Below are 71,813 nucleotides of genomic sequence, written 5' to 3'. Positions count from 1 at the left end.
GCTGTGGCAGGAGACCGGGCCTGCAACTCACCGCCGGCGCGTGAGATGAGAAAGTGTCCCTGTTCGGGCGCCATCATGTGGTAAATAAAATTCCTTTACCGGGACTGAATTTGATACAGAAACATTATAAAATAGCTCAGTAAAATGAGAGGCAGAATCCGTGATATTAGAGTTTCGGAATGGGCTTTATTCCAGTTATCGATTATAATCGGTTGCTCCAAGTTCCATCACCACGGGGGTTCAGGAAGTGAAGTACATACTTTATTGACAAGAAGTAACTTTTATAGTACATACATTACAATGAAGCGGATGCAGTAGGCGTAACAATTGATAAGGAAAATGACGATTTGTTCTGCGTAACCAGAAATGGGTGTAATAAAGCGTAAAAAGGAACATAATTGGTTATGATGTCATATATAGGTGGATCTATAAGATAATACTTGGCATAGATGCGCGCGCAGCAGTATGACGTGTAATTGACGTGTAACTAGGGGGTGAAGGGGACTTGACATTTAGCTCTACATGTGGAGACAAAAAGTCTGGGGGGTCAAGTCAACCTAATCCCAAATCATATCTAACATCCTATGTTTAAAGAACTATGTTATCCAAGAAAGAAGGACTCTCGGACAGAATCTATTCTATACTGACTGTGCGTGCGTGTACAAGCATCTAAGTGTCTACACTGAATGCGAGGGGGTAGGAATATTCCATGGTGACAGGGCTATGAATTACTTGCATAAGGGCAGAGAAGTCGGGCCTTTTGCTCGGTAACTGGAAGAATGTTTACTTAAACTACTAGGCAGGAATGCATCGGCTGAGGGGGAAGCAGATAATTCGAAGGTGAAATACAGTTCTTGGCAGAGAATAGGCTGATGTCAGGCTTCGTGAGCCGCGCAGAGAATGAGACAAAGTTCATGGTCACAGATGCAGGCTCAGACTGGAGCTTTCAGAGGCAGAAAGCAAGAAGAGTTTTGATGACAGAATCAGGGCCTGCTTGCCTGGACTGTAAAATGGCATAAGTGAACCATATAAAGCTGGTGGCCTTTCGTACTTAGGAATGGAATATCCGGCCTATTCATGGCGGATCTGACAGAGGACATGTTGACGTTGGACGCACATGTATTTGCGTCTTCATAACTGGAACTGGAGGGAACATACATGTACTTGTGATATGCACATAGAACTGTTGGGGTCCAAGATAGGGGACATAACTGGCCAGAAAAATCCATATTTCCACAATTTCAATAAAATACGTCAGGGTTTGTTCCCAGGGCACACGTACATCCACGTAAAGAGATGCAACAAATATGTTTTATTGTAAAGCAGGAGTTTCTACCTATAGCGTTATTACAAGTACTGTGGTAACACTGCTTCTGATACTACTGTAGGTGCTATTAATTACCACAGGTACTTCCGGGGACAAATTTCCCTACCCTTTCATGTCAAACATTCCGGGGCAAATTTACAAAAGAATGTCTGAGCGCGAAGCTGTGCCAAATTCAGCAACGCTGCGCCTTGACATTTTTAAACACAGGGATACGCCATATTCACAAGAATACGGCGCACCTCTGTGTTTCCTCTAGCGCTGGTGCAAATAAAGGTGCCTATAGCGAGCGCTGGCACCCAGCTGCCATGTTGCAAGGGTGTCTGCGCTGTTGGGGCGATTGCTTATGTGCAGGAAGGGGCAGCTTCCTGCACATAAACAATCAGTAAGGGCGATTTGCTCTTTATACGTGTTCTGCAGAAGGCAGCACACATGGAAAGAGCAAACAATGAGGAGAAATTCATAATTTCTCCTCGTTTTGCCATTCTAACGCCTGGTAATCCATGGCGCTGCCTCAGCCTTGTAAATCTGGGGCATCATCAAAAAGCAATGGGTGTTGCTGTGGAATGCCCACAGCAACACCCACTGCACGCCCCTTTTCCGCAGAGGACTGCGGCGGAAAGGGGCATATTTACAAAGCAGCATTAAGACACGTTAAGTGGCTTAGCACCACTTTGTAAATATGGAAAATGGTGCTATGCCACCGGAGTGTCAAAAAAAGTGATGCTCCCGTGGCCATAAGGGGTTGTAAATATGCCCCTCTATCTCTTTTTCTCTTTCCATTAGATGGATGAACAGCAGTGTATTTAATAATTCTCCTCATTCCCCTTTGGATTCCCTCTTTTTTTCTATTATTCTCAGACATCTTATTGTCTCCAAACGCGCACTTACCACTGTTCCCATGGCTTTGAATCCATCTCTTAACAACTGGCCATCTCAGAAAACGGGAAATGTAGCACCAGTGTGTCTGAGTCGATTTTAAGCAACCCACATTCTTCTGTCACAGAATGATTAAACACCTCTGTGGATGGAGCCTGTTGCAGAGAGATAGTGCTTCATTTCTTAAAAGTCTTCCCCGCAAGCACAGAGTTAACCACAAATGCCTGGAGTAGGCTTTCTTGCACTGGTTTAGTCCAATGTTCTGTGCTGCTTCCTCGTGCACAGGGTTTAGCCTCAAATACTAAGTGCAGTAGCCAGGGCCCTTACAATACGGTGAAGAGGCATTTCTAGGGTCCCTTGGGCCTTCAGCAAAATATATGTATAGATTTTTAATTGTAAGCAAGCTTGCAGTCTTCATTATTAATGAGACACCTTAAGCCGCCACACCACTAGATGGTGCCGCAGGCCATACTTAGGAACAGGTACTTAGGGCAGCTGCCAAATGGGACGAAGCGTTCAGAGGGCCCCGCATTGCTTTGCACCCAGACCTGCAATAACTTCTGACAGTCTGAGTCAGAGACACATGGTACTGTACAACCTCAAAACATGGCAATGTGAGCTCACAATTGGCACAATGACCCTCAAAAACCAGCGCTGCCTCAAAATGTTAAGAGAATTCATAAATTGCCTCAAATGAGTGAAGAGGACGGAAACACGTAGAGAGGCCCGTTTTGAAAACAAGGGCGCACCCCTGCCCTCAGGATGCTGTGCCCTACCCCTGGCAAAAATAATTGGATTCGTAAGGTTCATGTTAACATTTTCAAATAGGCAGATGTTTAAATTGGGGAAGAACAAAATAATTATTGCATCCCCTGTTTTGCACGTTTTTCCTTCAGCCATCCATATGTCCTATCCGGCTGAGGTTTGCTATTCTAGTAGGACGACAGAGGGTTAAGCTCCATCTGGTGGGTGTGTCGCCCATACCGTGCCATCAGGTCGCTTCTGAGGCCGACTCGCTGCTCCACCGCACATTGCTGTTATCGAAGTGGCACCTTGGGAAGCGCGCGGCAGTCAGCGTCAATATCAAATATGGCTCACTTGACCGTGATGCTGTTTTACGGTGCCACAAATTGCCATGGATACTGAAGCATCGAAGAACATGACGTAGTATGCAGCACCCACGTGCTCACATTGTCAAGGATATTACATCGATCCTCTTTTGCTGAGGCTCCAATAATTAGAAGGCACTCTACGTTTACACAATTGTACAGGGGAGTCATTGTAGAAGTCTATATGTGAAACTGCAGATAACTGCCCATCTTTTTATTCATATTATGAATTTCCCTGAATGTGTATATCCATCTCCAAGAGCAAATTCATATCACTAGGTGGGCCTATGGCCAGGGCCAGCTTCAGTGCTGGTGGCGTCTGGTTGGACAATCTTGTTTATTAAACCCCCCTCCATCCCCATGACATCCTCCTCGGATTCCCTCACTTTCACCCGGCAAAAGTGCCCCTCATCTCTCCATAGCCCCCCTCTCACATACATTTAATTTGTTTTAAAGCACTGGTAAAGGCTTGTTTTACTAATCCACTTAGCTATCTAGGTAAAATGCAGATCTGTTCTTTGCAGCAGGCATATTAACCCTCTGTGCTACTTTATGGAAAGTCAAAACTGCCACCAGGCAAAACTCCAATCTCTCTCTCTCTAGCAGGAACATTGATCACAAGAGTTATCTTGACATTTTTATTGCTGCCTGAAAGCTGGACACACAAGGAACTATGCAGCAGGTGACTTTAAATTCAAGTTATTGCTAAACACCCCCCCCCCCCATGAGGTCAGTGCCCCTCCCCCTCACACTCCAGGTCGGCGCCCAGTGGGTCCACACCGCACTACCCTAAAGACGGCCCCGCCTATGGCGCGAACATGCGATCTTAAATTCAGATGCCCTATTTGTTATAATGGGTGGACTCTGGTGAAAAATACGTTTTGGTATTCTAAATGTTAATAATGCACTTTTTTGCAGTTTTATATAGCACAAACTCGATACGAAGGTATCAGAGCGCTTTACATGAGCACCAGTTGCATTACAGACCGACACGTTCATTTTTAGCCACACGGAGATAAAGTGATTTGCCCAGAATCACAGGATGTTTGGGCCTCGAACGTGGCTCCCCATATTCAAAGTCGACCGCTCCAGCATCCTTAGAAAGCACTGCATGCTTGGTCATGGCAGCCATCACTTCCGGCCTTTTCCACTACAGTCGAAATCAAGTCATTTTCAGAGCGACCCTCTCCCACGTGCGTCACTAGCTTAGTACCTCCGACCTCGTCTGGTGCAGCGGACGTTACTGCGATGTTCGGCCGTTCTGGGACATACTTTTCATGACATCATCCTGATATAGCACAGAATGCAAGTAAAGACTGATAAGGCAGATAACAAATTCACTATAGTTAACACGAATTAGCTGTTGCCTGAGCATGGGCAGGCCAAGATCCTTTCCTTTGGCGATCCTCGTGAATTGACACACCCCGCGATTCCTATTGGTTAAAGTCCTCTGACTCCGGCCAATGACCACAAAGTAGTTTGTCCTCTTAATTCTTTGGGATATGATGATCTGGTGTGTACCAAGTGGGTCCCTCAGGCTCCTCCCCTCTTAAAAGCATTAAGGGTTCTCTTTTCTGTACGTCAACCCACGTTCAGGGTTCCACAATGTTTGCTGATACACAAGGGATTGCCGCTGCCCGCGTCCCAAGCAATGGGACATCAGCAGGGCAGCATTCTAGTGGCCGCCCGTCGGAGCCTTCCCCCCCTTGCTGCCTCGCGCGCGAGGCCTACGCCCACTTGGGAGAAACCCCCTATCGCGTGGAGCTGGAGGCGGGCCGGGGGGGGCGGGGGGCGCGGCTTACCACCATTCTTAGTGGGCTCTCTCGCCCAGTTCCTCCTCTGTCTCCTGCGCGCCGCACCAGCCTGGACACGCGTTCACGTCGGTACTCGGATCGGCCCCCCACCTCCTCGCGTCGTCGTGCCTTCCGGGAGATCTTTACGCCGGTGAGTCTTGCTAACCTCTCCCACCCCGGCCCTGTCCCTGGGCATGACCAGGTGGACGGGGCCCTGTGGCCCGGATGGCCATGGGTGTGGGGGGCGCAAGCAGTGGCCCGTGTCCCTGCGGGCAATACGGGGATGGGTTGGGTGTTAGGGCGCGATTGCAGGGTGGCAGAGCGAGTGGGGGGTCACTCGGGGACCAGGTCATGCGGAATGTTGCGAGTGTTGCGCCGGGGCTGGACACGTGGCTCCGGTGCCGTCGTGCGTGTCGCGTCGCCCGGCGATGGTGAGGGTGCTGCCTCCCCCCCGCCCCGCGGCATGCGCGGGATATCTTGGCGGGAAACGCATGATTGTACCTCTACGCGTTCGAACGCTCCCAGAACGCAGGCGAGCCAATTTGGGATTTCGTTATTGAGGCCTCCGGGTTCACCCCCCCCCCCCCCCCCTGGCATCGAATGGGTTGGTTCGCGGTAGTGTGGACCACCGTGTACGGGTACTGGGCGCATGCAGTCGGGGTTTTACGAACACCTAGGGGAGAGGAGTTGGCCTAACGGCTAGGGCGGTCGACCTCGAATCTGGGGGACCGGGTTCGAGCCTCGGCAATGACGCTGAACATCCTGTGATTCTGGGCAAATCACTTAATCATCCCGTGCCGAACAAAAAAGATGGATGTGCCCTCATGTAACACAACTGGTGCTTTGTAAAGTGCCCTGATACCCCCATACCGGGTCATGTTCGCGCTGAATACAACTCCGTAATTTTCCGAAGTTTGAGTGTAGCTCCCTCCCGTTTAGAAGCAGTGCGAGTAGAGCGAATGTGGGGAGCGGGCGGCGCATCGGCGTAGGCGCGGCGGAATTTGGGGTCAAGCGTCGCGGTGGGGTGTAGGACGAGAGCCAATGGAGCGAGGCCCAGCTGATGCCTGCGAGGGTAAGAGGGTTCCTTGTGGAGCACGCGGGCACGGGTTCGATTCTGAAGCCCCCCTGTGTTTGCTTTCTCGGCGAGGATAGCGTAGCCTGACTGCAGCTGTATCCGGCTTTGGAGCTGGGGGGCAGGGTTCGAGGCGACCCTCGGCGTTGGCTCAGTTATGAAAGTGTCTTTTGTACGGGTCCACTTCGGGAATCCATTTCCAGGGCCTCAGTTTCCGGGCGAGAGCACTGGGCCTAACGGCTGAGGCGGCCATGACATCCTGTGATTCTGGGCAATTCACTCCATCCCCCCCCCCCCCCACGCATAGCCGATCGAACGTGTCCTCACATAATGCAACTGGTGCTGTGTAAAGCGCTACGAGAATATAGTATGGTGCCTGGGGCGGGTAACGCGTCCAGCCACCCAGCAGTACCTCCGGGCAGCGGGGCAATTTTCAAGAACCAGGTTGCCCTCGTGTCCCCTGTGTCAGGCTTCCGGCGTCACGAGACGCACGCGAGTAAGGGCTGCCTCATCGCGTCGGCCGGGAGGTCGTTCTCGAGGCGGGTTTCGTGTACCACAGGGTTCGGCATGGAGGGCCTGGCTTGCACAGCGGGGGGGGCAGCGGGGGACGCGCTAAGGAATACAAAATAGCGATGGCGCGGGGGCTCACGGGCGCACTTTCACGTTGAGTCCCATGAACGTGATCTGCCCCCCCCCCCTTTTCTCTTGGGTGGTAGGTCCAAGGCGCTAGGCCTGGGTCCACCCATCTCTGCCGGAATTGTCTTCTAGCGGGGGGGCTGGCTAGCAGGGTCACACGCGGTGCAGTCCGGGGAGGCAAGTAGGCTAGCAGTGGGGGGCGGGGGGAAGCACAGGCAGGGCTGTCCCCGCCAGGGCAACGCCGGCGCACTGGGTGCTTGCGAAAGGGGTTCAGGGTTGACTACTTCTCCTCCTTCCAGGGCTGGTAGCTGCTACGTTGCTGTGTGTACGCCTGATGCTGGCCATTGTACTAATCACCGTTCCTTTTTCAATTACAGATCGGTGAGGGAACGCCCGCGCGTGTAGGGCTAGGACCGAGGCAAAGGCGCTAAAAGGACGCACGTAGCTGTACTATCGGAGCATCGCCATGGAGAACATCGGGACACCGGGTCCACTGTTCTCCCAGGACACGTCGGTCGAGGAGACTCAGTCGAGCGCACCACAGGAAGGGGTTTGGGCGGACTTTATGGCGTTCGCCCGAGAGAAGGGCACGGCTTGGGCCCAAGGTTTTCTGGAGGGTCGCAGGGCGGAGGATTCGGGCGTTGTCGTAACCCCCCCCCCCCCGAGGGCGCCCCAGGCCTATCCGGGTCTGAGCCCTGGAGGTCCACCCGGGTGCGCAAGCCCACATCAAAGGACATGCCGGAGGCCCAGCCGGCCAGGAAACGGCAGGCGACCGCACCACGCTCCGGCCCCCCGGTGGTCGCACCAACACCGCTACACGATTCGGCCACAGGACTAACTGACTTGGCCCAGATGGGTAAAGCCATGGACCAGATGCTTGGCCTCATGGCTGTTTTTCAGAGCCGCCTCGACGCGCTGGCCGCACCACCAGCACCGGCCCTCTCACCGGCTCAGGCGCCCGTACTACAAGTTTGGGCTGGCCAGAGCTCAACCACTGAACGGAGCATTGGTGAGCGGGGGGGAGCGTTGGGGTTGTTAACACCAGGGGAGGCCGGCCCTTCCACAAACACGGCGGCAAGCACCCCCCCGGCCGGCGCTGCGGCACCCCCCCCGCCCGCACAGGCGGTTACCACACCACCCGCCCCCGCTGCCGCGGAGCCTGCGCCCGTTGCACCTACAGTTGTGGCGGCGTCCGGAGGGGAGGGTGTAACCCAGGTCCCGAAGCCCCTAGTTACACAGGCACCGCTGGCATCAGGCCGCTGCTCCCTGGCGTGGTTGGTGCCGCAGGCCGCAAAAGAAGGGATCTGGAGGAGGGAATATATAGACATCCTAACATTAATTATGCATGGGTCAGCTGGGGCGGACACGAGGAAGATGGGCCGCAAGGAGGAGGAGAGGGTCAGGTACCAGCGGTGGCCGGACAAGACCATCGAAAACTGGACATCTGCATTCAATATATTGGCAGCGGTTATAGTACAGAAATTCCCCGAGCAGAGTGAGGCCCTAATGCAGTACGCCAGCACCATACAAGAGGAGGCTAGGCTCTCGGGGGGGTTAGGGTGGTTCTACTATGACCAAGATTTCAGGAAAAGAATGGCCTTATGCCCAGACTTGGGGTGGGACCAGAAAGAAATTCAGCTTTGGGTAGAACACATGTGCCGCCCCACCAGGGAGAAGAAGGACCAGGGACATAAAGGGCAGGGTGAGGCAGCTGACAAAAGGAAAGACTACTCCCCCAAGCGCTCCTTTAGGCAGCCTTTTCGGGGTGGCAGGGGGCGGGGCCAGCGGCAGGGCAAGAGATTCAATTCTGGGACGTGCCGCCTTTACAATGGGGGCAATTGCACCTGGGGCAGGTCATGTAAGTTCACACACAGCTGCAGCAAGTGCGGCGCGCAGCACCCCGCTTCTTCCTGCTCCTCCAGCCAGAGCGCCCCACAGCCCACAGCAGCACCCAGGAATGACGCCCGTATCTGAGACCACACCCGGGCCCTCCCCCTCCCCGCCAGCACCCCGCCCTCCCACACCAGTCATGCACCCCGCTTTCCAAGGCTCACCACAGAGCGACATGGCCCCTGTCAAAGGTCCTTCACCCATCATCCTGGAAAATATCCTTCCACTCATTAGGAGGTATCCACTGCTCAGGGACAGACCGCTCCTGGCGGGGGGGTTTATCGATGGTTTCAGGATTCCCTACAATGGGCCGATGGAGTCTAGGGATGCTAGGAACCTTAAATCAGCTAGGGATTTGCCCGGAGTGGTGGACCAAAAGGTGGGGAAGGAGTTGTTAGCGGGTAGGATAGCGGGTCCTTTCAGCAGCCCGCCCCTGGACAACTTTTTAGTGTCCCCCCTGGGGGTGGTGCCGAAAAAACAGCCGGGCACATACCGTTTGATCCACCACCTGTCCTACCCTGAAGGAAATTCGGTGAACCACTGGCTGGACGAGGGTCTTTGTTCTGTAGTGTACTGCTCCCTGGACATGGCCATTGACATGGTCAGGAGAGTGGGGCAGGGGGCGTGGCTGGCGAAGGCGGACATTGAATCCGCATTCCGCTTGCTGCCGGTTCATCCAGCTAGTCAACATCTGCTAGGCTTCAAGTGGGCAGGGCAGTTCTTTTATGATCGCTGCATGCCGATGGGCTGTGCCGTATCCTGCGCCTACTTCGAAGCCTTCAGCTCGTTCCTTCAGTGGGCCTTGGGGGAACTACACGGGATCACGCAGGTTACCCACTATCTGGATGACTTCCTATTTTTTGGCGCGAGTGGGTCGGATGAGTGTGCAGTGGGTCTGAGTCGGTTTGAGGAGCTGGCAGATTTCCTGGGTGTTCCCCTTGCCCCAGGTAAGACCGAGGGCCCTGCGCAGGTACTGACCTTCCTCGGAGTGGAGCTGGACACGGTAAAGGGCGAATCGAGGCTCCCCGCTGAGAAGGTACTGGGCTTGTTACAGGACATCCAGGCGCTGCTGGGCAAGGACAAAGCGACCCTTGGGGCTGTCCAGAGCTTGATTGGCAAGTTGAATTTTGCAGCGAGAGTGATTCCAGCTGGCAGAGTGTTTTCAAGGAGACTGGCAGGGGCCACGGCTAAGGTGACCCGGAAGCACCACTTTGTAAGATTGACCGCAGGTTTGAAGGCTGATCTCGCCATGTGGGCTGAATTTCTTAGGGACTTTAACGGGACGGTGATCTGGAGGGCCCCTTGGATAGCCAGTCAGGAGCTCTGCTTGTTTTCGGATGCGTCTGGAAGGGAAGGTTTTGGTGTGATTCTGGGGGACGAATGGTGCGCGATGCGATGGCCCAATGCTTGGCGTAAGAAGAAGGTGACGCAGAATGTGGCAGTGTTGGAGCTCTTCCCAATTGTGGTAGCACTGCACCTCTGGCGGGCGGCTCTGAGCAATAGGAAGGTTGTCTTCTGGTCGGACAACATGGCGGTTGTCCACGCCATCAACGGCTCGACTGCCTCTTGCCCACTGGTCCTGAGCCTATTGAGGGAATTAGTCAGGGAGGGCCTGCGCAGCAATGTCGAGTGTAGGGCACGGCACATCGCGGGGGTGCGGAATGTGGCAGCTGATGCTCTTTCTCGCTTTCAGTGGCTCCGGTTCCGGGAGGCCTGGCCGCGGGCGAGGGCGGAGATGACACCATTCCCGGACCACCTCTGGCGCTTGCTTCAGTGGGAGAAAGACTGAGGAAGATGGGGGAGAGGTCCCTGGCGCCGGCGACACGGCGGAAATACGACGCGCAGCTAGCAACTTTCAGAGCTGTGAGAGAGGCGCTGGGTGCCGCAGCCTTAGGGGCGGAAGATCAGGTGGAGGCCTTTGTGGTATGGGCCAGGGAGACCGGCAGATCGCACTCTTGGGTCAGCGGTCACTTGACGGCGGTGCGCCACGAAGCTAAGCTAGATGGTAGGGGCGACCCCGCGGGATCATCCAAGATCAGGGCGGCCTTGAAGGGCTGGGCCAGGGAGGAGGTCAGACAACCAGACACTAGGGCACCCATTGAATACAGAGACCTCCAACTCCTCTTAGATGTGTTGCCCCTGGTGACTTTCTCACCGTTTGAGGCCAGCTTGTTTTCCACAGCTTTTTGCTTGGCATTCTTTGGCGCTTTCAGGGTCAGCGAGCTGGTGGCCAAATCTAAGGAAGACCGGTCTAATTGCGCCTTGGGGATTGCGGATGTGACCCTCAACACAGCACTGGAGCTACGTATCCGCAGATCCAAAACAGACCAGTTGGGGAAGGGGAAGACAGTGGTGTTGCAGACCTTGGGGGATAACAGGTATTGCCCAGTTCACTGGGTCAGGGAATACCTTGCTTTGCGTCCAGAATCCCCTGGTCCCTTTCTGATTCACGCGGACGGGTCCCCCCTCACTAAATTTCAGTTTGAGCGTCTACTAGGAGCTTCACTGGCAAGAGCAGGTCTAGCGGGGTGCGGGCGCAGGTTTTCCTCGCACTCCTTTAGGATTGGTGCTGCTACTTCCGCGGCCAAGGCCGGCTTGGGCCCTGAGGGAGTAAAAGGGGTAGGCCGCTGGGAATCGGACTGTTTCAAGAAGTATGTCCGTCCGTAATGCTGTGGCACAACCCGGAGCGTTGTTCCCGCTCCAAGTTTTGTTCTGTCCATTGTCATGAAGCATCGTTTTGTGTGTGCAATAAAGATAAGCTTACCTAAAGGCCGTTTCATCGCTTTATTGGCAGGTTCCCGGGTATGGTTGGTAGGCCATTCCTACATCTCGAGGATGGAACGCTGGGCAGCCCACAGGAACTGGTCGCAGAACTTTGCCACTACACAGCTTGTGTGGTTGGGTTCCCCGGGCATGAAATGGAGTGAAGCTCGCGGCATGATTGAGCAGCGCCTGGCAGTTGCAGGGGTCCAGCCCAATGTTATCATCTTGCACTTGGGGGGTAATGACCTGGTTGCCAGGGGGAGGAGGGCCCTGCTACTGTCTATGCAATCTGACTTACAGGCCATCAGCCAAGCCGTGGGGTCATGCGAGGTTTGGTGGTCTGAAATCGTCCCCCGCAGGGTTTGGAGAGGGGCCAGGTCCCCGGCTGCGGTAGAGCGGTCCCGTAGGAGGCTTAATAGGTCCATGCAGAAATTCTTGGAGCGCAGGGGCATGGGCTTCATCAGACATGCTTTGATCCAAGAAAGGGTTGAGGGGTATTATGAGGCTGACGGGGTGCACCTGTCCAGGGTAGGCATGGACATGTTCCTCCTGGACGTACAAGAAGCATTGGCTGGCAAGGGACATCAGTAGCACTTGGTAGGAGAGGGGGGCTCTGGCAGCGACGGTAGCCTCCCCAGAGCTGTGGCGGAGTTACAGGGCGATCTGGATGCAGACTGGTACAGTAAGGGTACCTCTGCGACAGGCGGTACAGTAAGGGTACCCCTGTCCGGCACAGTAAGGGTGCCCGAGCCAAGGTCCAGGAGCCGAAGGGGGTTCTGGGAAGACCGCGACGGCGCCCCGTTAGTCCTTCGGGCGGTTGGGGGGCCTGACCAACCGGGGGTGGCCACAACACGCTCCGCCCCTGTCAGAAGGGGGCGGGAGTAGGAGGCAGATCACGTGACCCAGTGGATGATCTGCAAATATTTATGCGCCACACTGCCGGGCATCGACCCACCGTGTGTGCTGGCTCACCAGGCGGGCGGGCAGCAAGGGGCTGCCTGCCCTGGATCGCCCGTAAGATAACCCAATTTTATTATCATACTGTGTTGTATGAAATAAACCTGCAGCAGTTCTTCACCCACAAATAAAGTGTCAGTGTAATCTTTGGGTGATGTCTGTGTATGCGTGTTGACTGAAGCGGATGACGGTGTGGTCACTATGCCGCTGCCCGCGTCCCAAGCAATGGGACATCAGCAGGGCAGCATTCTAGTGGCCGCCCGTCGGAGCCTCCCCCCCCTTGCTGCCTCGCGCGCGAGGCCTACGCCCACTTGGGAGAAACCCCCTATCGCGTGGAGCTGGAGGCGGGCCGGGGGGGCGGGGGGCGCGGCTTACCACCATTCTTAGTGGGCTCTCTCGCCCAGTTCCTCCTCTGTCTCCTGCGCGCCGCACCAGCCTGGACACGCGTTCACCCACCCTTTCCTCTTACCCGCGTGTCAGGCACAGCGCGTTATTGGAATGTTTTAATGTTTTCTTTTTGCGTTGCAGGCGGAGTTACAGGGCAATCTGGATGCAGACTGGTACAGTAAGGGTACCTCTGCGACAGGCGGTACAGTAAGGGTACCCCTGTCCGGCACAGTAAGGGTGCCCGAGCCAAGGTCCAGGAGCCGAAGGGGGTTCTGGGAAGACCGCGACGGCGTCCCGTTAGTCCTTCGGGCGGTTGGGGGGCCTGACCAACCGGGGGTGGCCACAACACGCTCCGCCCCTGTCAGAAGGGGGCGGGAGTAGGAGGCAGATCACGTGACCCAGTGGATGATCTGCAAATATTTATGCGCCACACTGCCGGGCATCGACCCACCGTGTGTGCTGGCTCACCAGGCGGGCGGGCAGCAAGGGGCTGCCTGCCCTGGATCGCCCGTAAGATAACCCAATTTTATTATCATACTGTGTTGTATGAAATAAACCTGCAGCAGTTCTTCACCCACAAATAAAGTGTCAGTGTAATCTTTGGGTGATGTCTGTGTATGCGTGTTGACTGAAGCGGATGACGGTGTGGTCACTACAAAACATTCGTTGTCTCCATCCTGAAGGAGGCTGCCCCCTCCTATTACCTTCCTGAATACCCTGTGGTATTTGTTGTGTTAGCAACACTAGCCAGAAGTGATTTTATAAAGTGATTATACAACCGTCTCCCTGCCCTTTGTGGATGCTTTACTTTGCATATTCATGTTTATAGTATTTGAAAAGAAAGTCCAGTGTCTTTCCATTCCAATCCAGTTTTCTGTCTCCCCGATCCATCGACAACCCTGACCCTTGCGAGCCTTTGGTCACTCTCCTACGTATGTGCCAGCCCGCCTTCCCAAAACATGATTGACCTACGCTGGAGTTCCCCTTTCCTGGTGTTAGGTATTTTCTGAGAATGCTTTGGATTGAGTCCAGGTCTGGTGGGGTTCTGCATTTTGAGGCAAAGAATTCAGGTGAGGAAGAGCTCTTAAGAACCATGCAGAGCGGACACGATCTCCAGAAGCGGTCTCTCTCATAGTTTGCATGGCTCTCACTGCCAAGGACACGGCTACCGCCGTAGACCCGCACAGAACGCAACAGATCACAGAGAGCTTTCTGGTCCCCGATATTAGTTCTGTCTGACCCCTTACACCTGCTCTCCGCTATACCTATCTCCGCACTTCTGAATCCTACAGCTTCATCTACCCCTCAGCCTAATACACAAGAAACTGATCTTCTCTCCGCCTATCATCTCAATATTAGGAGCGGAACAGGACCCATCTTCATGTTCGCAGTGCAGAGTTCCTCATACTCCAACCGGCTAGCTTTTCTGGCCCATGCTGAACCCATGCGAAATCCAGCAACTAACATTAAAAAACGACCTAGAAGTGTGAGACAATGACCTCTGAAGAGGAGAGGAAGCTGAACCATCCCACTGTAACATCTTGAAAGCCAGCATGGCCTCCACACCTCCGCACACTCCACGACCAGGATCCGCAGAGTCAGCAGAAGAAGACCCCACGGTATGAGAAGCGTGTGGACCTGCTGCCCAGATGTATCAATTATCTGTTCAGCTCAACCAAAATGAATTTCTCTAATTGCATTCCCAGGGTTGAAAGACGTAGAAGGGGGCCCTGGGCTATTGGTCAAGATGCTAGGCCAGCTATCTCTGCAGATGGTATCAAAGGGGAGATCCCCTGTTTGATACTGGACTACGAGAAGCACTTTTCCACTCCCCGACAGCAGGTTTTACCAAGAGGGGCACAAATTAAGAAACTCACTGAAAGGATGGATGACATCAAGAGCGACTTAGAGTAAAGGCAGAGATAACTGGAGGACCAGGTGCCAGGAAATACCACATCTCTAGAACTCCAAAATGAGCCCATTTTATATTCTGAAAATTGAAATGTAGGACAATGAAGATAACAGTCACTGGTGACACCTGAAATGGTTCTGAATTTAAGAGGGCGAGGCGGGTGCTAACACACATTTTATGGTAAAATTATTGGCAGGGGCACTTCCTGAATTAGCGACATGGGATTTTGACTGATAAATTCACAAGTCTTATCACCTCCTGCTTAAACTTAATCTTATGAATAAGGAGCCTTGGCCCGTCATCATTTTCTCGGGCAACTTTCTTCTGAGAGAACTTCTAGTCTCTGCCTCACTGAAAAACATCTCAATTGTCTTTGACCTCTAAGCCTGATAACAGCTGTGAGTCTTCCAAGATCCACTAGCACTTCAAGACATGTGTTCACCCTTATCCAGCCTTGGGCTCCACAGCCTAGCTGAAGGAACCCAACTAAATTTAAAATGGTTAGTTAGGTTCACATTCATTTATGGTCTGCACTTAAAAAAGTTTAGGCTTTGCTTGATAGACTGACACATTTGAAGGACAAAACCTATATGGCAAGACATAAATGTCAGATCTGCTCTGCAATAGTCCCTTTTGGTTAACCACTGCGATATATAATTGTAATTGTATTTATATAGTGTTGGACAGGCCACATGAAGGGCTCGCTCCCTCCCCGCATGACACGGCCCAAGCCCCGGACTCCTAGGTGTTACCCACAAGAGCAACCCGCACCCCGTCTCCCGACGGAACTCCTGCCCCCGGACATCCATGTATCATGGGGCCGAACCCCTACCGGCTCCCCCGGCCGGATCAGCCGCCATCTTGGACACTGCGACACGAGGCCGCGTGGCCTCAGCTCGACCCTAACCCTGGGCCTGGCCCGGCCCCGACAGCCCGGCACCACCATCCACCCAGGAGGTGAACGGGCCACTTGGCAGGTCAATGGGAGAAAGAAGTGTCGATGGCTCTCCCCCGCCAGGTGCCGATCGCCCTCCAGCTCCCCCGGGCGCTGGCTCCACCCCCTGCTGGGTGTCTGGACTCCCTCATCCCGGACCCCCCGACCTCCAAGTGCGAGGGTCCGGACATCAAAGGGCGCCAGACCTATAACTAGGGCAGCTCCAGAGCAGGAAGGCAGTTGTATCCTGGAGTCGAGAGACACCGAGAAGAACTCAGCCTTGACGGACTACTGGCGCTGCCGTAGCCCTGCCTTGTGAATTATCGTCCTGCCTGCTGGCTCTGCCGCGGCCTTCTGCATCATCCATCCTCGTCGGGACCTGCTGGCGCTGCCGCGGACCGTTGTAACGACCACCTTCATCGGGACCTGCTCGCGCTGCCGCGGACCGTGTAACGACCACCTTCATCGGGACCTGCTGGCGCTGCCGCGGACCGTGTAACGACCACCTTCACCGGGACCTGCTGGCGCTGCCGCGGCCCGTCCAAGCTAGAACACCGAGCTCGAGGATTGTGAGCTACCCACCATACCATCTCAGCTACCAGATTGGTAACCAGACTGTCCCGCTACCCCCTTTTCCCAAACCAAGAGACTAGAATCGAGGGGACCCCTGAGTCCAGACCTCCTTGTACCATTTCATCATACCTCAAGAAATCGCCTATAAAGAACGTTAAATCCTATCCTTGTGTGGTGTGTATCTGTGGGGGGGAAGTTACTCATCTGTACGATCGCTGGAGACGGCTCTCCCCGGAGACCTCTCCCCTTGTCCTCGGCCGACCCTCCCGGTCCGTCTAACATTGGTGGCCAGCGGCGCGATCCGAATCAACGCGTAATCGTACAGAGAGTAGCTCACCCCACGACAAAACCACAATGTCAACCAAAGAGAGCGGATCCACCGAGAAATTCCAGATGGATAAATTGGAAGAGTATAGCCATCGTGAACTGAAACAATTCTGCATGGAACTAGGCATTGCTACCACCGGCCTGAGTACCAAAGACGATTTTAAGCACGCCATTGAGTCGTGGGCAGAAACCGGGGTCGCCGGATCCCCAGACCAAAACGGTGCAGCATCGGAGAGGAACGCCACGGCTCCCGAGGAGCGAGGAACGGGCCTCTCGCAGGAAGAGATCCAAGAAAGAGAAAAAAACAGATTACATGAGTTGGAAATGGCATGACTCAAAATGGACGGTGAACTAAAATTAGCCGAGCAAAAACTGAACCTAGAACATCTGCGGCTCCGAGAAGAACGGGAAGAAAAACAGAGGCAGAGAGAGCTCGAAGAAAAAAGACTAACATTCGAACACGAGCGCAAACTGGCAGAAATAGAACTACGGAAGCAGAACAAAGAACCGGAGGTGCCCGAGCGACCGCGCACCCCGGGAGCGACAGAAAAGAAAGTCCACATCCCCAAGGATGTTGTCCGAGAGTATGTCCGAGAGGACGACATACAACAGTGGTTCAAGGCCTACGAGATCGCCATGACCTCCCACCGGATCGATCGGAGTGACTGGGGAGCCGGCCTATGGGGGAGGTTCGTCAACGAAGGCCGCGATGCCCTACTGCAGCTCCCAGACCATCAGATGTCATCCTATGACCACATGAAGGCTGCCCTCCTCACCCGATATGGGCTCACACCCGAAATGTACCGCCAGAGGTTTCGGGACTGCACCCAGATCCCGGGTACAACGTGGGTGGAATATGTCAACTATTTCAGCCGAGCCTTCGAGGGTTGGATCAAGGGAAGCCACGTAACGACCTACGAGCAACTTTTTAACCTCATGGTGTGGGAGCACCTGTCTAACAACTGCTTCGTCGAGCTCAGGCAGCACCTCCTCGACAGTAAATTGACTGACCCACGGCAACTCGCCGCCGAAGCTGACCGGTGAGAAAGCACCCGAGTGTGCCAGAGAGGGCCACACGAGCAAAACCGGAACAACCAAGGTCAGCACCGTCCCCGAGGAGGAGGAGGAGGCCAGGGGCGAGGGAGAGACACCGTCCCGGCCACTCCCGCTGCCAGCACCCCGCCCCCGGCCGGCCGGGGCAACCCCCCGATGCGCCCGGGGTTCCGAGCCAACGTCACGTGTCACCGATGCCAGCGAGTCGGCCACTACGCCAATGACCCGAACTGCCCGCAGAACCAAACGCCAAAACCCCGCCAGGTAGCTGCCGCCGCCCTGGGGGGAGAACAAATCTCCGAGGAACAAGAAGAATATGAGCAGGCACAACAAGAGTGGGAACCGGCCGCCATGGTTCTAGCGTGCCTAGGGGGAAAAGACATGGTCCCGCGGGCTCCCCTACCCGCCAACACCAGAAAATATAGCCAGTGGGTGAACATTAATGGGCGCCGGGCCGAAGCCCTACGTGACACAGGGGCCAGTGTGACGGCCGTCCGCTGTCACCTGGTAAAACCAGAGCAGATCCTGCCGAACATTCTCTGCCCCGTCCGCTCAGCCGACAATTCCGAGAGTCTATGTCGGATGGCCTGCGTCCCCTTCGAATGGGGAGGGGTCTCCGGCATGTTGAAGGTGACGGTCCGGGATGATGGCCCCGTGGACTGTCTCCTGGGGAATGATCTTGAGAGTTCCCCGTGGGCCGCCGTCGAAAGAAGAGAGCACCTGGGGATGCTGGGCCTCCCGGACTGGGCGTGCGTAACCACCCGGTCCATGGCCGCCCGTGCCATCCCCCGACCAGAAGAACCAGAATGGCCTGCACCTCCTCCCCCGATCGCCCCAGTAGAGGACACCGACTATACCGACCCCTCAGAGCCAACCCCCGAAGGGGTCGCCCAGCCCCAGGACCTTCCCGGCCTGGCTCAGTGGCGTCAAGAAGGGGGGCCCACCCAGGAACAGTTCCGCCAGGAGCAGAAGACCTGTCCCTCCCTCGAGGGACTCCGCCAGCAAGCCATCGCCCAGAGCGCAGGGGACTCCACCGGAGCCCATTGGGTCTATTGGGATAACGACCTGTTATACAGTGAACAGAGAATCGCGGAGTTAGGGGCCAGTCGAGTGCTGGTGGTGCCCCTCCGTTTCAGAGACTTCCTGCTAAATTTGGCCCACGATGTCCCTCTGGCGGGACACCTGGGCCAGGACAAAACCTACAGTCGCCTGGTGACCCACTTTTTCTGGCCGAGGATGCGAAACGACGTCCTCAACCACTGCCGGTCCTGCCCCACGTGCCAGGCCAGCGGGAAGAGCGGCCGCAAGCTCAAAGCACCTCTGCAACCCTTCCCCGTTGTCACCACCCCGTTCGAGAGGGTGGGAATAGACATTGTGGGGCCCCTGGACCCCCGCACAGCACAAGGACATCGGTTCATCCTGGTACTGGTGGACCACGCCACCCGCTACCCCGAGGCTGTGCCCCTGCAAACTGTAACAGCTCCGGTGGTCGGCCGGGCCTTAATGGGGATCTTCTACCGGGTGGGCTTCCCCCGAGAAGTCGTCAGCGACCGAGGCACAAACTTTATCTCGAAATATATGAAGTCCCTCTGGCAACAGTGCGGGGTCACCTACCGATTCACGACCCCCTATCATCCTCAAGGAAACGGACTAGTTGAGCGATTCAACCGCACGCTCAAGGGAATGATTGGGGGATTGGAAGAGCCCCTCCGTCGCCAGTGGGATGTACTACTTCCGTGCCTCCTCTTCGCCTATCGAGAAGTTCCCCAGAAGTCCCTCGGTTTTAGCCCCTTCGAACTGTTGTACGGGCACCCTGTGCGAGGGCCCCTCAGCCTAGTCAAAGAAGGTTGGGAGATGGCCCCCCTAAAGACCCCTCCAGACGTCTTCAAGTACCTCCTGGCACTACGCAATCAGACCCGGCGATTCAGGGAAATGGCAAAAGCGAATCTTGAGGCCAGTCAGGAGGACATGAAAAAATGGTACGATCAAAATGCCTCCTCCGTCGAATTCGAACCTGGTCAACAAGTGTGGGTGATGTCCCCCACCGAACCATGTGCCTTGCAGGACAAGTGGACAGGGCCCTTCAAAGTGGTCGAACGCAAGAGCCCAGTCACCTATCTCATCGATATGGAGTCTCCCCGGAACCCCCTCCGGGTCCTCCACACCAACAGACTCAAACCCCACTTTGTGCGCTCGGAACTCAGCCTCCTGATGGCTACAGACAGTGGGGCGGAAGAAGACTCCGAGCCTCTCCCTGATCTCCTGAAGACTCAGGAGAAAGACGGTTCCGTGGACGGGGTCCGGCTCTCCGATGCCCTCACCCCAGAGCAACGCCAAGGCTGCCGGGACCTCCTGCTGCAGTTTGCTACTCTGTTTTCCCTCACCCCAGGGGTCACCCCCTGGTGCTTGCACGACGTGTACACGGGGGACAGTCCCCCTATCAGACACCGGGCATACCGCGTACCAGATCGGGTGCGGGCCTGCATCCAAGAGGAAGTGTTCAAGATGCTCACGCTCGGGGTCATCGAGCCCTCGGACAGCCCCTGGGCCAGCCCGGTCGTGCTGGTCCCCAAAGCCGCTGCCCCCGGCACCACTCCTGAACTCCGATTCCGTGTCGACTATCGGGGCTTGAATGCTGTCACCAGGACCGACGCTCATCCCATCCCCTGAGCGGATGAATTGATCGACCGCATGGGGGCTGCCCGCTACCTCAGCATCTTCGACCTGACAGCGGGCTACTGGCAGATTGGTCTCACACCCCGAGCCCAAGAACGGTCTGCCTTTTCTACCCCCGATGGCCACTACCACTTCAAGGTCATGCCCTTCGGCATGAAGAATGCCCCAGCTACTTTTCAGCGACTAGTGAACCAGGTCTTGGCGGGGCTCGACGAGTTCAGCGCCGCCTACCTGGACGATATCGCTGTGTACAGCCACCACTGGTCCGACCACCTCCACCACCTCCGAGAGGTCCTGCAAGCCCTCCAGCGGGCCGGCCTCACAATCAAGGCCGGCAAATGCCAAATTGGTCAGGGGTCCGTGACCTACCTCGGACACCAGGTGGGAAGCGGTCTGGTGGCCCCTCTGCAACTCAAAATCGCTGCCATCCAGTCCTGGCAACCCCCAGTCACGCAGACCGAGGTCCGAGCCTTCTTGGGACTCACCGGCTATTACCGGCGGTTCGTGAGGGACTATGGCAGCATTGTGGGGCCCCTCACGGGTCTCACGTCCAAAAACCAACCGAAGAAGATTAACTGGACCCCCGACTGTCAAGCGGCCTTCGAGAAGCTGAAAGCCGCCCTGTGCACCGCCCCTGTGCTCCAGGCCCCCGATTACAGTCGGGAATTCATTGTGCAAACGGACGCCTCCGACCACGGCATCGGGGCGGTTCTCTCCCAGCTGAACCCCGAGGGTCTTGACCAGCCGGTGGCCTTCATCAGCAGACGCCTCCTGGCCCGAGAACAGCGCTGGAGCACAATCGAGAGGGAGGCCTTCGCAGTGGTGTGGGCCCTCAAAAAGCTCCGGCCCTATCTCTTCGGTACCCACTTCCGGGTGCAAACCGATCATCGACCCCTGCAGTGGCTAATGCAGATGCGGGGGGAAAACCCAAAACTATTGCGCTGGTCCATCTCCCTGCAGGGGATGGACTTCACTGTGGAACATCGACCGGGCCAAGACCACGCCAACGCAGATGGCCTGTCACGCTTTTTCCGCCTCGACGAGGAGAGTCCCCAAGAGGATGGGTGACTCTCCCCGCCTTCAGCTGGGGGGGACGCATGTTGGACAGGCCACATGAAGGGCTCGCTCCCTCCCCGCATGACACGGCCCAAGCCCCGGACTCCTAGGTGTTACCCACAAGAGCAACCCGCACCCCGTCTCCCGACGGAACTCCTGCCCCCGGACATCCATGTATCATGGGGCCGAACCCCTACCGGCTCCCCCGGCCGGATCAGCCGCCATCTTGGACACTGCGCCACGAGGCCGCGTGGCCTCAGCTCGACCCTAACCCTGGGCCTGGCCCGGCCCCGACATCCCGGCACCACCATCCACCCAGGAGGTGAACGGACCACTTGGCAGGTCAATGGGAGAAAGAAGTGTCGATGGCTCTCCCCCGCCAGGTGCCGATCGCCCTCCAGCTCCCCCGGGCGCTGGCTCCACCCCCTGCTGGGTGTCTGGACTCCCTCATCCCGGACCCCCCGACCTCCAAGTGCGAGGGTCCGGACATCAAAGGGCGCCAGACCTATAACTAGGGCAGCTCCAGAGCAGGAAGGCAGTTGTATCCTGGAGTCGAGAGACACCGAGAAGAACTCAGCCTTGACGGACTACTGGCGCTGCCGTAGCCCTGCCTTGTGAATTATCGTCCTGCCTGCTGGCGCTGCCGCGGCCTTCTGCATCATCCATCCTCGTCGGGACCTGCTGGCGCTGCCGCGGACCGTTGTAACGACCACCTTCATCGGGACCTGCTGGCGCTGCCGCGGACCGTGTAACGACCACCTTCATCGGACCTGCTGGCGCTGCCGCGGACCGTGTAACGACCACCTTCACCGGGACCTGCTGGCGCTGCCGCGGCCCGTCCAAGCTAGAACACCGAGCTCGAGGATTGTGAGCTACCCACCATACCATCTCAGCTACCAGATTGGTAACCAGACTGTCCCGCTACCCCCTTTTCCCAAACCAAGAGACTAGAATCGAGGGGACCCCTGAGTCCAGACCTCCTTGTACCATTTCATCGTACCTCAAGAAATCGCCTATAAAGAACGTTAAATCCTATCCTTGTGTGGTGTGTATCTGTGGGGGGGAAGTTACTCATCTGTACGATCGCTGGAGACGGCTCTCCCCGGAGACCTCTCCCCTTGTCCTCGGCCGACCCTCCCGGTCCGTCTAACATATAGCACCTACTACCCCAGACGAGGCATCAAAGCACTTTTCGACTAGTAGCGCGCTTCTCCGGAACCCAAAAAGGATTAGTGGTGAATTAGTATAGGGAAATATGAATTAATTTGAGCGGTGGACATGTGAGTCTCTTAGTTGGATTGAAAAGGAGAATGGAGGGATAGAAGAGGGAAGAGTCTAGAAAGTGTTTATTGGGAGATCACAGTAGGAAGAGGAGGTTTGGGAAGTGTAAAGGAGAGATGGAGGAGAGAAGAGTCTCTAGAGAGCGGCGGCCCCTCTATTAGGGCAAAGGAGCACCGCCCCCACAGTGCCAGTGCAGCAAAGGTGAAAAAAATATAATGGTAATAAAATGAATTATCATTTTATTTTTCACTGCTCCCAGCCCGAGTAGTTTGAGGGCGGGGCCATTGCTGCGGACCTGCAGGGGAGTGGTGCTCACTGCAGTTTAAAGTGCAAATATCACTTTGGCTGTCTGTCTTGGGGCAGGCAGCCTGTGCCAAAGTGAGCGTTGAGCATGCCGCTCCAGCCAATCCTGATGCTTCTCTCATGCTGCCTGAGCAGCATGAGAGCAGAATCTGGATTAGTAGAGGGGAACTAGCTGATGCTCTGGGAGCCGGTACTGGAACCATGGACTGACGACGAGACGGAGAACAGCACCGAACACGTAGGTAAGTAAACTTTTTTGTTATTTATAAATTGAATTAAACTCACTGACAGGCACTGAGGGAAACTCGCATTGCCTTCAGCCTTAACTGTCTGAACCAGATGTCTGCACAAGCTCCACATTCACTTACTAAATCATCCCTGGGGCTGGAGGTCATTCAGCTAGCACTATGCTCATGTGTAACCTACATATCTTTATTAGCCGCCAAGCCGCATTGTTGTGCACCCCTTATAAAGTATTATCAAGCTCACTGAAGCTGGAAGGAAAGCTCAGTAAGTTACAAGCACATTGTAGAATGTGTGTATGTGTGGGCGAGAGTTGTTTGTTTACAGGTTCAAATCCGGACCGGGCTCGTTCAACAATTTTCCTTTCTTAAATGTACATTAATAATATTTAGTTGATTACTAAAAAAATACCCCAGTTATGCAGGCACCTATCGATTGCTGCTCTAAGTTCCTACACCAAGAATTGAAATGCTATATATTTAATAAGCTTTGGCATAGCCGTGACTTTAGTAAAATTATATTTTTACCAATGACCTACTCACACAGGCTGAAGCAGTGCCTCAACCTACTGAGCTATTTTGAGGGCAGATAATGCTTGATGGTCTGTGTAAATGGAAGTGTTTATATTACACAGAAGTTCAGAATACATCAACCTAGGGAGGATGAAAGCTTCGTCTGGCTACGCACACCTTTTTACCACAGGCACACTAACCCACTGAACTATTGTTGAAGCTAAATAAAATAGTCACAGACACAGGTGAATTTCAAAGGCAGCTTTATACGTGAATACAGGGACAGCTGCTATGGTGACCAAGTGTCCAAATTGCAGAAGTTCAGCACAATCTTTTATACCTGCAAACCACAAAAAGGAGTGTGAGTACATGTCCAATAAAATCACCAGTACAAGAGAATTTCTCAGCAACTATGGACCAATACATCACATGCCCATCATCAGACTGCACAAGTTACACAATTATTAGATACAGAACCAATCAGAAGAAGCTAAGCATGTGTGCCACCAGCATGTCACAGGGTGGTGGTGTTCACATTATCCCCATGTGTCCAGATTGGGACAGTAGGGTTTTCCAAGCTTAAGCACTGCGGTAACTAATCAGAGGTAGACGCTTTGTCTCATCCATATATGTTGTGCTAACAGTGCCTAGTGGTCTTGTTGCTGGGCTAGCATGCAGTTGCAAGTCACAGGTGATGTCTTTGAGCACACCTTGTGTTGTGTTACAACATATTTACATCAGCACGGTACATTAGTTTACCAAAGGTCAAGCAGTTTGTTGTGCGCATTCGACAGGCCTATCATCATTGAATATCATATAACATTCAAGCGGCACATAAAAGGACAAGAAGAGAAAATGGATTTCACATTTTCTTGCTGGCAGTGTCAGTGTCAATAAATGGCTGCCACGCGCACACGATATTTTGAGCAATGTATAACTTGAACAGATTTTCTGCTTTTACACAAGTTTGGTGGACTAAAAGCTGAGCAGACTGTGGGGCAGAAGAGGTCTTCAGGGCTCTCAGTCTTGGCCCGTTATAAACATAGTTAAAAATGGGCCACGATTGAGACCTTTGGCATTGAGCCTGAGGACATAGCTGTTTTTAATAAGTGCTTGTTAGTGCCTCAAATATTTGCCCCACCAGTTGTATTGGTCAGCAGCCACCACTGTCTCTAGAAATGGATTAAGGAGATCATAGAAGTAAAATGAAATTTGTGATGATGCAAGGAGGAATAGAGGAGGCAAGAGTCTAGACAGGGTTATTTTGGAGATCATAATAGCAGAATAAGAGTTGGGATGAGTCAGAGAGTAGAGGTAGAGGATATATTGAAAGAGGTATGGGGTGAAACATAACATAGTGCATTGGAGAGACTCAAATATGTTATTTTAATTTATTTTTTTAATATTTTTATTTGAACACTAGGGATGAAGTAATAAATACATAGATATATTGGCACATGGAAGGTATACATGAATAAGGAAGGCAATATATAAATATTTGAGTTGTATTTAATAAACTCAGACTTTCAAGTATTGCTGTATTTTAAGCTAATTTATTTGTGTGTTTTTTTCTTTTCAATAATTTAATAGTGAAGCAAATGTAGAAAAATTGTTATGATAAAATGTACATCTTGTGATAGACAAATAAACGGAGATCCATAAATGTTTAATCAAATAACACATATGAGAACTATGCAATGACCTAGGTACATGTTAAGCATTGACTAATATAACCATAATTAATATGTACATTTGTTAAGCAGACATAAAGAATAGCTATATATTTATAAACATAATTATTATACATATTTATACAATTAAATACACATATTTAGATACATGCATATAACCAGATGAAATGCATATATACAGAGGGATATGCTGTATATTTGTGTTTGAGTATGATGGTAATGAAGGGAAGAGCCAACTCTTGAGTAATCTTCTGAAGATAAGATAGTTATCTGTGAATCTTATGTTTGGGGGTAGTAAATTGCATGGTTTGGCTGCTTGAACAGAGAAGGATGGGCCACCTATTCTTTTTTCTTGTAGGATGGAATTGTGAGGCAAGGTGCCAATCTGGAGTGGAGGTTCCTTGTTGTATGTATTTGGAGATGTTATTCCTGATAAGTGGTCCTGTTCCATGTATTGCCATGTGGATAATACAACACAGCTTGAATGAAGATCGTCTGGCTAATGGTAGCCAATGTAGGGCCCTCAAGGCAGGGGAGATGTGGACTTGTGACTGTACATGTAGGAGTAGTCTGGCAGCAGAGTTCTGAATCCATTGTAGTCTTTTCATAGTTGATAAAGATGATCCATGGTAGAGGCCATTGGTGTAATCAAGTTTAGACCGTACAAGAGAGATAGTAGCCTGGACGTTGTGTGGAGCTCCTAGGTGAAGCCCATGTTCTGGTGTCAACATGGGCTTCTATAGGAATTCTCTGCGGCATATTATCAAGCCCATTGTCACCTCTTTAGCGGCAGTTTTCTGCCGCTAAAGCGGAGATAATTTTAACGCCGTGCTTGATAATATGCCCCAAAGTGCTTAATTTGTAAAAAAAAAAGAAGTGTCAGGGCTCCTGTCAGGTGGCCACTGCAGCTTGCACTACACATTGCCCCAGCCATGCTACCAGTGATAGTAACAGCGCAACTACTATCCATCACACTCCTACAAGTGTGACTGTTCAGACTATTTCAGACCCCCACAGCTATAAGAATGGCTTGGGCGGCAGGCAATAGACATTTTTAATGGATATAAAATTAAATATTAACTGTGGCTGTGGTCATCTCAAATTAGCCAAAGAGTGCCATCTTGTGGCAGACTGACACAGGCCCCGGCATTGACAATTAAGAGCCAGAGCAGAGCCCCGGAAACTACAGACTCAAATTAAGCACTGGAAATACTGCAGTTTTCCAACAAACAAGTGTGTTATGTCTTTTTTACTTCAAGACGATCTGCTGAAAGATATTTCCTTTGGTAAGCTCTGGCACTAATTAAAATGTCATGTGGATATGATTTAATTATGTACTTGCAAACGCTGTCAAAGGTGGTGTATGGATTATTTCTTTAAATAAGGGAGAAAGAAGCATATCTTCACTCTTGGTTGTTAACTGTTGATGGCATTTGGTACATTTTAGTTCATGGAATTATTTCATTTGCTGCAGTCCCAAAATGGAAATTTAAAGCATTTTTGTTTGTATTCCTTAATTCGATTGTTTGAAAGCAATCGAAATAAGCAAGCAGGGGACAATCAGGGCCTGGGGTAAAAAGAACAAGCGACATAAAACATGTAAAAGGATGATTTAAGGATATGAGCGCACTTGAGGTTTTGAGTAAAAAGTGAGAATTAGGGCCTCATTTACAATAAGGCTGTGCCACCAGAGCGTCACTTTTTGCAACTTTGCGGTGGCTCAGGTGCTCCAAATTTATCAGGCAGCACTAAGCCACTTTGCATGGCTTAATGTGGCCTTGTAAATATCGTTCCCTTTAACACCGTTTTCTGTGTTAAAGGGGCGTGCAATGGTTGTTGCTGTAGGCATTGCCAGCAACGCCCCAGTCTTTTTGACACTGACCCAGATTTACGAGGAATAGTAACTGTGAGGCAGCGTCAAAACTTTACGGAGGTGCAACGAGGAGAAATACCTTTATTTCTCCTTGTTTTCCTTATTCTAGAAACAAGAAAAATCCTCTTTTCATTGTTTTTGTGGAGGAAGGTTTCCATTCCTGCACAAAAACAATCATCCGTGCAACACAGATCCCCGTTTTACCATGGCACAAAGGTGCCTTCGTTGGCTCATGGCGGCCCATTGTGCAACAGCGCAGGGGAAAATGACATGAATGCACTGTATCTGAAAGATATGGCTCATTCCTGCCCTTTTCTTTTGCCGTAGGACAGTGCAGCAGGAAAGCCTGCGGCACTGCCCTATGGCAAAATCTTGTAAATAAGGCCTTAAGTGTGTAGCACTTTTCTTAGAAGAGTGCTTTATGAGAGAGGGGCGTAACAATAAGAGAACAATAGTGGAGCGAAGAAGAAGAAGTGTTTTGTTACATGGTTTGTTGAAACAAGTGAGATGTGGCAGCGTGTTTCAGTGCTAGCGCACAGCTGTTGAAATAAAGGGATCCCCAAATTCTTATTTCCCTATCGTCAGATGACCTGGCCTATATAAGTAACAAAAGTGGCATTACGGCGCATTGCTCAATCATAGGCCAGATTACACGTAGGAGCACATAGGGTGCATCAGGGTGCCAGAAATCCAAATACATACCATGAGTATGACAAGGGCAAACATTAGAGCATGAGTGAAACTACGGGTTCATGGTACTGATGCTGTAACCAAACCAGCAGCTTGTGGCTTCCATTGGCAATGGGAATGCTGCACAAGCAACAGAGGGAGTCATGACACTGCTGTCTCCAACAATTGTATGGGTTGTGTGATGATACAATGCATTCCGTTGTGACGCATGCCTTTAGCATGCATGCATTACAACGCAAATGCCATTAACACGCACAACCTTTACCACGCATTTTTAACAACGAATATGCCTTTACCACGCATGCCTTTCCAACAAAGTCAATTGTAAAAGCATTAATGTTAAAGTCCTTTGCATAGTAAATGTTTTCCCTGACCCTGAGCCCTAAAAACAGTCCCTAGTGCACTCCACCCGGCCCCTTTTAAAAATGCCCCTCCTAGCCCTGAGCCCTAAAAGCGGACCCAGCATGACCTCCCCTGGCCCCAGCCCTTGTAAATAAAACCCCTTCCCTGAGCCCTAAAAGCAGACACCTGCGGGACCCCTCCTCTGGCCCCCAGCCCTTGTAAAAAATAACCCTCTCCTGCCCTGGGCCCTAAAAGCGGACCGCTGCGTGACCCCCCCGCCCGCAGTCCGTCTAAAAAAACACCCCTGCTCTGAGCCTTAAAAGCAGACCACAGCTTAACACCCTCAGCCCCAAGCCTTTCTAAGAAAAATACCCCTCCCCTGAACCCTAAAAGCAGACCCTTGCAAAAACCCCACCCACCGGCCCCCAGCCCTTTTTAAAAATACCCACCCCCAGCTCAAAACCCTAAAACTTTAGCTGCCCCCGGCCCAATCCCCCATACCAGGCAGCTCCTCTGAGGCGCAGCGCACGTCATAAAGAGGAAGCGAAGGGTCTCTCCGTTTCCTCTAACGACACCAATAGCCTTCATCCCCCTTACCACATATATACCCTTACCACCAGCACCACACATAAACCTTTACCATACATACCTTTACAATGTAATCCGTTGTAAAGGCATGTGGGGTAAAGGCATAAGCGTTGTAAAAAAGTACGTGGTAAAGGGTGGTTCTCGTGAACCCCTGTCTACAATGCTTCCTGAGGTTGACTGCAGTCTCAGCTTCTCTCGACAATAATGCAAACAACAGCAATAGATTCGACCCACACTTCTTCCCTGCTGCAAGATTTGTGCTGCTCCACGGAAAGGACTCTGTCTGGCCACACTGCAGTCAGCAGCCACAGGGGCATAGTTGTGAACAGTGCTACGGGGCAGTAGCATCGGCCCCAGGTGTGTGAGGGGCATTCTGCACCCCACACGTGCTTATGTTTTTTAATTGCAAACTGGTCGTGGGGTGCTGGTAAGTTTCTTGATTGATCAAGTGCCAATGGTACCCTTGCTGTGCATAGCCACCGCAAGCGTATTTTCTGGGGAAGAACCTTTACAACGCAACTTTTACAACGCACTACCATTACAACGAAACTGTTACAACGCAAGTGGATTTACAACGCATGCCATTACAACGCAAGTCTTTACATCGACTTGCACTAGATGGCGTGCTAACATTACAAATAGTGTAGTTTACTATCCCAACACCTTCCCTACTGTTAAGTGGACTGGAGTTGGAATAGTAAATTACACTTTTCTAATGTTAGCACGCCATCTAGCACAAGTCGATGTAAAGACTTGCGTTGTAATGGCATGCGTTGTAAATCCACTTGCGTTGTAACAGTTGCGTTGTAACAGCATGCGTTGTAACAGCACGCGTTGTAACGTCATACAGCCGTATTTTCTATCGTATCCACTTGCTCCGTGCCAGTCAAAGGCAATTTTTTTCACCCACCACTTTAAAACTTCATCAGCCGCCACTGCCCTACACCCCACTGCTTCAATGCACCCTTATTTATTGGCACGTGACAGTCGAAACATATGAGAGGGGGAGACCTGCACCTTCCTTTTGCCAATGTACTTTCGTTCTTTTCGGCTGCTCTGGGAAGCAGGATTGCACAAGCCATGAATGCTGGGTTTGAGTGGCAGATGTATACATTTCTTCAACTGCATTTCCGACCGATTCCCCAAAACGGACCTTCTTTAATTCAACCCTCCCAAAGTCTTAAAACATAACTGATTTAAAACTAATCTGACATTGACACGAGTTTGGAAGGAATGTGGCAGGCTCATGGGGCCTCTTGATTTGCCCCAAAGCTCCTGAATGGATAACCCTGTTTTCTTCAGAGGTTAAACTCCTCAAATTCATCTTAGTTTCAGTCAGCACTGTAAATACACCCATCTAAGACAAGCATTTGCAATGCAATAGGTCTCGTATTTATGAGAGTTTGAGCTATTGGCATTGTAAAATTACAATGCCTTTCATTTATGTTTTTGTTTTAAAACAAATAAAAGGCATTGTCATTTACGTCAGTAGCATAAACTCACATAAAAGCAGTGTGTGGAGTGCAGCAGTGTGTGCCGTGCAGCAGTGTGCGGCATGCAGCAGTGTGCGGCGTGCAACAGTGTGCGGCGTGCAGCAGTGTGCGGCGTGCAGCAGTGTGCGGCGTGCAGCAGTGTGTGACATGCAGCAGTGTGCGGCGTGCAGCAGTGTGTGGCATGCAGCAGTGTTTCGTGCAGCAGTGTGAGGCATGCAGCACTGTGTGGCGTGCAGCGGCGTGCAGCAGTGTGCGGCGTGCAGCAGTGTCGTGCAGCATGCAGCAGTGAATAATGTAGCATTGTGCAACAGAGTGTGGCGTGCAGCAGTGTGTGACGTGCAGCAGTGTGTGGCGTGCAGCAGTGTGCGGCGTGCAGCAGTGTGTGGCGTGCAGCAGTGTGTGGCGTGCAGCAGTGTTTCGTGTAGCATTGTGCGGCGTGCAGCAGTGTGAGGCGTGCAGCAGTGTGAGGCGTGCAGCAGTGTGTGGCGTGCAGCAGTGTGTGGGGTGCAGCAGTGTGTGGCGTGCAGCAGTGTTTCGTGTAGCAGTGTGCGGCATGCAGCAGTGTGCGGCGTGCAGCAGTGTGCGGCGTGCAGCAGTGTGCGGCGTGCAGCAGTGTGCTGTGTGCAGCAGTGTGCTGCGTGCAGTGGCATGCAGCAGTGTGTGGCGTGCAGCAGTGTGTGGCGTGCAGCAGTGTGTGGCGTGCAGCAGTGTGCGGCATGCAGCAATGTGCGGCGTGCAGCAGTGTGCGGTGTGCAGCAGTGTGCGGCATGCAGCAGTGTGAGGCGTGCAGCAGTGTGCGGCGTGCAGCAGTGTGAGGCGTGCAGCAGTGTGAGGCATGCAGCAGTGTGTGGCGTGCAGCAGTGTGTGGCATGCAGCAGTAAGAGGCATGCAGCAGTGTGAGGTGTGCAGCAGTGTTTCGTGTAGCATTGTGCGGTGTGCAGCAGTGTGTGGTGTGCAGCAGTGTGTGGCGTGCAGCAGTGTGTGGCGTGCAGCAGTGTTTCGTGTAGCAGTGTGTGGCATGCAGCAGTGTGCGGCGTGCAGCAGTGTGCGGCGTGAAGCAGTGTGCGGCGTGCAACAGTGTGCGGTGTGCAGCAGTGTGCGGCGTGCAGCAGTGTGCGGCGTGCGGCGTGCAGCAGTGTGCGGCATGCAGCAGTGTGTGACGTGCAGCGGCATGCAGCAGTGTGCGGCGTGCAGCAGTGTGCGGCGTGCAGCAGTGTGAGGCGTGCAGCAGTGTGAGGCGTGCAGCAGTGTGTGGCATGCAGCAGTGTGTGGCGTGCAGCAGTGTGAGGCATGCAGCAGTGTTTCATGTAGCAGTGTGAGGCGTGCAGCAGTGTGCGGCGTGCAGCAGTGTGTGGCGTGCAGCAGTGTTTCGTGTAGCAGTGTGAGGCATGCATCACTGTGTGGTGTGCAGCAGCGTGCAGCAGTGTGCGGCATGCAGCAGTGTGCGGCGTGCAGCAGTGTCGTGCAGCAGTGTCGTGCAGCATGCAGCAGTGAGTAATGCAGCAGTGTGCAGTAGTGTGTGGCGTGCAGCAGTGTGCGGCATGCAGCAGTGTGTGGCGTGCAGCAGTGTGTGGCGTGCAGCATGCAGCAGTGTGCAACAGTGTGCGGTGTGCAGCAGTGTGCTGCGTGCAGCAGTGTGCGGCGTTCAGCAGTGTGTGGCGTGCAGTGGCATGCAGCAGTGTGTGGCGTGCAGCAGTGTGTGGCGTGCAGCAGTGAGCGGCATGCAGCAATGTGCGGCATGCAGCAGTGTGCGGCGTGCAGCAGTGTGCGGCATGCAGCAGTGTGAGGCGTGCAGCAGTGTGCGGCGTGCAGCAGTGTGAGGCGTGCAGCAGTGTGAGGCGTGCAGCAGTGTGAGGCGTGCAGCAGTGTGTGGCGTGCAGCAGTAAGAGGCCTGCAGCAGTAAGAGGCGTGCAGCAGTGTTTCGTGTAGCATTGTGCGGCGTGCAGCAGTGTGTGGTGTGCAGCAGTGTGTGGCGTGCAGCAGTGTGTGGCGTGCAGCAGTGTTTCGTGTAGCAGTGTGTGGCGTGCAGCAGTGTGCGGCGTGCAGCAGTGTGCGGCGTGCAGCAGTGTGCGGCGTGCAGCAGTGTGCGGCGTGCAGTGGCATGCAGCAGTGTGTGGCGTGCAGCAGTGTGTGGCGTGCAGCAGTGAGCGGCATGCAGCAATGTGCGGCATGCAGCAGTGTGCGGCGTGCAGCAGTGTGCGGCATGCAGCAGTGTGAGGCGTGCAGCAGTGTTGGACAGGCCACACGAAGGGCTTGCTCCCTCCCCGCACGACAGGGCCCGAGCTCCGGCCCACCAGGCATAATCCACGAAAAGCACCTGTACCCCGTCTCCCGACGGATCTTCTGCCCTCGGACCTCTACTCATCACGGGGCCCAGCCCCACCGGCTCCCCCGGCCAGTTCAAGCCGCCATCTTGGGCCCTGCACCACGAGGCCGCATGGCCTCACCCCGACCCTAACCCCGGGCCTGGCCGGCCCCGACATCCCGGCACCACCATCCACCCGGGAGGTGAGCGGACCACTTGGCAGGTCAATAGGAGGACGAAGTGTCAAGAGCTCTTCCTCCGCCAGGTGCCGATCGCCTCCAACCCCCCCAGGCGCTGGCTCCACCCCCTGCTGGGTGTCTGGACACCTTCATCCCGGGCCCTCCGACCTCCAAGTGCGAGGGTCCGGACATCAAAGGGCGCCTGCCCTATAACTGGAGCAACTCCGGAGCAGGAAGGCAGTTGTATCCTGGAGTCGAGAGACACCGAGAGAACTCAGCCTTGACGGACTACTGGCGCTGCCATAGCCCGCTCTTGTGAACCATCGTCCTGCCTGCTGGCGCTGCCGCGGCCTTCTACAACATCCATCCTCGTCGGGACCTGCTGGCGCTGCCGCGGCCCGTTGTAACGACCATCCTTACCGGGACCTGCTGGCGCTGCCGCGGACCGTACATCGACCATCTTTCCGGGACCTGCTGGCGCTGCCGCGGCCCATACCAACTAAGCTCGAGGATTGTGAGCTAATCATCCTCTCATCCAACCTACCTGACTGGTAGACAGACTGTCCCGCTACCCCTTACCCTGCTTTGAGAGACTTGAATCGAGGGGACCCCGGAGTCCAGACCTCCTTGTACCATTCAACCGTACCTTAAGAAGTGCTTATAAAGAACACTGAACCTTATCCGTGTGTGGTATCTGTCTGTGGGGGGGAAGTTACTTGTCTGTACGATCGCTGGAGACGGCTCTCCCCGGAGACCTCTCCTCCTGACCCCGGCCGACCCTCCCGGTCCGTCTATCCTTTCTAACATTGGTGGCCAGCGGCGCGATCCGAATCAACGCGTAATCGTACAGAGAGTAGCTCACCCCACGACAACAACACGATGTCAGCCAAAGATAGCAACTCCACCGAGAAATTCCAAATGGATAAATTAGAAGAATACAACCACCGCGAACTGAGACAATTCTGCATAGAACTTGGCATTGCTACCACCGGCCTGAGTACCAAAGATGATCTAAAGCACGCCCTAGAGTCGTGGACAGAAACTGGGGTCGCCGGACCCTCCGACCAAAGCAGCATCACACCAGAGGGGAACGCCACGGCTCCCGAGGAGCGGGGAACGGGCCTCTCGCAGGAGGAGATCCGAGAAAGAGAAAGAACCAGATTGCACGAGTTGGAAATGGCACGACTCAAGATGGATGGGGAACTCAAGTTAGCTGAACAGAAACTCAACCTCGAGCACATGCGGCTCCGAGATGAACGAGAAGAGAAGCAGAGACAGAGAGAGCTGGAGGAAAAAAAAATAACGCTCGAGCACGAGCGCAAACTGGCGGAAATAGAACTTCGGAAACAGAATAAAGAACTGGGGGTGCCTGAGCGACCATGCACCCCGGGGCCGATCGAGAAAAAAGTCCACATCCCCAAGGATGTTGTCCGCGAGTATGTCCGAGAAGACGACATACAACAGTGGTTTAAAGCCTACGAGATCGCCATGACCTCCCACCGGATCGACCGGAGTGATTGGGGAGCCGGACTCTGGGGGAGGTTTATCAACGAGGGGCGCGATGCCCTACTGCAGCTCCCAGATCACCAAATGTCGTCCTACGACCACATGAAGGCTGCCCTCCTCACCCGCTACGGCCTCACACCCGAGATGTACCGCCAGAGGTTCAGAGATTGCACCCGGATCCCAGGTACAACTTGGGTAGAATACGTGAACTATTTCAGCCGTGCCTTCGAGGGGTGGATAAAGGGGAGCCAGGTCACCACCTACGAACAACTCTTTAACCTGATGGTATGGGAGCACCTGTCGAACAACTGCTTCGTCGAGCTCAGGCAGCACCTCCTCGACAGTAAGCTGACTGACCCCCGGCAGCTCGCCGCCGAAGCTGACCGATGGGAAAGCACCCGAGTGGGCCGGAGGGGGCCACACGAACAGAACAGAAACAACCAAGGCCAGCACCGTCCTCGGGGAGGAGGAGGGGGCCAGGGGCGAGGGAGAGACGCCTTGCCCGCAACACCCGTGGCCAGCACCCCGGCTCCGGCCGGTCGGGGCAACCCCCCGTGGCGTCCTGGGGTCCGAGCCAACGTCACGTGCCACCGATGCCAACGAGTCGGCCACTACGCCAATGACCCGAGCTGCCCGCAGAACCAAACACCCAAGCCCCGCCAGGTAGCTGCCGCCGCCCTGGGGGAAGAGCGATCATTGGAGGAACCAGAGGAGTATGAGCCGGCCCAGCAAGAGTGGGAACCGGCCGCCATGGTCCTGGCGTGCTTAGGGGGAAGAGACATGGTCCCGCGGGCTCCCCTACCCGCTAACACCAGGAAATACGGTCAGTGGGTGACCATTAATGGACAGCGAGCCGAGGCCTTGCGTGACACAGGCGCCAGTGTGACGGCCGTCCGCTGTCACCTGGTGAAGCCCGAGCAGATCCTGCCGAACATTCTCTGCCCCGTCCGCTCGGCAGACAACTCTGAAAGTATGTGTCAAATGGCCTGCGTTCCATTCGAATGGGGAGGGGTCTCCGGCCTGTTGAAGGTGACGGTCCGGGACGATGCCCCCGTGGACTGCCTCCTGGGGAATGACCTCGAGAGTTCCCCGTGGGCCACCGTTGAGAGAAGAGAGCACCTGGGGATGCTGGGCCTCCCGGACTGGGCCTGCATAACCACCCGGTCCATGGTCGCCCGTGCCGTCCCTCGATCAGAAGAACCAGAGTGGCCAGCACCTCCGCCCCCAGTCGCCCCAGTAGAAGACAACGACGAGGCCAGCCTCCCAGACCCGACGGCCGAAGGGGACGCGCAACCCCAGGACCTTCCTGACCTGGCTCAGTGGCGTCAAGAGGGGGGGCCCACCCAAGCACAGTTCCGCCAGGAACAAAAGACCTGTCCCTCCCTCGAGGGACTCCGCCAACAAGCCAGCGCCCAGAACGCAGGGGAATCCACCGGAACTCACTGGGTCTACTGGGATAACGACCTGCTATACAGCGAGCAAAGAATCGCCGAGCTGGGGGCCGGTCGAGTACTGGTGGTACCTCTCCGCTTCAGAGACTTTCTGCTCAACCTGGCCCACGATGTCCCCCTGGCTGGACACCTGGGCCAAGATAAAACGTACAGCCGCCTAGTGACCCACTTTTTCTGGCCGAAGATGAGGAACGACGTCCTGCACCACTGCCGATCTTGCCCCACATGCCAAGCCAGCGGGAAGAGTGGTCGGAAGCTGAAAGCCCCTCTGCAACCCTTCCCGGTGGTCACCACCCCGTTCGAGAGGGTGGGGATAGACATCGTGGGGCCTCTGGACCCCCGCACGGCACAAGGACACAGGTTCATCTTAGTACTGGTGGACCATGCCACCCGCTACCCCGAGGCGGTGCCCCTACGGACCGTGACAGCTCCGGTGGTTGGCCGGGCCCTAATGGGGATCTTCTCCCGGGTAGGCTTCCCCCGAGAAGTCGTCAGCGACCGAGGCACGAACTTTATATCCAAATACATGAAGTCCCTCTGGCAACAATGCGGGGTCACCTACAGATTCACGACCCCCTATCACCCCCAAGGGAACGGACTAGTGGAGCGTTTTAACCGCACCCTCAAGGGGATGATTGGGGGATTGGAAGAGCCCCTCCGTCGCCAGTGGGATGTACTACTCCCGTGCCTCCTCTTCGCCTACCGCGAAGTTCCCCAGAAGTCCCTCGGTTTTAGCCCTTTCGAACTCCTGTACGGGCACCCTGTGCGAGGGCCCCTCAGCCTAGTAAAAGAAGGTTGGGAGATGGCCCCCCTAAAGACCCCTCCAGACGTCTTCAAATACCTCCTGGCCCTACGCAACCAGACCCGGCGCTTCAGAGAGATGGCCAAGGCGAACCTCGAGGCCAGCCAGGAGGACATGAAGAAGTGGTATGATCACAATGCCTCCTCCGTTGAGTTCGAGCCTGGACAACAAGTATGGGTGATGTCCCCCACCGAACCATGTGCCTTGCAAGATAAGTGGACGGGGCCCTTCAAAGTGGTCGAGCGCAAAAGCCCCGTCACTTACCTCATCGACCTGGGGACCTCCCGGAACCCCCTTCGGGTCCTCCACACCAACCGACTCAAACCACACTTTGTGCGCTCAGAACTCAGCCTCCTGATGGCTACGGACAGTGGGGCAGAGGAAGACTCCGAACCCCTCCCGGATCTTCTGAAGACTCGGGAGAATGACGGCTCCGTGGACGGGGTCCGGCTCTCTGACGCCCTCACTTCGGAGCAACGCCAGGGCTGCCGGAACCTCCTGCTGCAGTTCGCTACCCTGTTCTCCCTCACCCCCGGGGTCACCCCTTGGTGTTTGCACGACGTGGACACCGGGGACAGTCCCCCTGTCCGACACCGGGCCTACCGCGTACCAGATCGGGTACGGGCCTGCATACAAGAGGAGGTGGCCAAGATGCTCACAATCGGGGTCATCGAGCCCTCGGACAGTCCCTGGGCCAGTCCGGTTGTATTGGTCCCCAAAGCCGCTGCCCCCGGCACCGCACCTGAACTGAGATTCTGCGTCGACTACCGGGGCTTGAACGCTGTCACCCGGACCGACGCTCATCCGATCCCCCGAGCAGACGAGCTGATCGACCGGCTGGGGGCCGCCCGCTACCTCAGTATCTTCGACCTAACAGCGGGCTACTGGCAGATCGGCCTCACACCCAGGGCTCAGGAACGGTCAGCCTTCTCTACCCCCGATGGCCACTACCAATTCAAGGTCATGCCCTTCGGCATGAAGAATGCCCCCGCCACGTTTCAACGCCTCGTGAACCAGGTCTTGGCGGGGCTCGAAGAGTTCAGCGCTGCCTACCTGGACGATATCGCTGTATACAGCCGCCACTGGCCCGACCACCTCCGTCACCTCCACGAGGTCCTGCAGGCCCTCCAGCGGGCCGGCCTCACAATTAAGGCCGGCAAGTGCCAAATTGGCCAAGGGTCTGTGACCTACCTTGGGCACCAAGTGGGAAGCGTGCTGGTGGCCCCGCTACAACTTAAGATTGCTGCCATCCAGTCCTGGCAGCCCCCCGTCACCCAGACCGAGGTCCGAGCCTTCTTGGGGCTCACCGGCTACTACCGGCGGTTCGTGAAGGACTACGGCAGCATCGTGGGGCCCCTCACGGGTCTCACGTCCAAGAACCAACCGAAGCGGATTAACTGGACCCCCGATTGTCAAGCGGCCTTCGAGAAGCTGAAGGCCGCCCTGTGCACCGCCCCTGTGCTCCAGGCCCCCGATTACGGTCGGGAATTCGTGGTACAGACCGATGCCTCCGACCACGGCATCGGAGCCGTCCTTTCTCAGTTAAACCCCGAAGGTCATGACCAGCCGGTGGCCTTCATCAGTCGACGTCTCCTGGCCCGAGAACAGCGCTGGAGCACCATCGAGAGGGAGGCCTTCGCAGTGGTGTGGGCCCTCAAAAAGCTCCGGCCCTATCTCTTCGGTACCCACTTCCTAGTACAGACCGACCATCGACCCCTGCAGTGGCTGATGCAGATGCGGGGGGAGAACCCAAAACTCTTGCGCTGGTCCATTTCCCTGCAGGGAATGGACTTCACTGTAGAGCACCGACCAGGCCAAGACCACGCCAACGCGGATGGCCTGTCCCGCTTTTTCCGCCTCGACGAAAAGAGTCCCCAAGGAGATGGGTGACTCTCCCCGCCTTCAGCTGGGGGGGATGCATGTTGGACAGGCCACACGAAGTGCTTGCTCCCTCCCCGCACGACAGGGCCCGAGCTCCGGCCCACCAGGCATAATCCACGAAAAGCACCTGTAACCCGTCTCCCGACGGATCTTCTGCCCTCGGACCTCTACTCATCACGGGGCCCAGCCCCACCGGCTCCCCCGGCCAGTTCAAGCCGCCATCTTGGGCCCTGCACCACGAGGCCGCATGGCCTCACCCCGACCCTAACCCCGGGCCTGGCCGGCCCCGACATCCCGGCACCACCATCCACCCGGGAGGTGAGCGGACCACTTGGCAGGTCAATAGGAGGACGAAGTGTCAAGAGCTCTTCCCCCGCCAGGTGCCGATCGCCTCCAACCCCCCCAGGCGCTGGCTCCACCCCCTGCTGGGTGTCTGGACACCTTCATCCCGGGCCCTCCGACCTCCAAGTGCGAGGGTCCGGACATCAAAGGGCGCCTGCCCTATAACTGGAGCAACTCCGGAGCAGGAAGGCAGTTGTATCCTGGAGTCGAGAGACACCGAGAGAACTCAGCCTTGACGGACTACTGGCGCTGCCATAGCCCGCTCTTGTGAACCATCGTCCTGCCTGCTGGCGCTGCCGCGGCCTTCTACAACATCCATCCTCGTCGGGACCTGCTGGCGCTGCCGCGGCCCGTTGTAACGACCATCCTTACCGGGACCTGCTGGCGCTGCCGCGGACCGTACATCGACCATCTTTCCGGGACCTGCTGGCGCTGCCGCGGCCCGTACCAACTAAGCTCGAGGATTGTGAGCTAATCATCCTCTCATCCAACCTACCTGACTGGTAGACAGACTGTCCCGCTACCCCTTACCCTGCTTTGAGAGACTTGAATCGAGGGGACCCCGGAGTCCAGACCTCCTTGTACCATTCAACCGTACCTTAAGAAGTGCTTATAAAGAACACTGAACCTTATCCGTGTGTGGTATCTGTCTGTGGGGGGGAAGTTACTTGTCTGTACGATCGCTGGAGACGGCTCTCCCCGGAGACCTCTCCTCCTGACCCCGGCCGACCCTCCCGGTCCGTCTATCCTTTCTAACAAGCAGTGTGCGGCGTGCAGCAGTGTGAGGCGTGCAGCAGTGTGAGGCGTGCAGCAGTGTGAGGCGTGCAGCAGTGTGTGGCGTGCAGCAGTAAGAGGCCTGCAGCAGTAAGAGGCGTGCAGCAGTGTTTCGTGTAGCATTGTGCGGCGTGCAGCAGTGTGTGGTGTGCAGCAGTGTGTGGCGTGCAGCAGTGTGTGGCGTGCAGCAGTGTTTCGTGTAGCAGTGTGTGGCGTGCAGCAGTCTGCGGCGTGCAGCAGTGTGCGGCGTGCAGCAGTGTGCGGCGTGCAGCAGTGTGCGGCATGCAGCAGTGTGCGGCGTGCAACAGTGTGCGGCGTGCAGCAGTGTACGGCGTGCAGCAGTGTGCGGCGTGCGGCGTGCAGCAGTGTGCGGCATGCAGCAGTGTGTGACGTGCAGCGGCATGCAGCAGTGTGCGGCGTGCAGCAGTGTGAGGCGTGCAGCCGTGTGAGGCGTGCAGCAGTGTGTGGTGTGCAGCAGTGTGAGGCATGAAGCAGTGTTTCATGTAGCAGTGTGAGGTGTGCAGCAGTGTGCGGCATGCAGCAGTGTGTGGCGTGCAGCAGTGTTTCGTGTAGCAGTGTGAGGCATGCATCACTGTGTGGCGAGCAGCGGCGTGCAGCAGTGTGCGGCGTACAGCAGTGTACGGCGTGCAGCAGTGTCGTGCAGCATGCAGCAGTGTGCAGCAGTGTGCGGTGTGCAGCAGTGTGCTGCGTGCAGCAGTGTGTGGTGGCGTGCAGCAGTGTGCGGCGTGCAGCAGTGTGCTGCATGCAGCAGTGTGTGGCGTGCAGCAGTGTGTGGCATGCAGCGGCATGCAGCAGTGTGTGGCGTGCAGCAGTGTGTGGCGTGCAGCAGTGTGCGGCGTGAAGCAGTGTGCGGCGTGCAACAGTGTGCGGTGTGCAGCAGTGTGCGGCGTGCAGCAGTGTGCGGCGTGCGGCGTGCAGCAGTGTGCGGCATGCAGCAGTGTGTGACGTGCAGCGGCATGCACCAGTGTGCGGCGTGCAGCAGTGTGCGGCGTGCAGCAGTGTGAGGCGTGCAGCAGTGTGAGGCGTGCAGCAGTGTGTGGCATGCAGCAGTGTGTGGCGTGCAGCAGTGTGAGGCATGCAGCAGTGTTTCATGTAGCAGTGTGAGGCGTGCAGCAGTGTGCGGCGTGCAGCAGTGTGTGGCGTGCAGCAGTGTTTCGTGTAGCAGTGTGAGGCATGCATCACTGTGTGGTGTGCAGCGGCGTGCAGCAGTGTGCGGCATGCAGCAGTGTGTGGCGTGCAGCAGTGTCGTGCAGCAGTGTCGTGCAGCATGCAGCAGTGAGTAATGCAGCAGTGTGCAGTAGTGTGTGGCGTGCAGCAGTGTGCGTCATGCAGCAGTGTGTGGCGTGCAGCAGTGTGTGGCGTGCAGCATGCAGCAGTGTGCAGCAGTGTGCGGTGTGCAGCAGTGTGCTGCGTGCAGCAGTGTGCGGCGTTCAGCAGTGTGTGGCGTGCAGTGGCATGCAGCAGTGTGTGGCGTGCAGCAGTGTGTGGCGTGCAGCAGTGAGCGGCATGCAGCAATGTGCGGCATGCAGCAGTGTGCGGCGTGCAGCAGTGTGCGGCATGCAGCAGTGTGAGGCGTGCAGCAGTGTGCGGCGTGCAGCAGTGTGAGGCGTGCAGCAGTGTGAGGCGTGCAGCAGTGTGAGGTGTGCAGCAGTGTGTGGCGTGCAGCAGTAAGAGGCCTGCAGCAGTAAGAGGCGTGCAGCAGTGTTTCGTGTAGCATTGTGCGGCGTGCAGCAGTGTGTGGTGTGCAGCAGTGTGTGGCGTGCAGCAGTGTGTGGCGTGCAGCAGTGTTTCGTGTAGCAGTGTGTGGCGTGCAGCAGTGTGTGGCGTGCAGCAGTGTGCAGCGTGCAGCAGTGTGCGGCGTGCAGCAGTGTGCGGCATGCAGCAGTGTGCGGCGTGCAACAGTGTGCGGCGTGCAGCAGTGTGCGGCGTGCAGCAGTGTGCAGCGTGCAGCAGTGTGCAGCAATGCAGCAGTGTGTGACGTGCAGCGGCATGCAGCAGTGTGCGGCGTGCAGCAGTGTGAGGTGTGCAGCCGTGTGAGGCGTGCAGCAGTGTGTGGTGTGCAGCAGTATGAGGCATGAAGCAGTGTTTCATGTAGCAGTGTGAGGTGTGCAGCAGAGTGCGGCGTGCAGCAGTGTGTGGCGTGCAGCAGTGTTTCGTGTAGCAGTGTGAGGCATGCATCACTGTGTGGCGTGCAGCGGCGTGCAGCAGTGTGCGGCGTACAGCAGTGTACGGCGTGCAGCAGTGTCGTGCAGCATGCAGCAGTGTGGTGCAGCATGCAGCAGTGTGCAGCAGTGTGCGGCGTGCAGCAGTGTGCTGCGTGCAGCAGTGTGTGGTGGCGTGCAGCAGTGTGCGGCGTGCAGCAGTGTGCTGCGTGCAGCAGTGTGTGGCGTGCAGCAGTGTGTGGCATGCAGCGGCATGCAGCAGTGTGTGGCATGCAGCAGTGTGTGGCGTGCAGCAGTGTGAGGCGTGCAGCAGTGTGTGGCGTGCAGCAGTGTGTGGCGTGTAGCAGTGTGCGGCGTGCAGCAGTGTGCGGCATGCAGCAGTGTTTCGTGTAGCAGTGTGAGGCATGCAGCAGTGTGTGGCGTGCAGCAGTGTGCGGTGTGCAGCAGTGTTTCGTGTAGCAGTGTGAGGCATGCAGCACTGTGTGGCGTGCAGCGGCGTGCAGCAGTGTGCAGCGTGCAGCAGTGTGCTGCGTGCAGCAGTGCTGCGTGCAGCCGTGTCGTGCAGCATGCAGCAGTGAGTAATGCAGCAGTGTGCAGCAGTGTGTGACGTGCAGCAGTGTGCGGCGTGCAGCAGTGTGTGGACTGTGCAGCAGTATTTCGTGTAGCATTGTGCTGCGTGCAGCAGTGTGTGGCGTGCAGCAGTGTGTGGCATGCAGCAGTGTGTGGCGTGAGGCAGTGTGCGGCGTGCAGCAGTATGAGGCGTGCAGCAGTGTGAGGCGTGCAGCAGTGTGAGGCGTGCAGCAGTGTGTGGCATGCAGCAGTGTGTGGCGTGCAGCAGTGTGAGGCATGCAGCAGTGTGAGGCGTGCAGCAGTTTGAGGCGTGCAGCAGTGTGTGGTGTGCAGCAGTATGTGGCATGCAGCAGTGTTTCGTGTAGCAGTGTGTGGCATGCAGCAGTGTGTGGCGTGCACCAGTGTGTGGCGTGTAGCGGCATGCAGCAGTGTGTGGCGTGCAGCAGTGTGTGGCATGTAGCAGTGTGCGGCGTGCAGCAGTGTGCGGCATGCAGCAGTGTGCCACGTGCAGCAGCGTGAGGCGTGCAGCAGTGTGAGGCGTGCAGCAGTGTGTGGCGTGGAGCAGTGTGTGGTGTGCAGCAGTGTGTGGCGTGCAGCAGTGTGCTGGTGTGCAGCAGTGTGAGGCGTGCAGCAGTGTTTCGTGTAGCAGTGTGAGGCGTGCAGTAGTGTGCGGCGTGCAGCAGTGTGTGGCATGCAGCAGTGTTTCGTGTAGCAGTGTGAGGCATGCAGCACTGTGTGGCATGCAGCGGCATGCAGCAGTGTGCGGCGTGCAGTGTGCTGCGTGCAGCAGTGTCATGCAGCATGCAGCAGTGAGTAATGCAGCGGTGTGCAGCAGTGTGTGGCGTGCAGCAGTGTGCGGCATGCAGCAGTGTGTGACGTGCAGCAGTGTGCGGCGTGCAGCAGTGTGTGGCATGCAGCAGTGTGTGGCGTGCAGCAGTGTGTGGCATGCAGCAGTGTTTCGTGTAGCAGTGTGCGGCGTGCAGAAGTGTGTGGTGTGCAGCAGTGTGCGGCGTGCAGCAGTGTGCGGCGTGCAGCAGTGTGTGGCGTGCAGCGGCATGCAGCAGTGTGTGGCGTGCAGCAGTGTGTGGTGTGCAGCAGTGTGCGGCGTGCAGCACTGTGCGGCGTGCAGCAGTGTGAGGCGTGCAGCAGTGCGTGGTGTGCAGCAGTGTGTGGCGTGCAGCAGTGTGAGGCGTGCAGCAGTGTGAGGCGTGCAGCCGTGTTTCGTGTAGCATTGTGCGCCGTGCAGCAGTGTGTGGCGTGCAGCAGTGTGTGGCATGCAGCAGTGTGCGGCATGCAGCAGTGTTTCGTGTAGCAGTGTGTGGCGTGCAGCAGTGTGCGGCGCACAGCAGTGTGCGGCGCGCAGCAGTGTGTGGCGTGCAGCAGTGTGTGGCGGGCAGCAGCATGCAGCATTGTGTGGCGTGCAGCATTGTGTGGCGTGCAGCAGTGTGTGGCGTGCAGCAGTGTGTGGCATGTAGCAGTGTGCGGCGTGCAGCAGTGTGCGGCGTGCAGCAGTGTGCGGCGTGCAGCAGTGTGTGGCGTGCAGCAGTGTGTGGCGTGCAGCAGTGTGTGGCATGCAGCAGTGTGCGGCGTGCAGCAGTGTTTCGTGTAGCAGTGTGCGGCGTGCAGCAGTGTGCGGCGCACAGCAGTGTGCGGCGCGCAGCAGTGTGTGGCGTGCAGCAGTGTGTGGCGTGCAGCAGTGTGTGGCATGTAGCAGTGTGTGGCGTGCAGCAGTGTGAGGCGTGCAGCAGTGTGCGGCGTGCAGCAGTGTGTGGCGTGCAGCAGTGTGTGGCGTGCAGCAGTGTGTGGCGTGCAGCAGTGTGAGGCATGCAGCAGTGTTTCGTGTAGCAGTGTGAGGCGTGCAGCAGTGTGCGGCGTGCAGCAGTGTGTAAAGTAGCAGCAGTGTGCGGCGTGCAGCAGTGTTTCGTGTAGCAGTGTGCGGCGTGCAGCAGTGTGCGGCGCACAGCAGTGTGCGGCGCGCAGCAGTGTGTGGCGTGCAGCAGTGTGTGGCGTGCAGCAGTGTGTGGCATGTAGCAGTGTGTGGCGTGCAGCAGTGTGAGGCGTGCAGCAGTGTGCGGCGTGCAGCAGTGTGTGGCGTGCAGCAGTGTGTGGCATGCAGCAGTGTGTGGCGTGCAGCAGTGTGAGGCATGCAGCAGTGTTTCGTGTAGCAGTGTGAGGCGTGCAGCAGTGTGCGGCGTGCAGCAGTGTGTAAAGTAGCAGTGTGTAATGCAGCAGTGTGTGGCTTGCAGTGGTGTGCGGCGTGCAGCAGTGTGCGGCATGCAGCAGTGTGTGGCGTGCAGCAGTGTGTGGCGTGCAGCAGTGTGTGGCGGGGTTTGTAAACAACAAGAAAAGCGGACATCAAAGGAAGGGTGGGAGGGAAAGAGCATATGGGGTGTGAGTTATAACGAAAGTTAATTGTTGTAAGAGGGGATGCAGGAAGTGAGGCCAAGCGCGCGCTGGCGAAAGCAGTCTGCTGCTTTCAAGTCCGATGCCAGATGCGAGCTTCGCCCTTGAATGCCTCACATACACTGGCCATAAACAGCATTCCTAAGGTCTTGTGCCCCTTACTAAGTCTCTCTGAATGCGTGAGGCGGCGCACGCGCAGGAAGTAGCTGGTGGCAAATGGAATGCGCGTGGTTGTGCGCGTAACCGCCACCCAATCCGCCTGGGAAGCCTTTGGGAGCATTTTCTGAAGCCCCTACATAAGTCTCGCTGGGCGATAGCTTACGCGATAGCCAGGCGAGACCTAAAAAATGAATGTGTCCTTGTGTAATGTAACCGGTGCTCATGTAAAGCGCTCCAATACCTTCAGGTCGAGTTCGCGCTATAGAACTCTGCCAAAAAAACCAAGCATTGCCATAGCCAATAGGTCTCGCCTTTGGGACCTTATAAGTGTTTAGCCATGCAACAGTTGCATAACTAAACACTTATAAGGTCCCAAAAGCGAGACCTATTGGCTATGCCAAGCAACCGTGAAAGTGAAAGTAATCGCGATCAAACATCAAAGCGGCCGTGAAAGTGAAAGTAATTGCGGTAAAAGCGGCGCGCGTGCCTGCGCACATGCACTGTGGCTCTAGGCTGGCCTGGTAGCACTTTTTGGAGCCCTCTCAATAAGTCTCGCCAGACCAACGCATGCGCTGGGTCAGGCGAGACCTAAAAAGCACCTTCCAAACGCACAGGCTCAAGAGGCGAGGTGCCCGCCCGCCCACCGCACCGCGTGCAGCAGGCGTGGCCAGGCCGCTCGTGCTCTGCTTCTCTGGCGCCAGCCTTCCAAGGAGCGCTTGTCCCAGGTTGGGCCTAGACATTGGCTGGCCAATGAGGAGGGTCAGAGATCCCATCATAGCTGCTGAGGGTGTGAATGAGCTGAAAATGAATAATATCTTCAGAGCTGTTCTCCGCATGGGGCCCCAAATTATGTTTGGCCAGGGGCCCCCAAAATCCTTAAAATGTCTTTGGGGTGGTGTATGTTAGTTTGAGAGATTGATGGATGATAGATGGACAGATGGACAGGTGAAGAGATAAGTGAAGGGTAGATGGACTGGCAGTAGGACAGATAGATACTAGTTTACTGTGTGCGTCCATATATCTGTGTGGGCAGGTCCCGCGCCGCTCCTGGGCTACCTCTAGTGGCGTAACAAAACTTGAGGGGGCCCCTGGCAAAGTACAGGGAGGGCCCCTCTCCGGACACACTGAGGAACTCTCAGGCCAGGATACTGTGCTGAGGGGGCCTTGGGAGCTTGGAGGGCCCCCTCACATTGCGGGGGCTGCGGGGGCCTTTGTTACGCCACTGGCTGCCTCAGAGACCATTCCCCAGTATCACAGTGACCACTCTGGGCAACTGGCTGACTGCAGCTAGGGCAGACAGGTCCCTTCTTCCCTACCCCAAGCGGGGTCTGTGGAGCTATCAAATCTCGACCCCCTGCAATCAAGAACCATCCTCAGGGCACTGCTGTACTTCCAAGCAGCCACCATCGACTCACCTAAACCCCCCTCAGTGCAATGAGAGCATGGACTCAAGGCCCAAAGAGGCGTGCCACAGCACAGCTGGCATGGCCATGTCCATCCCTGCGGGTCCTCGTCAGCTCCAGGCTGCCTGGAACCCCAGTGCAGCGCCACCGTCTCCCAGTACAACACTGCCTCGCATCAAGGAGCACTGAATGGAACATCCCGGCCACCGTCTCCCAGTACAACACTACCTCCATCAAGGAGGCCTGAATGTAACATCCCGGCCACCGTCTCTCAGTACAACACTGCCTCGCATCAAGGAGACCTGAATGTAACATCCGACGAGCCAGATGATAGTTGTATCAAAGGGACACACCAATTAACAAGGGTAAATGTATCGGAGAATTGTAATTCCAGGACAACCGAGTTCTACTCTGATATCCCTCCTAATCAGACGTTGTCCCCTAGGCTTATTATATCAACAGGGCTAACTGACAACTCTAGGGAAAACCCAAGAAACCCACCTGGAAATAATATCAACCCTCTACCTACACATTCTGACGTCCAATGCTCAAATCGTGTTGAGAGTCTAAAAATCCTATCATGGAATGTGGCGGGTCTACCTTCCCTGATGGACTCTACTGATTGGGGGGAGTTCATTGATGAGCACGACCTTTGCCCATTTCAGGAAACATGGGCACTGAAGGCTTACCACCGCCTAGGGTATGTCACTTATTGGGAACCGGCAGTGAGGGCCACAAGGGGGAGGCCATCTGGCGGGCTGACCATCTGGGTGCGGACGCACTTGGGCTGTGCAATCAGGAAAATCAACACTGACTCGGCTGATATTATATGCCTAGCTATGGCTTTTCGGGACAACTACGAGCTGAGACTAATTAACATCTACTCTCGCCCAGTGAATTATGGTCAGGTTTCCAACACTCTTACTAGTCTAGAGGAATTTTTGAGCTCATCTACCAATCTAGAACAACTGATCATTGGTGGCGATTTTAATTGCCACTATGAACCTTTGAATGGGTCGCTCATTCCAGTGTCACAGGAAGAGGACCAAGTATGGGCAATTCCACCATGTAACTCATATACTACGAGGGGATGGACACCCTTGGTTCCCCAACTTACCTCGCTTACCCTCTCTTTTTCACTTAGGGCATGTAATGGAAGGTTTCTGGCAGATAATCCAGGGAAATTTACATTTGAAAGAAACGGACAAGCTTCCATTATTGATTACATATTGCTCAGTATGGGATTGTGGTCTAGGATCCTGGATTTCCAAGTAAAGCAACGATGCGAAAGCGATCACAACCCCATTGTTGCAACCATGGAGGGTTTCAGAAATAGTTCACACCAGGGCAGAGACTCGGTTCCTCTAACGGCCTTGGTCACAACCTGTGGCGCCCGAAGAGTTAGATGGGAGAAGATCGCTCAATCCCAAAGGGAGTTAAAAGATATGCATAGGGAGATTTACCCCCTCTTGGAGAGGACGCTGGGTGAGGTTGCTCTGGGAGAGGGCCCTCCAGATCAGGATTTGATAGGAACCACACATGTAGAACTCTGTGGCACCTTGGCGCCCCACTTTTACCGGGAAACCAGGAGGAAACCGGAAGTTATGAGGGGGAAAAATGCTTGGTACAATAAACCCTGTAGGGAAGCCAAGTTAGCCCTTTTAACAAACTTAAAAAAGGGAAACAAGATACTGATCAAGGAAGCGAGAGTATACTTTAAGAAAGTCACAGAAGAAGCCAAAAAAGATTGGGAACTTATTAGATGGGAGGAGATCTCTATTGCATTAAAGAAAAGGGACTCAAGGTCATTTTGGAATTTGGTTAAAACAGGGTCATCAAGTTCCCAGCACGCAGTACAACCTAACCTAGGGGAGGAAATATGGTGTCGTCATTTTGAAGATCTTTATGCCTCTAAAATAACAGAATCAGACGTCCCTGCTTCCCTGCTTAATGAAACCTCACCCCCTTATTCGGGTGTGGCTCAAATGTGTACGCTTGCTGAAGTTAAAATGGCTCTGAGTAAAGTTCTCCCAAACAAGGCCCCTGGCCTGGATAGGATCCCAGGTGATTTATATAAGAGTGAGCCGGACATCTGGGTTCCCTATCTTCAGGCTCTTTTTAACGCAATCTTGGCTGGAATGCCGCTACCTCCGACATGGGCCGGCGCAGAGATTATACCTATCCATAAAAAGGGATCCCCCCTTGACCCGGCAAATTATTAGCCGATCAGTTTAATTGATGTGGCACAGAAGATCTTTGCACATATTTTACTAGGTAGACTCCAAGAATGGATGGACGCCACTGCAGGCGGGCTTTAGAGCTAAAATGTCAACAATAGATCAACTGTTTAGATTACAGATGATACACTGGAAATCTATCATTTTAGAAGGAGGCAGCCTTTACCTCTCTTTTGTAGATCTAAAGTCTGCCTTCGATATGGTAGATCGTCGACAGCTATGGGAGTTGTTGAAAGGGATGGGAGTGCCCCCCTACCTATGTCATCTATTAGAGCACTTACACAAAGATACCTTTGCCAGAGTTAGGTTCGGCCTAAATGGGGAATTAACCGCCCCTTTTCGAGTTGAGAAGGGAGTCAGGCAGGGCTGTGTACTTGCCCCAACCCTCTTCTCTCTTTTTTTAAATGGGTTGGTCGACGAACTCTTGGACCTAAGAGATGTAGATGCTCCTAGGTTGGCGGGCAGGAAAATACCTGCACTAATGTTCGCAGACGCTACCCTGCTGTTATCCAGGATCCCTATGGGGATGGAAAGAGTCCTGGATGGATTTGCTTCATTTTGCAGGAAAAGGAATCTGGTTATTAATGTGAGTAAGACCAAATATATGGTTCTTCACGCTGACACTACAAATTGTCCCATTCCAAAATTGGACGGATTATATCTAGAACGGGTGAGCATTTTTGATTATCTGGGCTTGACACTCAATAATAAAATGAATTGGGGTCCCCAGATATCAAAAGCTAATTTAAAATTTACACAGATAACAGGGGGCATTCTAAATATGTATAAAGATAGTCCACTAAAGTTAATTAGCCCATTAGTAGAGGTATACAAGGCTCAGGCAAGAGGGGTGGTGGCCTATGGTGCTGAACTCTGGGGCTACAACACAGCCCAGATTTTATCTAAGTCAGAAAACCATTTTCTGAGACAACTACTGGCACTACTTATGAGTACCCCCCTCCACCCTCTCAGGATGGACCTGGGTATATACCCAATTGCAGACCTGGTAGCCTCACGTCCGGTCATGTACTGGCGTCGACTATGGAGCACCCCCGAGCTGGTTAACTTCCAGGAGGAATTGAAATCTATTCTGATGCTCCCAAAGGCAGGCGCCATTCCGTGGCTAGCCTATGTAAAAAAATCTTTGAGGGCAATCGGGAGAGAAGATCTTTCGTATACACCCGAGGAGTCATGCCCCGTGTTACCAAAAAAGATCCTGGCCAAAGCTTTGGAGGAATATAACTTGATGCAGATTTTACGGTCAGAGAATACAAACAATCTGACATCGGTATTCCTCGAGGTGAAAATTGGATACAGCTTTGAGCCTGCACTAGATTTGATACATCCGTTAATCGCCAAAAAACTATACATGCAGTTTAGACATGGATCACTCCCTTTACTCTGTAGAACGAACAAGTGGGCTGGTTCTAGTAGACTTCCATGTCCTGGTTGTGGTATTGATGAAGAGACAGAGGTGCACGTTATATTTTTTTGTAAGGCTTATAGAAACCCCCGCAGAAAATGGATCTTTCAGCTTGCCAAAAATTTGGGGGTTAGATTCTATAGAGATTTGTTGAGGCTGTTGAAATATGATCCATCGCCTGTATTTGTTATAGTGATTGCTAAATTTTTATTTTCAATGTGGTTGATTAGAAGACGTCTAATACTATGACAAGGTATCTCTTTGCACCATTTTTTTAACTACAGTGATAAATTTACTGTTTTAGTCTATCTGCATATTTATATGTCTTTTTAAATCATAGTTTTTAATGTTGTTCTTTTTATCATCTTTACTGTTTTAGAATAATGTAATGTATGAACTTTTATGGCTGATAGCCGAAATAAAGTTTTCTGACTGACTGACTGACACTACCTCCATCAAGGAGGCCTGAATGTAACATCCCGGCCACCGTCTCTCAGTACAACTCTGCCTCGCATCAAGGAGACCTGAATGTAACATCCGACGGACCCCTGCCCTCTCCCTCCACTCTGAAGCCTGCGAGGTTCGCCAAGTGCCTCCATTGCTTTCTCCAGGAGAGGTCCCGGGTGGATGGAATCTGTGAACTCCCAGCAGCTGAGCAATGCCCTCTGCGCACAGCGTCTCACCCATCACATGGCGAACTGCTGCCACCCAAGGTGCCACAGAGGCCTCACAGCAAGCACAACACCCTTCTAAGCAAGCACTCCTATTCGATAATGCGCATTGACGCCCTGCTGTGGGCACGAAGCTCTAGTCTAGACACAGACAGCGAAACCCATATCTTGTGTACTGTGTACGGGAGCCAGGTACTAACAGCAGCTCTTACTTGGACGATACAAACAGTCTAGGATGGCCGGATGCTGAGCCTGTGGGTGTATGCCTGCTCCTCCAAGGGTTGCATGGCAGATGCTTCCAGGGACTCCTGGGGCTTCATGTCAGTGCTTTGAAGGTTTGCAGTCTCAGGGCTACCTACTGCTGTAACAGGACCCGACTCTGAGAGTATTTTCCATGAGTAGGTGCCACTTACTCCTCAAAGTGTAGAAGTGTGCTGGCAAAGGCTTTGTGAATTGGACAGTGGCGGAGGGAACCCACTGCTTTAGCAGCTAACTTGGGGGTGGGTGGCGCAGTAATCTCTGTCCCAGTGAACGTTGATTCGTTTATATGTGGCCTATTCTGTCTTCAGGCCTCCAGACAACATGTCAAGCCCGTTCCAAGGTAAGAGCAGGACAAGGCTAAGAGGTGGGGGCCAAGGGCTGGTAAGTGAGCCCCAGGAAAAGAAAAAGAAATGAAGAATACATTTAGAAAGAAGATAGTGCAGCACATAGAGTGAGTGGTGGATGAAAGATAATGTGAGGAAAAAATACGAAAATAATTAACAATGATGGTAGATAGAGGAAGGAAGATTGAGAAGAGCACAGGAAGGGGGCAAAGGTGGAGGACTGGAAGGATGAACGTTTGGATGGAGAAGTGAAAAAATCAGTGAAAGGTTGGATGGAAGGGTGAATGAAAGGTTGGACAAAAGAGTGTAAGGATAATTGGATGGAAGTGTGACAGGACGGGTCGATGTGTGAAGGAAATGGTCATTGGATGGATGGAATGATGAAAGAAGGTATAGATTGATGGATGGAAAGGTGAAAGGGTGGGTTTATGAGTGAAAGGATAGATGAATGAATCAGTGAAATGGTGGATGGATGGAATATCAATGGATTGCTGGAATATCAAACGGATGGAGTGAAGGGACAAAGAATGGATGAATGGAAGGGTGGGATAATGAAAGGATAGATAGGAGGGAGTACAGATGAGGAGAACAATTCTAGGAAGTGTCGGGTGTACTTGCTTCACTCACTCAGGGGCATATTTACAATGAAATGTTGGAGCGTGGAGCTGCGCCAAATTTGGAAGCGTTGCGCTCCGACATTTCCAAAACGCAGTGGTGCACCGTATTTACAGTACAGCGCACCCCTGTGTTTTCCCTAGCCCTGGCACTGAAATTAGCTGCCGAGCGCCAGCGCAGGTACCCTTGCACCATAGTGCAAAGGTGCCTGAGTTGCAGGGAATGAGTGTTTATGTGCAGGAAGGTGTCCCTTCCCATAATGGCGATTCATAGAAGTAGCAAATTGTCATTATTTACTGATTGCTTATGTGCAGGAAGGAACTCTTTTGTGTGCATAAACAAGTAATTCTTGGCATTTTGCTCTTTCTCTATGGCCTGCAGAAACATATAGAAACACATACAAAAAGCAAAAAACGAGGAGAAATAAAAGTATTTCTCCTCGTTTCACCATTCTAATGCCTGCTCTTGCATGGCGTATGTTTTTCGTGCTGCCTCAGGTTTACACATCCTTGTAAATTTGGGGCAGCGTTAAAAAGCAATGGGTGTTGCGGTGGAACGCCCACAGCAACATCCATTGCACGCCTCTTTTACACTAAGTGATGTGTGTAAAAGGGCCATATTTACAAGGCGCTGCAAAGCCTTAACGCCGCTTTGTAAATATGGAGAAGGGCATAGCGCTACCAGAACGCCGCAAATGGGACGTTCTGGTGGCGCTATCCCCCTGTAAATATACCCCTCAGTGTCATTAAAGATTTGATTCAAAGTCAGGCGTATTTTAACTTTCTGTCTATACTCTTGCTTGGGCCTTGCTTGTCCAAGGGAGGTTCAGTTGATTTAGAAGCTGCTGTTAAATATATGGTGAGGGTCGGTTCTGCCTTGCTGCGCTCGCCCGCTGCGCACCAGCCGGGTACCACACAAAAGCTGCTAAGATCCCCGTCTGGAGGAATAAGGGAGTCAGGTGCACATAAATAGAACTGCAGACTCTTCCAAAACTGGCATTTCACTTCATGCCATACTGGGCAAGTGTCTATTAGTAGAACAAGGTCACACGTAGAACCGAAAGCAGCAACCCGGCCATTTCTTATGTTTAATCTGACCCCAGTCACGCGCAGGGTAAATTAGAGCGTCTTTAGTTAGATTCAGTCACTTAAAGCACAGAGGATGAGTGTAACATTTGTATAAATAATATATAACACTGTTCTGCTGTGGCTCAGTGCCCAAAGACTGCAGAGTGCTGCGGTGTGGCCTGGTACTCAGCCCCTGGCCCCGTGTGGGTACTGCAGGCCACGGCATGGGATGGGCCGAGTGGGTGTGAGGCTAAAGCCTGCGAGGGTATCTGCTGAGGACAGCAGCGTAGCAAGGATGACCTGGCCCCGGTGCAAAAAAGGAAAATGGCTTCTTTGATGGCTATTAGGTACAAAAAAGCAGCATTGTCAGGGGGTCAAAGGCCCCCTCAGGACTCTGGGCCCCGGTGCAACTGCACCTGCTGCGCCTCCGGCTGACGGGAGGTCCAGGCTGCCAGCTCCTCTGCTTGGCTGCCTCCGATATGAAGGAACAGCGCCCCTCGTGGCGCTTGGGGGTAATGCCGTACAGTGGTTAAAACGCGGAGAGGCTTTTCCGGCTCTTCTAGTACAGGAACGGTGTATGCTGCGGTGTAAAGAGGGCGTGGCAAGGATGGCTCGGTCCGTCGTGCAAGCAAGGAAGAAGAGCCCCCATGCTCCCCACTTCAACAGTGGAACACAGACAAAAATCGATGGTGTGTAAGGGGCCTATCGAATCCATAAGTCCGGTGCCACTGCACCTGCTTCACTATTGTTAGTTACGCTCCTGAAAGGAAAAGGCTGAGTACCAATCTGACGTAGGACGTACTATAAAGAGATATGCGTACCTAGCGCCTAGTGTACAGCGCTGTTAATTACTGCCTTAGCTAAATCAAACTGCATATGATTGTATGTTCTAAGATGCATCTGCAGCACTTTGAAACCAGGCAGGGTGGACTTCGCGCTATACCAAACTGTTAAATAGGAAAAAAAGTTAACTTTGTGGAAGTCGGACGTACCCGACTGTGTCTAAAAATACCAATGCCGGAACTAGGTAGAGCGCCTAAAGGGATCCTACGAGCCCTCAGCGCTCCGAGAGGTCACACTATGTACATTTGTGAAAACTGTAATAACCTAACGTGCGTTTCACAAGTTCCTGAAACTGCACGGAAACCCCGTACGTTCGGGACAGTGAGAAACAAACGGCATGAAATGATACCTTCGCCGCAGGATCTTTCAGCCAGGCTGTCCTGTCCCTGCCAGCGAGAGAACATGTGACGCCCTGTCAGTTCCAAGAACCGTGCTGAGCTCTGCGTCTTAAAGACATGTGTCATGACCCCACGATCACAAGAACGCTGCTGAGATACATGGAAGGCCACGGGAATTATGCGGCAGCGTAGGGGGGAAATTATGCAGCAAGAAAAGGAAAATTATGCGGCGTAATGCGCTACATTTTGTGACAGCATTGCTTCATTATTTTGTAACGTTTACACCTCTTACCACTGTCTAGGTACTGGGTGCGCCTCATTAGTTCCTGTTAAACGCATGCATATAGCAAAAAGCAACAGAAAGGTGACCAATCAAGCTTTACAAAAGGACTTGTGCGCGCGCTTAGCGGGGGAGCGCATTCCAAGCAGGAGAGCGGACCCTTTGGAGTACGATGCCAAACGGATTGCATGGCGGCACGATGCACGTGATTGTGCGCGTGCTCGCCATGCAATCCGCTTTTGGGAGCACTTTTGGGAGCCCCTTACTAGAGTCTCGCATTGCGATTGCTATCGCAATAGCTAGGCGAGATCTAAAAAACGTATAAACTGGGTCCCGCTGGAACCTTACGGAATTGCTCATTCATTTGAACTGTCTTCCCCCATTTGGCTACCAGTCCAGCTTTGCAGCTGACTAATGTGACTGAAACTGGCAAATGGATGGAGTATCTTGATGAGTCGGTTTCTAACACGCATGCTCTTTGATTTCCTGATAATTAGAACCTACTGTGATGAAATCATCTCTAAAGTTAAATCACAGTGGGTAATATTACTGTAGGAAGGACCAAGATGCATATGATGTTTTGACTAGAGATTATCTGGCAAATTCCAGAGAAACTCGGGACTTCTATAGTCTAAGGGATGGTGACTGGCTGCCTTCAGCTCTCTAGAGCTTAGCTTATGAAGGACACCTATAATCGGGTTACTGGCTCCTAGAGTGTATCACTTGTTTTTCACTTGATTAAGTATGTCCGGGAACATGTGGTACATTGATATTGCAGGCGTATACTTATCAGCGTATGTAGAGGAAGTGCCTGCAATGTGTGTGATGCACGTGGCCATAGCCAATCTGGGATCCATTTTGCATTTTCTACTTCTAAGTGGTACCTAAGATGGAGGGATGAAGAGGGCCTAGACAGCAGATCTGAATTACATGGTTCCTCCAGGGACCCTTTGTAGTGGATCAGACTTTTAGGTGTGGAGGAGACACAGGGCTCATTTGAATCTCAGGGAGTTTCCCATGCCCTATCCTGTCCCATCGTCCACTGGAAGGGCTACCTCTGAAAGGATAACAGGTAAGTAAGCAGGACAACTTCCACTTTCCTTGATACCCTTGGTTTGAGTCTCTCCTGTCAGGAGACTCCCAGCTCCTCTCCTCACCTTCCTGCTACTCAGGAGACTCCCAGCTCCTTCCCTCACCTTCCTGCTAGCACCTGGTAACAAAGACCTTAGCTGAACTAGCCTAAATGGAATATGCAGAATAGCCAGAACTGCCCAGAACAGGCCCCAGAGCTGCCTGTTGGGATACAAGACTACTGTTGGCAACTTTAGTATAAAAGTGGGGCAAGATTTCTCTACCAGAATCTGAGCTGTCCACACCAGTTGCAACTGAGAAACTGTGGTATTTTCCGGTAGCTCCCCTTGCCAGGTTGGACCAGAAATCCAAACAATGTAACCAGAACTGCCGGGAGAGGCTGCCTGGACCCTGCTTCTAGGTGGATAGTTGACCAATTGATGAGGAGGGGAAGTGGAGGAGCATGAGGGAGATGCTGCTCAGAGGCAGAGGGGCCATGAAAGACCCGAGGCGCAGTGAGCTGAAGACGTCTGCTGCTGCACCAGGGAAGTACCTGTATTGCTCTATAAGGATGAAGCCTAGGAGTCCCCAAAGTGTCTTGGGAGTACAAGCAGAACTCTGTCCCCCCATGGATGGAGGGCACTGATGAACTTGAGTCGGTCCCCGCAGCCTTCTCACCAGTGCTTAATTTGTAAAAAACGAAGTGCCAGGGCCCTCGTCAGGAGGTCAAAGCATCTTGTATTGCCCATTGCCCCTTGCAGCGCTACTAATGACTGTACTGTAATGCATAGCAACTAACCATCTTACTCCTAAACGCATGACAGTACAGACTATTCCAAGCCACCAAAAGCTATAGGAATTGCTCATGCAGCAGGTGTTTGTCATTTTAAATGCATATTAAATAACTGTTGTTGTGCGCATTTCAAAAGTAGCAAACAGCGCAGCAAGTGGCCGACTGCCATAAGAGCCAGTGTTGACTATTAAGTGCCGGTGCTCAGCACCGGACACCACCGGCACAAATTAAGCACTGCTTCTCACACCGTAGGTGCTGCTCGAGCACCAGTCGACTGGGCCGGGGTAGGTTACTGGTCTCTGCGCTCTGTTGACCATGCAATACACACCATGTGGAGCAGCATTACCCTGTTAAGTCCAGAGAGTGCAAGTGCTATATGACGACCGAACAGACAACAAAGGGTACAAGGCAACCTGGGAGAACCCAGAATGGAGGAACAAAGTTCATATTAGAGGGGAGAGAATAATTGCAAGTGCTGGCCTACATGTGGTCACACTCCACCATAGAATTACTGTAGATCCAGCCTGTTGGAAAGGCGTTCGCCGGAGGGGGGTTCGATACCCGTCTTGCCCACCCCTTTGACCCACCTCTCCCAAGTAGGCCGAACCAGGCGCGCACACCCTGAGCTTACACTACGAACAGAGTGACACCACACGTATTCTTTGTAGGACGATAGGTTCTTTTATCGAAGGTTTCAAGGGATCTTTATGATCCAAGGTGCAAGTAGTACATCAGCGGCACAAGAGACTACAAATCGGTGGTAGAGGAATGGGGGTAGCGGGACAGTCTTTGAATGTAGTGTCTCTGCAAAGTACCCTGCGGATAGCTCACAATCCTCGAGCTGGAGGGTGTTGTTTCTCTGGGCGATCTCTTGCCAATTCGTCCTCGAGGGGAGAGCCGCGAGTCACTCAGCAGGCACAGGTAGTTCGGAGTTCGGGAGCCGCGATCTCGTCAGCAGGGCTCAGATGGTTCAATGGCTGGGGGCCGCGAGTCACTCAGCAGGCCCAGGTGGTTCGGTGTTCGAGAGCCGCGATCTCGTCAGCAGGGCTCAGATGGTTCAATGGCTGGGGGCCGCGAGTCACTCAGCAGGCCCAGGTGGTTCGGTATTCGGGAGCCGCGACAGCGTCAGCAGGCTTCGATGGTTCCAGGTCTTCTCTGCCATTCGTTCCTCCGGCACCCCTTATTATACTCCCCCTGCCCTTTGAAGTCCGGAGTCCTTGCAGAGAGGGGCCTTTGGTGACTGAGGGGGTTCGGCGGGATTTCCTGCCGCTCGTTTCTTTGGTCTTTTCAGGTGGGTCTGGGAGGGACCCCAGACGCTCGGCAGGCGAAGCGCCTGCTCCCCAGGGGCCTGGTGGCCGATCAAGTCCTCCCGGGGGAAGGCGATCCGAGGTGTGACGGGGCTGGCGCCTCTTGGTCTGGCTCGGGGGTTCCCGCTCCCTCGGTCGGACATGCGTGGTAGGGTGTCGAGTCTGTCGGGGGCTCTGGCCGGCCCTCGGGTCTGTGTGGCTGGGGCGGCCGGAGTCGGAGATGGCGTGTCTTGGGGGTGGTTGCAGGTTGGCTGGATGATCGGGAGGGCATACGCCGTGAGGCCGGTCTCACACGCGTCCCCCCCAGCTGAAAGGCGTGGAGAACTACCCATCTACTGGGGGGTTCTCCTCGCCGAAGCGGAAGAACCGGGACAGGCCGTCGGCGTTGGCATGATCCGTCCCGGGGCGATGCTCGACAGTGAAGTCCATCCCCTGGAGGGAGATTGACCATCGTAATAGCTTGGGGTTCTCTCCCCTCATCTGCATCAGCCACCGCAAGGGCCGGTGGTCCGTCTGCACTCGGAAGTGGGTTCCGAACAAGTAGGGCCGTAGTTTCTTGAGGGCCCAGACTACGGCGAAGGTCTCTCGTTCTATGGTACTCCAACGCTGTTCTCGAGGCAGCAGCCTTTGGCTGATGAAGGCTATGGGCTGATCTATGCCCTTGTCGTTGACCTGCGAGAGGACGGCTCCGATGCCGTGTTCGGATGCGTCGGTCTGGACCACAAACTCTTGGGAGTAGTCGGGGGCCTTGAGTACTGGGGCGGTGCACATGGCGGTTTTCAAGGCGTCGAACGCCTGCTGGCACGGGGGGGTCCACTGCACCTTCTTCGGGAGCTTTTTGGAGGTCAACTCCGTGAGAGGCCCTGCGAGGCTACCATAGTTTTTAATGAACCTCCGGTAGTATCCTGTGAGGCCCAGGAAGGCCCGGACTTCCGTCTGAGTGGTGGGGGGCTCCCAGGACTTGATGGTGTCGATCTTTGGTTGGAGGGGGGCGACCTGCCCGCTGCCCACCTGATGCCCCAGATAGACCACGGAGCCTTGCCCGAGCTGGCATTTGCTGGCCTTCACTGTTAGGCCGGATTGGCGCAGGGCCAGCAGTACTTGCCGGAGGTGCTGGAGATGCTCGTGCCATTGAGAGCTGAATACGGCTATGTCGTCAAGATACGCTGCGCTGAACTCCTCGAGTCTGGCCAGGACCTTGTTTACCAACCGCTGGAAGGTGGCCGGGGCATTTTTCATCCCGAACGGCATGACCCTAAAGCGGTAGTGTCCATCGGGTGTGGAGAAGGCGGAGCGTTCTTTTGCTCCTTCCGTGAGCGCAATCTGCCAGTAACCACAGGTCAGGTCGAAGGTGCTGAGGAAACGAGCGGCCCCAAGGCGGTCGATGAGCTCGTCGGCGCGGGGGATAGGATGAGCGTCCGCTCGGGTGACCGCATTGAGCCCCCGGTAGTCCACACAGAATCTTAGTTCGGGGGCGACCCCAGGGGCGTCCGCTTTCGGGACCAGGACTACCGGGCTGGCCCATGGGCTATCGGAGGGTTCGATCACTCCAAGGGTTAACATCTTCTGTACTTCGGTCTTGATGCAGGTGCGGACCCGGTCAGGCACCCGGTAGGCTCGGTGTCTCACAGGTGGGCTGTCGCCGGTGTCCACGTCGTGGACACACCAGTCGGTGACCCTTGGGATGAGGGAGAAGAGGTCTGCGAATTGTCTGAGCAGCTGGCGACAGTCGTCGGACTGTTGGGGAGTGAGGGTGGTCGACAGTTTCACTCCCTCCACGGAACCATCCAGTTCTTTAGCGCACAGGGGGTCGGGCAGGGGTTCAGTGTCTTCTTCCGCCCCATCGTCGGTGGCCAGTAGCAAACTCAACTCCGTTCTCACAAAGTGGGGCTTGAGACGGTTCACGTGGAGAACCCGGAGGGGGTTCCGTGGGGACTGTACATCGATCAGGTACGTGACCTGACTCTTCCGCTCGATCACCTTGAAGGGGCCAGTCCATTTGTCCTGTAGGGCGCAGGGTTTCACCGGGGCCATGACCCAAACCTGCTGGCCCGGCTGGAATTCGACCAGAGTTGCGTTCTGGTCATACCAGCGCTTCATTTCTTCTTGGCTGGCCTCGAGGTTAGCCTCTGCAAGTTCTCTGAACTTCCGGGTCTGGTTGCGGAGCGCCAGGATGTAGCGGAACACATCAGGGGGGGTCCCCCGGGGGCTTGTCTCCCAGCCCTCTTTGACCAGGCTCAGGGGCCCCCGGACGGGGTGTCCGCATAGTAGTTCGAATGGGCTGAACCCCAGGGACTTTTGGGGAACTTCCCGGTACGCGAACAGGAGGCAAGGGAGGAGGACGTCCCATCTTTGGCGCAGGGGCTCCTCGAGGCCCAGGATCATCCCCTTCAGGGTTCGGTTGAAGCGTTCCACCAGGCCGTTGCCCTGGGGGTGGCAGGGGGTCGTGAACTTATATGTTACTCCGCACTGCTGCCACAGGGACTTCATGTAGCGGGATATGAAGTTAGTGCCGCGATCACTCACAACCTCGCGAGGGAATCCGACACGGGAGAAGATCCCCATGAGAGCCCGGCCCACCACGGGAGCCGTCACGGTGCGGAGGGGAATGGCCTCGGGGTAGCGGGTGGCATGGTCCACCAGGACGAGGATGAATCTGTGGCCCTGGGCGGTCTTCGGATCCAGGGGTCCCACGATGTCGATGCCGACCCGCTCAAACGGGGTACTCACAACGGGAAAGGGTTGTAATGGAGCCTTTCGCTTTCCGCCACTTTTCCCACTGCCCTGGCACGTGAGGCAGGATTTACAGTGGACTTCTACATTTGCTCGCATCTTGGGCCAATAGAAGTGGGTAACTAATCGCTGATATGTTTTGTCTTGGCCTAAGTGTCCTGCCAAGGGTACATCGTGGGCCAGGCCCAGGAGGAGGCTTCGGAAGCGCAGGGGTACTACCAGTACTCGGGCTGCGCCTAGCTCGGCCGACTTTTGTTCGCTGTATAGGAGGCCATTGTCCCAATAGACCCAGTGGGTTCCGGTCCGGTCACCGGCGGTCTGGGCTTCGGCTTGTTGTCGGAGTCCCACGAGGGAAGGGCAGGTGGCCTGTTCCTGGCAGAACTCTTCACGGGAGGGACCTCCCTCACAGCGCCACTGGGCCATCTCGGGCAGTTCTCCGAGCTCAGTCAGTGCCTCAGGGGCGGAAGGTTCCGGCCCTTCTCCCGGGTTAGTGTCTTCTTCTCCTTCCGAAGGAGGGTTGTCCGTTTCTGGTAGGGTGTCCCGGTTCTCGGGGACAGTGTTCGGTGGGAGGGCCTCACCGCCCTCGGAGAGAGGCAATCGCGCGGTCATGGAGCGCGTGGTGGCGCAGACCCATTCGGGTAGGCCCATCATCTCGAGATGGGCTCTTCGTTCCACTTGCCCCCACGGGGAACTCTCAAGGTCGTTGCCCAGGAGGCAGTCTACGGGCTGTGATGTTCGGACGGCTACCTTCAATTCTCCGGAGACTCCTCCCCACTCGAAAGGCACCAGAGCCATCTGGCAGAGGCTCTCGGAATTGTCGGAGGATATGACCGGACAGAGGGCACCGGGTAGGGTCTGGTCTTCAGAGATTAGGTTGCGGTGGACCGCGGTGACACTTGCCCCGGTATCGCGGAGGCCCTCGACTCGGTGGCCGTTGATGGTCACCTGCTGTCGGTACTTCTTCGTGTTGGCGGGCAAGGGTGTCCCGGGGACCATTTCTCGATCACCAAGGGAGACCAGGGCCATGGCAGCTGGTTCCCACTCTTCGGAGTCCTCTAGCTCTTCCCCTAGGGCCACGGAGGCCATCTGCCGGGCCGGGGGGTTGGTCGTTGCGGTTCGTTGATACTGGGGACACTGGGGGTCATTGGCGTAGTGTCCGGGCTGTTGGCAGCGGAAGCAGGTGATCCTGGTTCGTAGCCCTAGCCGCCCCGGGGCTCCGGTGCTGGCTGGGGACGGGGCTGGACCTGCCGCTGGTGGGCTGCTGGGAGGGCTGTGCGGGGGCCCCCCTGGGAAGTCTCTCGGTCGGCCGTGGTTTCCTCCGCCCCTCTGGTGGGGGGGTCCTTGACTGTGGCGACCGTAGTCTCCCACGGGGCCTCGGGTGGCCCGGGTGTTCACCCAACGGTCAGCCTCGGCGGCCAGCTTTCGAGGGTCGGTGAGTTTACTGTCCAGGAGATGTTGGCGCAGTTCTACAAAGCAATTGGCCCCTAAATGTTCCCAGGCGATCAGATCAAACAGCTCTTCGAAGGTGGAGACCTTGCTGCCCTTGATCCACCCGTCCAAGGCCCGGCTGTAAAAGTTCACGTATTCTACCCATGTGGTGCCCGGTATCTTTTTGCAATCTCGGAACCGTTGCCGGTACATCTCGGGGGTGAGTCCATACCGGCCCACAAGGGCTTCTTTCATGTGGCTGTAGGAGTTCATGACCGTGGAGGGCAGATCCAGCAGGGTATCTCTTCCTTCGCTTAAGAACCGGCCCCATAGCCCAGCCCCCCAATCCTTCTGCGGGACTCGGTGAGAGGTCATGGCGACTTCGTAGGCCTTAAACCACTTCTGGATATCATCGTTTTTGTAATACTCCTTTACCACATCCTTGGGGATGTGGACTTTGGCTTCCACGGTGGGAGCGGATGGTAGATTCCCGGAGGGTCGTGACTCTTCGCTTTTAGCCCTCAACTCGATCTCTTTCAGGCTGCGTTCATGTTCCAGCTGGAGTTTCTTTTCGTCGTGCTCTCTTTGGCGTCTCTTTTCCTCGAGTTCCCCTTGTAGCCGTAACTGCTTGACGGCTAACTTTTTCTCGGCCAGTTTTATTTCTCCCTCGATTTTCAGCTTGGCCAGTTCAAGTTCGTGGTTGCGGCCTCTCTCTCGGTCTGCTAGTTCCTCGGGGGACAGCTTCCCCTCTGGCCCGCTGTTTCTCACCGGGATGCTTTGTGGTTCATGGGCGGAGTCTCCTTCTGTTTGGGTCGGGGGTGCCCCCGTCTCGACCCAGGTCTTCAATACTTTTTGGAAGTCTTCCTTTGTGCTTAATCCGGTGGTAGCGATTCCAAGGTCTTTACAAAATTGTTTTAATTCTCTATGTGTATAATAGTCCAATTGATCCTCTCGGAACGTCGAGCTCATTTCGGTACCTGCGGCACCCAGGGAGGTTTCTCCTTCCATCTCTGTTTGGTAGTGCGTCAGTCGTTCACTGCACGCTCTCTTTCGGTGTCGGCTCGGATCCCGTCGTCTGCCACCAAATATTGGAAAGGCGTTCGCCGGAGGGGGGTTCGATACCCGTCTTGCCCACCCCTTTGACCCACCTCTCCCAAGTAGGCCGAACCAGGCGCGCACACCCTGAGCTTACACTACGAACAGAGTGACACCACACGTATTCTTTGTAGGACGATAGGTTCTTTTATCGAAGGTTTCAAGGGATCTTTATGATCCAAGGTGCAAGTAGTACATCAGCGGCACAAGAGACTACAAATCGGTGGTAGAGGAATGGGGGTAGCGGGACAGTCTTTGAATGTAGTGTCTCTGCAAAGTACCCTGCGGATAGCTCACAATCCTCGAGCTGGAGGGTGTTGTTTCTCTGGGCGATCTCTTGCCAATTCGTCCTCGAGGGGAGAGCCGCGAGTCACTCAGCAGGCACAGGTAGTTCGGAGTTCGGGAGCCGCGATCTCGTCAGCAGGGCTCAGATGGTTCAATGGATGGGGGCCGCGAGTCACTCAGCAGGCCCAGGTGGTTCGGTGTTCGAGAGCCGCGATCTCGTCAGCAGGGCTCAGATGGTTCAATGGCTGGGGGCCGCGAGTCACTCCGCAGGCCCAGTTGGTTCGGTATTCGGGAGCCGCGACAGCGTCAGCAGGCTTCGATGGTTCCAGGTCTTCTCTGCCATTCGTTCCTCCGGCACCCCTTATTATACTCCCCCTGCCCTTTGAAGTCCGGAGTCCTCGCAGAGAGGGGCCTTTGGTGACTGAGGGGGTTCGGCGGGATTTCCTGCCGCTCGTTTCTTTGGTCTTTTCAGGTGGGTCTGGGAGGGACCCCAGACGCTCGGCAGGCGAGGCGCCTGCTCCCCAGGGGCCTGGTGGCCGATCGAGTCCTCCCGGGGGAAGGCGATCCGAGGTGTGACGGGGCTGGCGCCTCTTGGTCTGGCTCGGGGGTTCCCGCTCCCTCGGTCGGACATGCGTGGTAGGGTGTCGAGTCTGTCGGGGGCTCTGGCCGGCCCTCGGGTCTGTGTGGCTGGGGCGGCCGGAGTCGGAGATGGCGTGTCTTGGGGGTGGTTGCAGGTTGGCTGGATGATCGGGAGGGCATACGCCGTGAGGCCGGTCTCACACAGCCCCTCTGCAAAGGAGCAACCAAGAGGCTAATCGTAGAAAGTTGCACAAGGAGTATCACAAGACGGTGGCCCACGGGAACAGCCTAGGTATGTCCCCAACAACCACTGTAAGCTATCATTTATGAGGACTATAGATGGCTGCTTTATGAGAGATTATGTACAGTATTATGTTGTGTACGATTTGAGTAAAATACTTATTTTTCAAAGAATCAATACGAGCTAGGCACTGTATTATTGACATGTATTTGTTGATTTATTGAGTTCTGGGTCTCTAACTCCACAGCACCTACGCAAGTCTTAGACTGATCGACTTAGTTACCCTGAATGTCAAGTGCTCAAGTGTGTGTACTTGGTGCTTAGTTTTGGGCTCAATAGTAAAGTTCAGCCTCAGAACACCAGTGGTAAAAAGCTCAGATTGTGACAATCTGAGCCAAGTGACCCCTTTCTTCTCTTGGACTCCTGAAAAAAATCCCACAGGGTTGTCAAATCAGGAGAAAAGGAAGGAACGTGGCTCAGCAATCTAGATAGTGATGCTCCAGACTGTTCAAGCTGCAATGAAAGATGAAAAATGAAAGAACAGATTCAACATAGAGTACACAGACTTTTATTACGGAAGCACATCAAAGGCAGCAGCCATGGTGGCAAAGCACACTTGCAGAGCAAACTTCTAGAAAAACATATCAATAAGCACCTATCGGAATTTACAGAATCTTCTAACTGCCTAGATCCTTCTCAGTCGGGGTTCTGACCTAGCCATAGTACAGAGTCTGCACTTGTGGTGGTCACCGACAACATCAGAATGTCCCTGGATAATGGTCAAGCAGTGCTCCTGGTGCTGCTTGACCTATCCGCTGTCTACGATACCATTTCTCACCAGGTCCTTCTCAAAAGACTGAGGGACAGTGGTATCCAAGGGAATGCCCTAAAATGGCTGTCCAATTTCCTAACAGACAGAACCCAGACTATCAATTTGGGCCCTTTTTGCTCCCAGACCACTAAAGTGACCAAGGGAGCACCACAGGGCTCTTGTTTGAGCCCCACTTTACTTAACTTATATGTGGCTCCTTCGGCATGTTTATTGAGGAATCTAGGATTCTATCCTATCTCCTACGCCGATGGCACATAGCTTCTACTCACCTTCGACAAAACCAGGATCTAGGCTCTGCCCCAACCCCTAAACTAGTGGTAAAAAATCTGGGAGTTCGGATAGATCAAAAACTAACCCTAGAGGAGCACGCCACTTCTACAGCCGGGGCGTGCTTTCACACACTGAGCCTTCTACGAAGAGTATTTCCCTTTTTGCCATCTCAGACGCAGAAGACTCTAATCCAGGCATTGGTACTTAGCCGCATGGACTATTGCAACGCTTTGCTTATCTCAGCTAAGGAGAGTTCCATGAACAAATTACAGGTGGTCCAGAACACTGCGGCTTGCGGTTGTCAATGCCCCTCCCACAACAGCTTCTCTTCCCTTACTTCAAAAGCTACATTGGCTCCCAATTCGAAAAAGGATAACATTTAGGATCTGCTGAATGGCCTACATATCCTTACATGACCTAGGTCCCACCTATCTAGCTGACAAATGTGTCAGATACCAACCATCCGGCCAGGGTCCAAAGCACTGCTGCACATCCCACGCTTCAAAAAAGCTTGCATGAGAGGCAAAGCCTTTTCCCATCTAGCTCCCCTATACTGGAACCAACTCCCTATCCAACTACGCCAATGCACTGATTTCCTGGTATTCAGAAAATTGCTGAAAACCCTACTGTTCTGAATTATCACTCCCTGGTTGGCTACAGCTGTCTTAGCGCGGAGATACCTCGGTTGGGGTGATTTGGGCGCTTTATAAATCAAATCAAATCGAAATCATAATCAGTCAAAAACAGCATTTACATCTACATTATACACATGTATGCATGATGCCTGCTGCCCATACATTAATGAACAGCTTTGAGAAACAATTAATCAGTAGCGAGAGGGGTACTGTTTCATTGGGGAGAGAATTATAATATAGAGCTATTTGTGTAACAGGAGTGGGGAGAGAGGTAAACTGGGTGCACTGAAGAGTTATGTGCAGCTTCCAGCTAAAAAGGCAAACTATAAGGCATTCAGAAGTAATTACTACCCTTTATGGGAAAATATATTATCTTTAAATTAAAACACTCACATCCTATTCTTTTTTCCTACTTCATGACTTCCAGCTTTAGTTTTGTTTTTCTCAGTGCTTCACTAAAATTAATCTCTTGATAGCCCTACACTCCCTCATGTTGAAACACTGGTCCCTTAGTTGCACTTCTTATAAGTACCCAATCATTCTTGGTACTTCTAGTCATTCTTTGTCATGAAGCCCTGAAGTTTCACCTCCTGCTTCAGAATCCTTGTGGAACTGTACCGCTCATTCCTCAAGATGGAATCTTTCATAAGCAATGTAGTCACTGCAGCATGATGCAAAACATTGATGAAATGAAAGATCTGTCTGCAAATCTGATTCAATATGGCTAAAAGACTCATCAAATCACTTGTCCTCCACAGACTTGTCTGCTTCAGCAGTTTGGCTCTGAGCATCTCAATACTTATTTGCCCAACTACAAACGTCCTAAACCTCACCCCAAGAGCCTCCTACAGCCCCTCAAGGAATTTCCTAACTTACTACATCATTCCCAACTCACTCCATCGCCACCAAGCTGGTTGGTTGTGCTAGATTTAGAGCAGTATACAAGTTACTGCCGCTTGTATTCAAAGCAGTGAATGGCAGTGCCCGCAACTACCTATCTGACAACCTTTCCTGCTACACTCAATCCCTGAACCTAAGGTCTCCTAATCTTCATCGTCTAATACTTCCAAGCCACTCTGTGCTGCCTACAATCTAGTCCTTTCACTTTCAAACTCCTCTTCACTGGAAGTTTTGATCATCAGACATTCAGCAATCCCCTTTATTCAATAGTTCAAATAAATGAAATGAACTGTGACATCTTACAACTTAAAAGACATGAGTTATTACTACCCCATGGCTTCAATCCACTGCATGCTTGTATATTTCATAGCCCTATGTCTTAATCAACAGAGACTTGTAGTTAGATGTGTTACTGTATGGGTTTGACTATATTATTCATACAAATTCCACACTAAATCTTTGTCCAAATGTTATGGCTGTTAAACAAATAAGTAAATTTGGCCATAAAATTGGTAACGTTTTATTTTATTTTAGTACCAAAATGGGTGGGCAATTAGCCCGCGGTATCTTAGAACACTTTACATAGGAAAAAACTCTATAGGCTAAATAATCATGAGGCACAAATGTAGACATCAAATTAAGCTTGGGCTCTAATTTATATGTACAGTAATGTGTGTAATAATGTCTGACCACCTTCAGACATAGAGAAAAGAGGCTAGCAGTCTTGTGCAGTCATTATTGTATCATCCAATATAAAAAGGTTGTGGAGGAAAGGTTATGTTGAGGGAGGGAGGACAGAAGAAGAACAATGACATAGGTATAAAGGAGTACAGGTGACAAGAATCATATTTTATGTCAGAAAAGGAGTGGCTACCACCGGGATTGCTGTCATTACAGATATTACATTTTCTGTTTCGTGTCGGTCCTGGAATTTTAGTAGCACTGCACCTATTTCTACATTGGTGAACATAGCATTTTAGTATGTCTTTTATGCTCGATGGCAGCCTCGGGTTCTCACAGAGTGTTGTTTGTCTTTAAAACGCATGTCTTTTCCACAAATCCTTTACCACACATATGCCTTTACCACACATGCCTTTTCCATGCATATGCCTTTGCCATGCCTGCCTTTACCATGCAAGATAAGTATTTTTAAGGTAAGTTTTACCCTACTTATATATATCACCCCCTTTTATTAGTTACTTTTACCACCCTATACCCTTGCTATCCCTAAACCCTAAAATTACCCTCAGCATCATATACTCTTACACACCCCGAACCCTAAAAAATACCCTCACCATCCCATACCCTACCACCCCTAACCCCTAAAAAATACCCTCACCATCATCTACTTACCCACCCTGAACCCTAAAAATATCCTTACTACCCTATACCCTACCCACCCGAAACCCTAAAATACCCTTACCATCCTATACCCCTACCCACCCCTAAAACCTAAAAAAAACACCTTACCACCCTATATCAGTACCCACTCCCAAACCCTAAAAATATTTTTACCACCTTGTACCCCTACCCACCCAAACCCCTAAAAATACCATTGCCATCCCAAATCCCTACCCTATATTCCTGCAGACTCTTAAACTCTAAAAATACCCATTCCACACTATACCACTACCCACCCCTAAACCCTAAAATTATCCTTACCACTCTATACCCTTACCCACTCCTAAACCTTAAAAATATATTTAACACCCTATACCCCTACCCACCCTAAATCCTAAAAATCCCCTTACCACCCTTTACCCCATACCCACCCTAAACTCTAAAATACCCTTTTCTCCCTGAACCCCCTATGCACCCCCTAAACCTTAAAAATACCCTTAGCACTCTATACCTTACCCAACCCTAAACCCTATAAATACCCCTACCACCCCATAACCCTAAAAATACCCTTACCGCCCCATACCCCTACCCAACCCTAAAGCCTAAAAATACTCTTACCACCTTATATCCTTACCTACTCCTAAACCCTAAAAATATTATTACCACCTTATACCTCTATCTACTCTAAACCCTAAAAATGTCTTTAACACCCCAAACCCCTACCCTATACTCCCACATGCTCTTAAACTCTAAAAATACTCATTCCATCCTATACCACTACCCACCCCTAAACCCTAAAAATATCCTTACCACCCTATACCATTACCTACTCCTACACCCTAAAATATAATGCCACCCTATAGCCCAACCACTCTAAACCCTAAAAATACCCTTACCACACTATACCTCTACCCATCCTTGAACTCTAAAAATACCCTTACCACCCTAAACCCCCTACTCACCCCTTAACCTTAAAAATACCCTTAGCACCCTAAACCTTACCCACCCCAAAACCTAAAAAAAACCTTACCACCCTAGATCCTTACCCACTCCCAAACCCTAAAAATGTGTTTACCACCTTATACCCCTGTCCACTCTAAACCCATAAAGATACCTTTACCATCCCAAAGCCCTACCCTATACTCCTACATACTCTAAAACTCTAAAAAATAACCATTCCACCCTATACCACTACCCACACCTAAAGCCTAAAAATATCCTTACCTCCCTATACCCTTACTCACTCCTAAACCCTAAATATATAATTCCACCCTATACCCCTACCCACCATAAACCCTAGAAATACCCTTACCACCCAATACCCATACCCACCCCTGAACTCTCAAAATACCCTTACAACTCTATACCCCCACTCACCCCTAAACCTTAAAAATACCCTTAGCACCCTAAACCTTACCCAACCCTAAACCCTAGAAATATCCTTATAACCCTATACACCTACCCATTCCTAAAACCCTATTAATACCCTTTCTACCCTATACCCTTACCTACTCATAAACTCTATTTCATATATGGCAGGCGCCAGTAGGCAGCTATAGTTAGGACCTAGTTTCCATAGGAAAAGCCTATGACTTGCCTATAACTTTTACGCCGTTTGAGAATTCTTCACAAAACAAGTGTCCTCTTGATTCTAGTTGTGCATGGAAAGTTTGGGCGTGATTCGTGAAGTGGGGGCAGAGAAAAAGGGGGTCAAAAAGTGAATTTTTCTGTTAATCCCCATGGATTTTTTATACACGACTACTGCCCGAAACGCAGGACTGAATTACACAATATTTGGCAGAAAGCTAGGTTTGGTCCAAAAAGCGTTCTTTTTGTTATTTGGTGTAAAAGTGGTCAGTAGTTCTTGAGATTAAAAAAAAAACTAATTTGTATATTTAGGGAGGCGGACCCTCTGTGAATCTTGCTGATCTTGTGCGGGGATCTGATTGGCTCCCAACACTTTAACCAGGAAGTGTTGGCAGCCATTTTGGGACTTGGCCTCAGCTAAGTCCCCGAGGAAATGTTAAAATGAAGAAAAGGGGGCAGGGTAAGAATACCTTGACCCGCTAGCACTGGTGCAGGGACCATGCCAGGGCCCCAAAACCTTTTTTTTATTCAATAATTTACTGCAAAATCACAAAAATTCTCGAAGTTGTAGCAAAAATAAATTGAAAAAAAGAAGTGACATCTCCTGTGCTTCTTTAAAACTCATCCCCCGTGGGAGCCTGGTCCTGTGGGCATATTTAAATGTATATAATGGGGAGGGAGAGCGCATGCACCCCCCCTCCCCAAGGCTTGTTTGAGCCCCAGGACAGCCAGCTCCCCGGGGCAGGCCAATTCAAGATTTGATTGGAAGGGGGGCAGGCTCCTAAGACCCCCAGGGACCACCACCTCCCCGGGACTCTTTTACAAATATTGGAGGGGGCCTCCAATCTCGTGGAGTACCTGGGGACCACCACCTCTTCAGGGCCAAAAGATCATTTTGAAGGTGGAGGGGGCGAGGCCCCCCACGGGCCATATTCGGCCACCTCCCCGGGCCTGGCCCTAAGGAACAAATGAGGGGGCAATGCGGCCCCCCTCCGGGAGCCACAAATGGTCCCTTCGGGACCCCCATCCCACAGGGTCGGCTTCTTCTGCCTGCCGAGCGGCTCACACCTGGGAGACAGCAGTTTGCTTTTGTTTGGCGGGTACTTTGACAGCCCCTGCCAAATGAGAGCAAACAGTAACTCCGCTCCCAGTGGGCGGGAGCAGGAAAACCACTTCCGCTCGCTGGGAGCGGAGTTTTCATCTGTTTTCCTGCCCGCTGTCAAGCTGGGAGGGAAACAAATGAAAGGATTGCTCCCGCACAGAAAGAGCTGCATATTTAGCAGCTCTATAGGAAGATTCATGTTACCAAAGATTTCTGGATGAAAATGCACGAGGAACAATCACATTGCCGAAATGCACACAAGGTCGCTGGAGACATTTCCTTTGTGGTCCATTATGGAGCTGTTGTGTAAAATACGCACTAGACATTTACCCAATTAGGTAGCACTTACTAGTTAACCAGTAAAAACTACTCCAGTTGGGTAGACTTTGTTTGCAAAACTGTGGACTCTTGTTGGCTGAATGGGCATGTGAGGTTCTATTCTGGCACTGATGCTCATTTCACAGAAATTAAAGCACTAACAAATATAAACATAGCAGGTGGCCCAGTCGAAGCTCCATTTCTGGAAAGGACAAATGATCCTACCTTCCTGGGCTTGGCGAAGGCAAGGCAAATGTGTTTTCTTGGCTTTTACACAGTTAAAATCGATCTGAAATCCTTGGTAAAGGTGAATACATTGTTGACCTATCGGAGGCAATCTGTAGTGACTGTAACAGTGGGTTCTTTCTTGGCCTCTCCTGGTGAAAGCAGAGTTCATGGTTCTGGCTTTACATTACTAGGAGTATGCAAATTGTATTTTTAAGTCACATGTTACTTAATGGGTCCCTTTTTTAACACAAGTGTGTAACGCTACACTAGAAGGTTTTCTTATGGCTACTTGGACAGAAAGTATAATTGTACCAATTTTTAAATAGGAGAAAGAGGAGATCCAAGATGCTACCGCCCAATATCCCTCCTGGGTCTAGTGCTAATTTAATGGGTAGAATACACTAGGATAGGTTAAGTTTATGTGAATAATAAGCACATTCTCACAGATACACAATATGGGTTCAGGAGGGATGATGGTACGATTAAACACTGTGTTAACTTCCACCTCCACACAGTAGCAAAAGAGGGTCACATACATTTGTGCTTTGCAGATTTAAGTAGTGCGTTCAACATGGTAAACCACGCTAAGCTGTGGAAAATGCTGACAGATGAGTGCTCTAACTGTGATTATAACTTTTCTGCCACAATTATATTCCCATCTGACCGCTCGGTAC

Source organism: Triturus cristatus, chromosome 6, assembly GCF_964204655.1.
Source record: "Triturus cristatus chromosome 6, aTriCri1.1, whole genome shotgun sequence".
Lineage (NCBI taxonomy): Eukaryota > Metazoa > Chordata > Amphibia > Caudata > Salamandridae > Triturus > Triturus cristatus.
Note: the sequence above shows the minus strand (reverse complement) of the source record.